The sequence below is a fragment of the Dendropsophus ebraccatus genome, chromosome 6 (assembly GCF_027789765.1).
Source record: "Dendropsophus ebraccatus isolate aDenEbr1 chromosome 6, aDenEbr1.pat, whole genome shotgun sequence".
NCBI lineage: Eukaryota > Metazoa > Chordata > Amphibia > Anura > Hylidae > Dendropsophus > Dendropsophus ebraccatus.
This window is the reverse complement of record NC_091459.1, coordinates 146,914,231-146,986,319: the sequence shown is the minus strand read 5'-3', so window position 1 is coordinate 146,986,319 and position 72,089 is coordinate 146,914,231. Positions and strand designations below refer to the sequence as shown.

The 72,089-nt window shown below is 45.9% G+C and overlaps 3 protein-coding genes across 4 annotated transcripts; 2 read left to right on the top strand and 1 right to left on the bottom strand.

Moving 5' to 3' along the window:
• The first annotated feature begins 9,048 nt into the window (after positions 1-9,048).
• On the top strand, positions 9,049-9,978 carry LOC138795332 (olfactory receptor 2D3-like). The gene has a single exon (XM_069974322.1). The coding sequence runs from the start codon at positions 9,049-9,051 to the stop codon at positions 9,976-9,978; it is 930 nt and encodes a 309-aa protein (XP_069830423.1).
• A 5,237-nt stretch (positions 9,979-15,215) lies between these two features.
• LOC138794517 (zinc finger protein 664-like) lies at positions 15,216-20,539 on the top strand. The gene is made up of 4 exons (XM_069973201.1): positions 15,216-15,357; positions 17,325-17,428; positions 18,945-19,045; positions 19,388-20,539. Exons 2-4 carry the CDS (start codon positions 17,367-17,369, stop codon positions 20,290-20,292), a joined length of 1,068 nt encoding a protein of 355 aa, XP_069829302.1. The 5' UTR covers positions 15,216-15,357; positions 17,325-17,366; the 3' UTR covers positions 20,293-20,539.
• Positions 20,540-38,992: 18,453 nt separating this feature from the next.
• Positions 38,993-59,472, bottom strand: LOC138794528 (fucolectin-4-like). 2 transcript variants are annotated; one of them, XM_069973219.1, is made up of 4 exons: positions 59,382-59,472; positions 47,009-47,081; positions 42,893-43,178; positions 38,993-39,300 (listed from the first exon to the last, which is right to left on the bottom strand). In XM_069973219.1, the coding sequence occupies exons 2-4, from the start codon at positions 47,064-47,066 to the stop codon at positions 39,141-39,143; spliced, it is 504 nt and encodes a 167-aa protein (XP_069829320.1). In that variant the 5' UTR covers positions 47,067-47,081; positions 59,382-59,472; the 3' UTR covers positions 38,993-39,140. The 2 variants fall into 2 exon arrangements, with proteins under 2 accessions (XP_069829320.1, XP_069829321.1); XM_069973220.1 differs by lacking the exon at positions 59,382-59,472 and adding an exon at positions 59,305-59,327.
• Between the last annotated feature and the right edge of the window lie 12,617 nt (positions 59,473-72,089).

Here is a 72,089-nt window from a genome sequence, read left to right as displayed (position 1 = left end):
GATGAGTTGATACTGCTTGAGAATATAGCGGTTGAGTTGAATATGTGTAGAAATACATAAGTAGTTAGTTGAGCTACTGTAGGTTTAGCATTAGTTTAGATAGACTTTAGTTGTGCTGCAGAGATGAGATACTGACGGTTATAAGATCGGGGCCTATTTAGACATTGTGGTTCAGCTGGGGCTGTTAGAGACAAGTCCTGAATCCACAGGAAAGGACATGAGCCTGATGCTACCGTGTGGGGTGCAGAACGTCACACAATCAGGGATTACAGGTCCATTACCTAGTCGGAGAGCTAGTTCTCTGGGAGACCCTCTAGGGGCACGTTAGCAGGCTGCAGAAGCGACTTGGCCTTTGCACTTAACTAAACTACTGACTAGTTAGGTACCTCAATACACTTGTAGAATCCTTCAGAGGTAGAAGTAGAGAAGACAGTCTTGCAGTGTGAATAGGTGAGTCCCATCGTTCACCACAGCACCACATGGTGCTCTAGCCGGACATGGCTAGCATCTAGTAGTCGTCAGAAGTAACAGAAGGCTCGCACAAGGCTCCTGGCATCAGACCAGGGCATGTAGATACACCGTCAGCAGGGTCTGTAAAGATGCTCTCTCACATACTGTGAATAGACTGAACAGCAGAGCTGAACCCATAAGTCCCATCCCACTATATATAATAACCCTTTGTGATAGGATAGAGCTCCTGAGGTAACTAGCTCAGGGATTGGTTACTTGAGAATCAGAAGACAGTGTGAGGAAATACACAATAAATAATAGAGACATCAGGTAACCCTTATACAGTTATAGCGATGAGCTGTGCAATAGGACAGTGACATCTGGTGGTGGGAGATGTGTACTACAGTCTGTGCAGAGGTTATACATAATACAGTACAGAACTATACATGTTTAGAAAAGACAGTGGACCCCTCTCTGGGACACTGCACTCCTCTTACATAGGAGGCCCCTCCTAACCTACTTAGTTATAAACCTCAAATAAAATCTTTACCCAAAACTGAAAGTAAAAGAACCTAAAGTATCTAATCACACAATACACATAATAAACACAATACACATAATAAACACAATACATAGCACCATGCGCGGCGCGGGACCCTCTTTCTGCAGTTCACACTATATTGTTGGAGCATTTTTCTCAGTTACTCTCCCTGTATACATAGATGGTGTATAGTATAGTGTATATATATATATACATATATATATATATATATATATATATATATATATATATATATATAGTAAATCTCCCTGTATACATAGATGGTGTATAGTATAGTATATATATAGTAAAACTCCCTCTATACATAGATGTTGTATAGTATAGTATATATAGTAAATCTCCCTATATACATAGACGGTGTATAGTATAGTATATATATAGTAAAACTACCTGTATACATAGATGTTGTATAGTATAGTGTGCATATATATATAGTAAATCTCTCTGTATACATAGATGTTGTATAGTATAGTGTGCATATATATATAGTAAATCTCCCTGTATACATAGATGGTGTATAGTATAGTATATATAGTAAATCTCCCTGTATACATAGATGGTGTATAGTATAGTATATATAGTAAATCTCTCTGTATACATAGATGGTGTATAGTATAGTGTGCATATATATAGTAAATCTCCCTGTATACATAGATGGTGTATAGTATAGTATATATATAGTAAATCTCCCTGTATACATAGATGTTGTATAGTATAGTGTGCATATATATATAGTAAATCTCTCTGTATACATAGATGGTGTATAGTATAGTGTGCATATATATATAGTAAATCTCCCTGTATACATAGATGGTGTATAGTATAGTATATATAGCAAATCTCCCTGTATACATAGATGGTGTATAGTATAGTATATATAGTAAATCTCCCTGTATACATAGATGGTGTATAGTATAGTATATATAGTAAATCTCCCTGTTTACATAGATGGTTTATAGTACAGTATATATAGTAAATCTCCCTGTATACATAGATGGTGTATAGTATAGTGTATATAGTAAATCTCCCTGTATACATAGATGGTGTATAGTATAGTGTATATAGTAAATCTCCCTGTATACATAGATGGTGTATAGTATAGTGTATATATATATATATATATATATATATATATAGTAAATCTCCCTGTATACATAGATGGTGTATAGTATAGTATATATATAGTAAAACTCCCTCTATACATAGATGATGTATAGTATAGTATATATAGTAAATCTCCCTATATACATAGATGGTGTATAGTATAGTATATATATAGTAAAACTACCTGTATACATAGATGTTGTATAGTATAGTATATATAGTAAATCTCCCTGTATACATAGATGGTGTATAGTATAGTATATATATAGTAAAACTACCTGTATACATAGATGTGTATAGTATAGTATATATAGTAAATCTCACTGTATACATAGATGGTGTATAGTATAGTATATATAGTAAATCTCTCTGTATACATAGATGGTGTATAGTATAGTGTGCATATATATAGTAAATCTCCCTGTATACATAGATGGTGTATAGTATAGTATAGTATATATATAGTAAATCTCCCTGTATACATAGATGGTGTATTGTATAGTATAGTATATATAGTAAATCTCCCTGTATACATAGATGGTTTATAGTATAGTATATATAGTAAATCTCCCTGTATACATAGATGGTGTATAGTATAGTATATATAGTAAATCTCCCTGTATACATAGATGGTGTATAGTATAGTATATATAGTAAATCTCCCTGTATACATAGATGGTGTATAGTATAGTATATATAGCAAATCTCCCTGTATACATAGATGGTGTATAGTATAGTATATATAGTAAATCTCCCTGTATACATAGATGGTGTATAGTATAGTGTATATATAGTAAATCTCCCTGTATACATAGATGTTGTATAGTATAGTGTATATAGTAAATCTCCCTGTATACATAGATGGTGTATAGTATAGTATATATAGTAAATCTCCCTGTTTACATAGATGGTTTATAGTACAGTATATATAGCAAATCTCCCTGTATACATAGATGGTGTATAGTATAGTATATATAGTAAATCTCCCTGTATACATAGATGGTGTATAGTATAGTGTATATAGTAAATCTCCCTGTATACATAGATGGTGTATAGTATATATAGTAAATCTCCCTGTATACATAGATGGTGTATAGTATAGTATATATAGCAAATCTCCCTGTATACATAGATGGTGTATAGTATAGTATATATAGTAAATCTCCCTGTATACATAGATGGTGTATAGTATAGTGTATATATAGTAAATCTCCCTGTATACATAGATGTTGTATAGTATAGTGTATATAGTAAATCTCCCTGTATACATAGATGGTGTATAGTATAGTATATATAGTAAATCTCCCTGTTTACATAGATGGTTTATAGTACAGTATATATAGCAAATCTCCCTGTATACATAGATGGTGTATAGTATAGTATATATAGTAAATCTCCCTGTATACATAGATGGTGTATAGTATAGTATATATAGTAAATCTCCCTGTATACATAGATGGTTTATAGTATAGTGTATATATAGTAAATCTCCCTGTATACATAGATGGTGTATAGTATAGTATATATAGTAAATCTCCCTGTATACATAGATGGTGTATAGTATATATAGTAAATCTCCCTGTATACATAGATGGTGTATAGTATAGTGTATATAGTAAATCTCCCTGTATACATAGATGGTGTATAGTATAGTATATATAGTAAATCTCCCTGTATACATAGATGGTTTATAGTATAGTATATATAGTAAATCTCCCTGTATACATAGATGGTGTATAGTATAGTATATATAGTAAATCTCCCTGTATACATAGATGGTTTATAGTATAGTGTATATATAGTAAATCTCCCTGTATACATAGATGGTCTATAGTATAGGACTTACAGTATATTTCTCGGGGTAAATGTTCTGACAACTTGTGTCGCACCCCATAGACTGTGATTCCGTCAGGAGTAGTCTGATCCTCGCTGGATGATTTTCTATATAACGTCTCTGGAGTAGAGGATCAGTCTCTGGTGAGATGTGGAGAGGGAATATGCCGTGATATCGTCTATATAAGACGTGACCATCACTGCGCTCACACTGACTCTACAATATGGAGGAGAGTGCCGGTAGTCAGGGTCGGGGAGGACCACCACCCATCAGGAGAAGAGATGAAACTACGTCTCTACTATTCTAATGTAAGTGTATTATATATGAGCAAATGTGGAGATGCCGAGAGAGAAGAGGAATGGGGACTTATGACCTGAGGTGACAATGGCCCCCATCTTTCTGGGGACAAGCGTCTTCAATCTCCCCCTGCGTATAGCAGTTTTCTGAATAATTTCTGCCTCCCTGTCTCTACTGATATCCCATATCCACTTACTAATAGTCTGTAACAATGGCCGATCAGCCTGTAGGCCGCACTCCAGCAATTCCATACAATATAATGGGGAGATGTCTTATAGTAGGATTCTCTTGGTCTCCCTGATGAACCCTACACCAAGAGGGAAACATGTCGGAGTGGAGCATTGGGAAACTGTTCTTCATGGTCTCATTGGGGTGTTACATGGTCTTGTCTGCCCCCAAAGCCTATCTGTGCGGCCAGGGGGGGCATTAGAGTACTGTAGGCACAGGACGGGGGTTGGGGGGGTCACCTGTTTCGCTGATAGGTAGATGCACCGGGCCTAGATTAGCTGGCTCATATTTCTTGCTGGTTTTAATGAATACTAATAAAGGTTATATGTTTTACATTGGTCTATATATTAATAAGCTGATCAGTATTTCTGTGATAATTCTCTGGTCAATTCCTAATGGTTACTTACATTTGATGAGCTTGTTGCCCATAGCAACCAATCACAGTTCCTATACCAACCAATCACAGCTCAGCTTACATGTTAGCAAAGCAATGTGAGAAGTGAAAGCTGTGATTGGTTGCTATGTGAGTTGTGATTGGTTGCTATGTGAGCTGCAATGTTGCTATGGGTAACAAAGAGAATCCTATTATAATAATAATACAGCGCCATAAATCTCCCCTAATGTGTCCAGATTTCCTCCTTACAGGGCGGCCATTTTTTGGTAGTGATATAACAAGGCCTTATAACGCTCCACCACAATATATAATATACACTCACTGCCAGAAAAGCCGATTTGTAATCCACAAGTGACACCTAGTGGTGTAAGCCGTATATTACAGCTACACGTCTGGGGAGTGTTATACGGTCACCGATGAGGAACTGTTCCATTACTAAAACCTGAGCAGCTGCCCTGTAATCTGGACGCATTATATATGATTATTACAGGATGACTAGTAATGGGAGTTTATATGACATCAGTAGCTGACATGTCCTGTCTGGTCTGACTCCTCTCTATCGTAGCGGTTTTGCAGCAGTTTGCTCTACAGCAGCTCTCTAGTGGCATTGGACCAGACGGACTAGCTGTCCCCCCAAACACATCGCTGAGCCCTGAGCCCCCATGATCCTGCCCCTGGGCCCCAGTTTTCCTTCCTTGGACATGTTTGGTTGATACCGACTGCTAAATACTATATACCGTATACTCTACATGACCGGACGTTCTGGAGGTGCTCTGACCCCAGCCTCTACACATCACTATTCTGCCCTGCTGCAGTATCAAACAACGGCCGCTGTTTTACAAGTTCCTGTGGCTGATGCTGCCATATCGGCCGCATGAGCATTATTTTATTTAACTTTATTTGGATTGCGGGCACATTTGGGTGTAGCCTGCAATCTGATTTGCCATAGAGCTCTATGCAATTTACGGCCGTCAGAACGACCATACCTTGTGTGAACAGAGTGTGAACAATAGCTGTTGTTTACACTCTAGCGGACGGAAATAATTGACATGTCCGTACCGAACAACAGCCATTGCTCAATACAGTGTGTGAACAACGGCTGCTGTTCCCATAGAGTTCAATACAGTGCATTATTTTGAGATAAGATTGGCTGTTGTTTTAAGTGGCAACAATGGCCGTTCTTGTCTCAAAAAATACACTGCGTGAACATAGCCTAAATGTTATGTGCAAAAAAATAAACAAATAATATATATAGACAAATCCCATTTTCCTTCATTGTACTCCCCACATAGGGTAATGAAGGATAATCAATATTAGAGTGCACATAGGGTTAATAAAGGATAATCGATATTGATATCAGCCAAAAAAAAAAAAAAATCTATCCCACAAAAATCCAGTTCTCATAAGGTGCTGACAATCGACGAGTACAGGGCTATGCTCCCAATTTTCTTAGTGGGAATAGGCGGCCGTCTGTTAAAATGAATCATTGATCATGATCGTTATTAGCGGCCGTCATTATCAATAGATTGTCGCTTTTCTCTGATATAGGACAGTGGGAACATAGCCTAAAAGTCACAACTCCTGGAAAATTGCTTGATCAAAAAAGACCGGTCACTAAGGCCACTAAGGGGTTAATGTCGATTACTAAAAGCTGCCAGGGCACAATTACTGCTTCTTAAAAACATCCAGACCTGATATGTCACAGAATAGAGGTAGCTGTAACTGTGTCAGCTGTCCTGTGTCCTCTGTTTCAGTCCTGTGATTTCTTCATCTCTCATCTGCCATCCTTCATCTCTAATCTGCGGGTCCTTCATCTCCAGCCTGTGAGTCCTTCCGCTCTGGCCTGTGAGTCCTTCATCTCTGGCCTGCGAGTCCTTCCTCTTTGGCCTGTGAGTCCTTCATCTCTGGCTGCGAGTCCTTCACCTCTCATCTGCAGGTCCTTTATCTCTTGCCTGTGAGTACTTCATTTCTCATCTGCGGGTCCTTCATCTCCAGCCTGTGAGTCCTTCATCTCTGGCCTATGAGTTCTTCATATCTGGCCTGTGAGTCCTTCATCTCTCATCTGCAGGTCCTTCATCTATCATCTGTGAGTCCTTCATCTCTGGCCTGCGAGTCCTTCACCTCTCATTTGCGAGTCCTTCATCTCTCATCTGTGGGTCCTTCATCTCTGGCCTGTGAGTCCTTCATCTCTCATCTGCGAGTCCTTCATCTCTGACCTGTGAGTCCTTCACCTCTTATCTGCAGGTCCTTCATCTTTAATCTGCGAGTCCTTCATCTCTGGCCTGTGAGTTCGTCATCTCTAATCTGCGGGCTCTCTCATCTGTGGGTCCTTCATCTCTGCCCTGTGAGTCCTTCATCTCTCATCTGCGGGTCCTTCATCTCTCATCTGCGAGTCCTTCATCTCTGGCCTGTGAGTCTTCCATCTCCGGCTTGTGGGTCCTTCATCTCTGGCCTGTGAGTCCTTCATCTCTCATCTGCGGGTCCTTCATCTCTGGCCTGTGAGTCCTTCATCTCTCATCTGCGGGTCCTTCATCTCTGGCCTGTGAGTCCTTCACCTCTGATCTGCGGGTCCTTCATCTCTGGCTTGTGGGTCCTTCATCTCTCATCTGCGGGTCCTTCATCTCTGGCTTGTGGGTCCCTTATCTCTGGCCTGTGAGTCCGTCATTTCCCATCTTTCATCTTTGGCCTGTGAGTCCTTCCTCTCTCATCTGCAGGTCTTTCATCTTCGGCTTGTGGGTCCTTCATCTCTGGCCTGTGAGTCTGTCATCTCCCTTCTGCGAGTCCTTCATTTCTGGCCTGTGAGTCCTTCCTCTCTCATCTGCGGGTCCTTCATCTCTGGCCTGTGAGTCCTTCATCTCTCATCTGCGGGTCCTTCATCTCCGGCTTTCTTCATGCAAGTAGATGTGGCCATGGTCTTATGGTACTATGCGTCCAGCTAGTAATGGATTTCTGTTACTCCTAAAGATTCTAGTGTAGAGTAAGGAGGGTTAAGCAATGTCTGGTCTCCTCTCCTTCTGTTAGTTAGGTCACACTATCCAGAAATGCTTAGACTTACCCAGGGCCGTATTTACCACTAGGCACCCGTGGTCCGGGGCCTAGGGCTGCACCTTCCAGGGGGGCAGCACCAGGGAGCAGGTGGAAGAAAACAACTTTTTTTTTTGCTTTTATTTTTTTAAGTCTCCCACCTCCTGTTCAGACTTGCCAGTAAATCTGGTGTGTTTTTAAGGGTTGTAGGGGGGTAGGTATGGTCAGGTCTGGTGTGGAGGTGTTGTTCAGGTCTGGTATGGCTGTGATGCCTGGAGCTATTACCAGCTATTTCCTTCAGACAATATGCAGACTGCTCTAATCATTGATTCAATGTGGAAATTTATGTTTTAAGCAGTTAAAAACCATGAAAATGCGATTCAGACAATGTTTCTTCATGTAGAGAAATGCATGTGGCTGAAACCACTCTCCTCCACGCTACGCAAGATGGGGCGTCTTCAGGTTTAGTGCCTAGGGCAGCAGCAGCTGTTAATACGGTCCTGGACTTAACACTTCTTGTAAAGAGCCTCCATGTCTTGGATGTCTAAGAAAATTTAAGAAGATTTTCCTGAGATTTTGAGGAGAGGTTTGTACAAAGACGTTATAGTATTTTTAGGACCTAATAGGATTTCTGGCTGCCACATTATGCACCTCTTCAAGACGTTGCGGGTCAAATATTTAGCCAGTGGTTTGGGTAATAGACTTTTTGCCCAGGGCTTTCTCTTAGTAATCCTCCTGGTGCTGGATTACTCCATTACGCCCGCCATTATAGCAACAGACACTTGTTACCCCAACTTCCCATCCTTCAATGCTACTATAACTACTACTATCTTTCAACACTACTATCACCACCAAAAACATTTTGACCAATATTGGGCCTAGAGATAAAAGTAAATGTGTAAAAAGTGTGAATGATGTCATCACTGATTATGTGGCGTAAAGTAGAATGTAAAAACTAGTCACACGCTACTCCCTCTTACTTCCATAGTAATATCTTTAAATAGAGGACACAAGACCTCAGTTATAGAAGATACCTGTAAATAATTCTATTAGAGTCTTGATATACCTAGAAGACCACCTATATGGAACTCATTGACAGTAAAGCCTTAGTGAAGCCTTGAAGACCCATCACCTTCTCTCTAAGATTTCCTGAGGATGGACGTTGGGAACCACAGCTCCTTTCAGTATTTCCTACTTCTTGGCTTGTCGACCAATCCAACTGTACAAGCCATACTGCTCTATTTCTTCTCGATGGTCTATGTGATCACGCTGACCGGAAATGTCCTTCTCATACTGTCTGTGAGAGTAGACAGACGTCTTCACAACTCCATGTACTTCTTTCTCTTGAATTTGTCCTTCCTGGACATCCTCAACTCATCGGTCATCGTCCCAAATATGCTGATGAACTCTGCTTCTTCCACGAGAACCGTTTCCATCGTTGATTGTCTTCTTCAGGTTTACTTTTTCCTTTTATTGGCCCAGACGGAATGTGTCCTGTTGGCCTTCATGGCTTATGACCGATATGTGGCTATCTGTAACCCCTTACAGTACAATGTGGTCATGAACACAGCGTCTTGTGCCAGAATGACCAGCATCTCCTGGACCACTGGTTGTGTCACCTCCTCCATCGATATATACTTTATGCATCAGCTAAAGTTCTGTGGACCCATCACTATCAACCACTTTTTCTGTGAAGCTCCGTCATTACTGCAACTAGCCTGCAGTGATATCTCAGCAAATAACATTGTCATGTTGGTTGGTAGCACCATCTTACTTATTGTCCCTTTGTCTCTTATTCTATATTCTTATGTGCAAATCTTCCTGGTCCTCCTGAATATCCAGTCTGGAAGGTACAAGGCCTTCTCCACCTGCGGGTCACACCTCATTGTGGTCTTCATCTTCTATGGGACAGGTATATTCATGTATATGCAACCAAGACACAGAACATCAGAGGTGTCGGATAAAGTGGTATCAGTATTCTACACGATCATCACACCCATGTTAAACCCGATCATCTACAGCCTGCGAAATAAGGATGTCCACCAAGCTCTCAGACGTCTGAGAAACTCAGCGCTCTTCTTGTAGATGGTGAATGGTTGGAATCTTAAGGTTAAGAAAACTGTACATTGGTGTTGAACATTGAAGCTTTCTGACACTGGCAACATGGTGAATGGGAACATTGTGATGGAACTGTGCCAGCGTTCAGACCTGCTTTCTACTGGTGACTCCATAAAGGAAACCCCCCCCTTCAAGATTGCTGTAAGAGTCTTACTATAGAATTGACTGCATTTTGTTGTATTATTCCTGTTCACTTCTTTGCATCCTGTTGCTCTTGTTGCTTTGCATTTAGCTTTATCACTTTGGTAAACTCTATCTATTTACTTTGTTACCTTGTGCTTGGACCTACTTCCTCATGCAATTTTTGAATCCCCCCAAAATACTATTCCTAATACAGTGTCTTGAGACTTGGCACGTCTCAACCATTGCCTGTTTGGTCCAAGTTTCGTCTTCTCGTCTTAGGACATGCAGAATACACTATTGCTGCGACCTCTGCCTGAGGATGAGTATGGTTATGAATGTATATAGCTTTGACACTCTAGAACTGTTGATTCGAGGAGCCACAGGAAGCTACAGGAGATAATATACAGGGAAGGAGGTGCGGGCAAAGCCAGCAGGCCTGCGGGATGTATGCCGGGGTAGCTCTGGTGGTGTTATGGCAGCTCTGTGGGTGTAGGGTCACTGAGGCACTTGTCACTTAGCCTGGAGTGGCATTGGTACCCAACCCCAGTCAAGCAGGCACTGCTTCAGCAGATTTGGATAACCCAAGTGTAACCTGGTGTGTAGGTGCAGAATGATGGGCAGAGTCCAGCAGCTTAACCCAAATAACGTCTGTTTACTTAAAATCAATTGCAATACACAATAAGGCTTCGGTAACTGCAGGTGCAGGTGAGAGGTAGAAGAAGTAGTAACTGTAGACGTGAGAGTAGAGGAGCGTCTTGAGGGCCCTGACCAATGTAGATGCCGGGATAGCGTAGTAAAGAACGAAAGAAGAAGAAGATACTCGTACTCACATATAGATCCCTTACTTGATCTGAACGCCCTATACCCTATAGTGTCGGGATACTCGTCCTGGTAGGGTAGTGCGAGGTCCCAGGTGCTGAGTTGAGCAGACCTCCCAGGATTTCCAAGGATAGCTATGCATTACAGTAGGATACATAGGCAAACTTCAGCTTTGTCCTAATGGGGTCAGTACCTAGCTCAGGAATGCGGCCCCCTGTCTTGTTGAGAGTATCCCTGGCGTGGACAAGGTGAACCTCAGAGGAAGTCCTTTCCTCCTGAGGGGTCTAGCACTGCATGCCAGCGGTGGTTAACAACTTAGGAAACGTCTCTCACTCTTTGTCTCTCCCACTTTTCTAACAAAATACTCCAGAATCTCCAACTCCAAGGGTCCTGGCCTAGGCTAGGCCCTGACTGTACTGCAGCAGGAACTGTCTCTCTGTGTTGCTCGCTCTAACAAAACCAAGTGGAGGACTCCTCTGAACCAGGAACTAATATCCCTTTTATAGGGGCAAACTAAACCTACTGGTAATAGGTGGGGCTGTGTGTGTGAAAGAGCTACAATAAGAGAAAGAAAGGAGGGAAAATTCCTGCACCTGTGATAGGATTAGAACAAACATGTGACATAACAGAGTTAACCCAATGCTTACTTCAGCCGTGAAGAACATAGGACATACAATAAATACAGTAGTGACACCTAGAGGGGAAAACACATCATACACTTCTTCTTTCTCCCAATGTGAGAATCGGAGTGAGTTCCTTTGGCCAGGTGCATAGACAACTTAGTGGCACAGGTGATAATGTACAGGATTGGAGGCTACAGGTGATATAATATACAGGAGACCACAGGTGATATCATATACAGGATTGGAGGCTACAGGTGATATAGTATACAAGATTGGAGGCTACAGGTGAAATAATATCCAGGATTAAAGGCTACAGGTAATAATATACAGCATTGGAGGCCACAGGTGATATAATATTCAGAAGAGGAGGCTACAGGTGATATAATATACAGGAGAGGAGGCTACAGGTGATATAATATACAGGAGAGGAGGCTACAGGTGATATAATATACAGGAGGCTACAGGTGATATAATATACAGGATTAGAGGCTGCAGGTGATATAATATACAGGAGAGGAGGCTACAGGTGATATAATATACAGGAGAGGAGGCTACAGGTGATATAATATACAGGAGAGGAGGTTACAGGTGATATAATATACAGGAGGCTACAGGAGATATAATTTACAGGAGGCTACAGGTGATATAATATACAGGAGGCTACAGGAGATATAATATACAGGAGGCTACAGGTGATATAATATACAGGAGGCTACAGGAGATATAATCTACAGGAGAGAAGGCTACAGGTGATATAATATACAGGAGGCTACAGGTGATATAATATACAGGAGAGGAGGCTACAGGTGATATAATATACAGGAGGCTACAGGTGATATAATATACAGGAGGCTACAGGAGATATAATATACAGGAGGCTGCAGGTGATGTAATATACAGGAGGCTACAGGTGATATAATATACAGGAGGCTGCAGGTGATATAATATACAGGAGAGGAGGTTACAGGTGATATAATATACAGGAGGCTACAGGTGATATAATATACAGGAGAGGAGGTTACAGGTGATATAATATACAGGAGGCTACAGGTGATATAATATACAGGATTAGAGGCTGCAGGTGATATAATATACAGGAGAGGAGGCTACAGGTGATATAATATACAGGAGAGGAGGCTACAGGTGATATAATATACAGGAGGCTACAGGTGATATAATATACAGGATTAGAGGCTGCAGGTGATATAATATACAGGAGAGGAGGCTACAGGTGATATAATATACAGGAGAGGAGGCTACAGGTGATATAATATACAGGAGAGGAGGTTACAGGTGATATAATATACAGGAGGCTACAGGTGATATAATATACAGGAGGCTACAGGTGATATAATATACAGGAGAGGAGGCTACAGGAGATATAATATACAGGAGGCTACAGGTGATATAATATACAGGAGAGGAGGCTACAGGTGATATAATATACAGGAGGCTACAGGTGATATAATATACAGAAGGCTACAGGTGATATAATATACAGGAGAGGAGGCTACAGGAGATATAATATACAGGAGGCTACAGGTGATATAATATACAGGAGGCTGCAGGTGATATAATATACAGGAGGCTGCAGGTGATGTAATATACAGGAGGCTACAGGTGATATAATATACAGTACAGGAGAGGAGGCTACAGGTGATATAATATACAGGAGAGGAGGCTACAGGAGATATAATATACAGGAGGCTACAGGTGATATAATATACAGGAGGCTGCAGGTGATGTAATATACAGGAGGCTACAGGTGATATAATATACAGCAGGCTACAGGTGATATAATATACAGGAGGCTACAGGTGATATAATATACAGGAGAGGAGGCTACAGGTGATATAATATACAGGAGGCTGCAGGTGATGTAATATACAGGAGGCTACAGGTGATATAATATACAGGAGAGGAGGCTACAGGTGATATAATATACAGGAGGCTGCAGGTGATGTAATATACAGGAGGCTACAGGTGATATAATATACAGTACAGGAGAGGAGGCTACAGGTGATATAATATACAGGAGGCTACAGGTGATATAATATACAGGAGAGGAGGCTACAGGAGATATAATATACAGGAGGCTACAGGTAATATAATATACAAGAAGCTACAGGTGATATAATATACAGGAGAGGAGGCTACAGGTGATATAGTATACAGGAGGCTGCAGGTGATATAATATACAGGAGGCTACAGGTGATATAATATACAGCAGGCTACAGGTGATATAATATACAGGAGGCTGCAGGTGATGTAATATACAGGAGGCTACAGGTGATATAATATACAGTACAGGAGAGGAGGCTACAGGTGATATAATATACAGGAGGCTACAGGTGATATAATATACAGGAGAGGAGGCTACAGGAGATATAATATACAGGAGGCTACAGGTAATATAATATACAAGAAGCTACAGGTGATATAATATACAGGAGAGGAGGCTACAGGTGATATAGTATACAGGAGGCTGCAGGTGATATAATATACAGGAGGCTACAGGTGATATAATATACAGCAGGCTACAGGTGATATAATATACAGGAGGCTACAGGTGATATAATATACAGGAGGCTACAGGTGATATAATATACAGGAGGCTACAGGTGATATAATATACAGCAGGCTACAGGTGATATAATATACAGGAGGCTACAGGTGATATAATATACAGGAGGCTACAGGAGATATAATATACAGGAGGCTACAGGTGATATAATATACAGGAGGCTACAGGTGATATAATATACAGGAGGCTACAGGTGATATAATATACAGGAGGCTACAGGTGATATAATATACAGGAGGCTACAGGTAATATAATATACAGGAGAGGAGGCTACAGGTGATATAGTATACAGGAGGCTGCAGGTGATATAATATACAGGAGGCTACAGGTGATGTAATATACAGGAGGCTACAGGTGATATAATATACAGGAGGCTGCAGGTGATATAATATACAGGAGGCTGCAGGTGATATAATATACAGGAGGCTGCAGGTGATATAATATACAGGAGAGGAGGCTACAGGTGATATAATATACAGGAGGCTACAGGTGATATAATATACAGGAGGCTACAGGTGATATAATATACAGGAGAGGAGGCTGCAGGTGATATAATATACAGGAGAGGAGGCTACAGGTGATATAATATACAGGAGGCTACAGGTGATATAATATACAGGAGGCTACAGGTGATATAATATACAGGAGAGGAGGCTGCAGGTGATATAATATACAGGAGAGGAGGCTACAGGTGATATAATATACAGGAGGCTACAGGTGATATAATATACAGGAGGCTACAGGTGATATAATATACAGGAGGCTACAGGTGATATAATATACAGGAGAGGAGGCTACAGGTGATATAATATACAGGTGAGGAGGCTACAGGTGATATAATATACAGGAGAGGAGGCTACAGGTGATATAATATACAGGAGGCTACAGGTGATATAATATACAGGAGGCTACAGGTGATATAATATACAGGAGAGGAGGCTACAGGTGATATAATATACAGGAGGCTGCAGGTGATATAATATACAGGAGGCTCAGGCTGTGACACCGCACACATCAGCCTCCTCCTCCCTCTGTTCACAGGAAACTACATCTCCCACAATGCCGCGGTCAGGGAGAGCATTGTTTGGGATCTGGTTCCTGGGTTGGGTGGTCCTTCCTTTCCTGACACATGCACCATCTGCCTGCAGACTCGGGGGACCCCATATACCCAGGAGCCCCGCACCCCCACCCTGCAGTGTAAGTGAGGGGGGGGGGGGGGAGGGGGAGTCACCAGGGGGGGGGCAAGGTGCAGAGTTCCTGGCTGCTGCTGTGTGCTCTGCAGATGCTGCCCCCTCCCCCGCATAGATCATGTATTATGCATTTATATACATGTATTAGCAGGCTGCATTGATGCGGTCGCTGCAGGTTGTGTGTCGCACTGGCAGTGGTCTCTGACCGCAGAGAACCAGGGCATGCTGGGAGTTGTAGTTTTATCAACTGCTGCAGAGTCCTTGCTAAAGCTTTATGGAGACTTTCAGTCATACAGCCGTAATATTTCATCCCGGACCACCTCACCCCAAAATCTGTGACTCCCCCCAAAATATAGACGTCCTATAACTGATACCGCCAACACACCGGGCACCTGTGGTGATATCACATATAACCTCGCGGGTTGTTATCACTATGATTGTCAGGCGCTAAAGTTTTGGCAATGCCGGTCTATGGGGGTGAAGGGGTTAATAATAACATCCCTGGTGGTCCACAGTGCTGAAGGGGTTAATGATAATATCCCTGGTGATCCACAGTGCTGAAGGGGTTAATGATAACATCCCTGGTGGTCCACAGTGCTGAAGGGGTTAATAATAACATCCCTGGTGGTCCACAGTGCTGAAGGGGTTAATGATAACATCCCTGGTGGTTCACAGTGCTGAAGGGGTTAATAATAACATCCCTGGTGGTCCACAGTGCTGAAGGGGTTAATGATAACGTATATGATGGTGGTAGTAGTAGTAGTAGTAGTAGTAGCAGCTCTGTCTCTGGCTGACAGGGGGAGTAATCCGGCTCCTGCTGATTATTGGGATTTGGTGATACACTCCTCTTAGGATTGCTGTGTGTATCACCACTTAGAGGGATCGGATACTCTCTTATACTCTCTTCTCTGTAGGATCCCTGTGTATGATTGCTGTGTGTGTATCACCACAGGGATCGGATACTCTCTTCTCTGTAGGATCCCTGTGTATGATTGCTCTGTGTGTATCACCATTTAGAGGGATCAGATACTCTCTTATACTCTCTTCTCTGTAGGATCCCTGTGTATGATTGCTGTGTGTGTATCACCACTTAGAGGGATCGGATACTCTCTTATACTTTCTTCTCTCTGTAGGATCCCTGTGTATGATTGCTGTGTGTGTATCACCAGTTAGAGGGATCGGATACTCTCTTATACTCTCTTCTCTGTAGGATCCCTGTGTATGATTGCTCTGTGTGTATCACTTAGAGGGATCGGATACTCTCTTATACTCTCTTCTCTGTAGGATCCCTGTGTATGATTGCTCTGTGTGTATCACCACTTAGAGGGATCGGATACTCTCTTATACTCTTCTCTCTGTAGGATCCCTGTGTATGATTGCTCTGTGTGTGTATCACCACTTAGAGGGATCGGATACTCTCTTATACTTTCTTCTCTCTGTAGGATCCCTGTGTATGATTGCTGTGTGTGTATCACTTAGAGGGATCGGATACTCTCTTATACTCTCTTCTCTGTAGGATCCCTGTGTATGATTGCTGTGTGTGTATCACCTCTTAGAGGGATTGGATACTCTCTTATACTCTTCTTTCTGTAGGATCCCTGTGTATGATTGCTGTGTGTGTATCACCTCTTAGAGGGATTGGATACTCTCTTATACTCTTCTTTCTGTAGGATCCCTGTGTATGATTGCTGTGTGTGTATCACCACTTAGAGGGATCGGATACTCTCTTATACTCTTCTCTCTGTAGGATCCCTGTGTATGATTGCTGTGTGTATCACCATTTAGAGGGATCGGATACTCTCTTATACTCTTCTCTCTGTAGGATCCCTGTGTATGATTGCTGTGTGTATCACCATTTAGATGGATCGGATACTCTCTTATACTCTCTTCTCTGTAGGATCCCTGTGTATGATTGCTGTGTGTGTATCACCACTTAGATGGATCGGATACTCTCTTATACTCTTCTCTCTGTAGGATCCCTGTGTATGATTGTGAGTTAGAGAGACGGCAGCCGGGATGGCGGGAGCATCGCACTACATCATCCACGACGACAACTCCTCCGACTCCGATGTCTGCTGGTAAATCCATTCTCCTATATATAGATTGTATAAGATGCTGCAATGCTGTAACAGCAGTACCAACTACATGTCCCCATAACAGTACCAACTACATGTCCCCATAACAGTACCAACTACATGTCCCCATAACAGTACCAACTACATGTCCCCATAACAGTACCAACTACATGTCCCCATAACAGTACCAACCACATGTCCCCATAACAGTACCAACCACATGTCCCCATAACAGTACCAACCACATGTCCCCATAACAGTACCAACCACGTATCCCCATAACAGTACCAACCACATGTCCCCATAACAGTACCAACCACATGTCCCCATAACAGTACCAACCACGTGTCCCCATAACAGTACCAACCACGTGTCCCCATAACAGTACCAACCACGTGTCCCCATAAAAGTGCCAGCTATTGTGTCCCCATAACAGTGCCAGCTATTGTGTCCCCATAACACTGCCAGCCATGTGTCCCCATAACAGTACCAACCACGTGTCCCCATAACAGTACCAACCACGTGTCCCCATAACAGTACCAACCACGTGTCCCCATAACAGTACCAACCACGTGTCCCCATAACAGTACCAACCACATGTCCCCATAACAGTACCAACCACATGTCCCCATAACAGTACCAACCACAGTGCCAGCTATTGTGTACCCATAACAGTAACAACCAGTGTTTGCCCATGACAAGCTGGCTATTGTGTCCCCATAACAGTACCAACCACCATGGTCCCATGACAGAGCCAGCTATTGTGACCCCATTCCAGTACCAACCACCATGTCCCCATGACAGTGTCGGCTATTCTGACCCTATAATAGTACCAACCACCATGCCCCCATGACAGTGCCAGCTATTCTGTCCCCATAACAGTGCCCAGATCATTGCCAGACAAAATGCCCCCATCAGTGTCCCAGTGGTAGTGTTGGCCAAGGTTTCCCCATCAGGGTCGGCCACCCTGCCCATGTGATGCCAACTGCCATGTCCCCATGGTATCGGCATTTGTCAGGTCCCCACTGTGCCCCCATGGCAGTGTCAGACACTGTGTCCCCATGAGAGGGACAGCTGCAGTCTCCCCATGAAGGAGTCTTTCTTTGTCCCTGTGAGGGTGGTGTCCACAATGTCCCTGGTATAGTCCTCTGTGTATCCTATTTAGCATCCTCCACCATGTCTCCATGAGGGTGTTCTCCTCTGCACCCCTATGACCATGTCGTCCACCAGGTCAGCTGCAGTCTCCTCATGGTGGTGGTAGCTACCATTTTTCCATTAATATGAGTCTCCATAGCGATGTCGCCCACTATACTACCATAATTATAATGATAACCATAACCATAGTTATAGTCCCGTAATTCCACCAAGAAAACAGAGACAAGCTGTACCAGTGGTTCCTGACCTGCCAGTACTGATTCCCTTTGGTTCCACCTCCTGTCTCTCTCAATCTTACTGTCCTATGATCATTCCCTCCTTGGGCTTCATGTTGTTGACTCTTTCTTATCTTTCTTTCGATAAGGTTGGGTCCCGGAGACTTGAGTCATCTGTCTGAGTATAAGGCAGAAGAGGTCTGGGACGTCTATTCACATGAGAGGTCTTTCCAAAGAACGTTCAGCTCAGGTGGGTCCTCCAGATCCTGTTTGGTCTTTGGTCACTAGATTCCATACTGCACGTACTATATGGTGCTGAGGACCATTCTCAGTCGGGCCTTGGTACCTGAGGGTATCCAGTATAAATGATAGGGGGAGTTTCTGTTAGAAGGTTTGCATTGAGATTGAGAACATCAAGTTCTTCTCTAACACTAGGTCACAGTATAACAGTATGCCAAAATTGGTCTGTTACCGAAAGACTAGAAGACCCTTTAAAAAATAGAACTGTCTTCAATCCTAAATAATTTATGAAAATTCATAATCTATGGTGCATTTTTGTTCTGACACTCCTCGATGTGTTTCTTCCAAGCAGATGAAGAAGTAACCTGCATAGACCTATATGAAGATGTTGCTCCCATCAACACCCAAAAAAGTTTACAAACCAAACCCAACCTCAGACATGTGGAAAAACGAGGAAAAAGAGCCTACAAGCCACGAGAGAGAGTACAAAGCTCTGATAGGTCTTCTCCTGAAAAGTCAATCGCTAGAGAGAGGAGCACCATTGACTCTGCTGGGAACATTACCTTGATGACGGAGACCATCTACAAATGCAATAAGTGTGATAAAACCTTCTACACTCGATCGGGGTATCGGAAACACCAGAGGAACCACTCGGAGGACAATGGTCTTACCTGTAGTGAGTGCGGGGAGGTGTGCAAAGACTTGACTGCATACAATCTCCATAAAGAAGCTCACGAGGAAAGACATCCATGGTCGTGTACTGTATGTCACAAACGGTTCAGGCTCCAGTCCCAGCTGACCAGACACGAAAGGACCCACACGGGAGAAAGACCCTACACTTGTAACATATGTGGAAATACCTTTAGCCAGAGTTCCAACCTTGCTACTCATATGAAAACCCACACGGGGGAGATGTCATTTGCATGTGACGAATGCGGGAAGTCCTTCACCCATAAGTCTGAGCTGGAAGTGCACAGGACGGAGCACTCAGAGGAGAAGGTCCGAGCTACCTCAGAATATGGGAAAGATCTCCAAAGAAGCTTCCACCAGAGAGAGGAACCATACAAGAGAGTCCAGAGTGGAGATAATAAGCCTCACGCCTGTGTTATATGTGGGAAAAAGTTCTGCAATGCGGCAAGTTGTAAGAAACACGAGAAGGGGCATTCAGGGACCAAGACTTTTCTATGCGGAGGCTGCGGCAGAAACTTTAGCAGTAGGGCCAGTTACACAAGTCACTCATGTGTCCTGATAAATTAATGTCTAATGTTGGGGCTGCCTTGTTTCTAAAATGTCTCCACTTATTGTCCCTGTTGGGGGGACGTCTTTTTGCACCAATATAGATTGGTGTGTAAAAATTACTCGGCTATAGTCCAGGTTTAAGGCTCTCTCTGAAGAAATATTCATCTAGGTATGGAGAGAGAAGGACCAATCTGACCAAACTCGGGACTGAAACTTTGTGCAAATTCAAATTTTTGAACTTTTTGAAATAAAGAGATGGACACAGCATGAATTATTTTTTAAAATTGCACATTGAAGACGTCTTGGTGGCTGGCCTCATCCAACACGCTGTCCATTTCCTATAAAACCGCTCAGATTCTTACTAGGACAGCCCAGCTCTTGACTACCCTCAATACTGAAGTCTAAATACACTGATTCATTTTTTTTTGGTTCTTTTGGAAGTTCTAGTTTTATTGTAGGACTAAAGTTCTCAATCAGGTAGGGTTCTAGAACAGTAGTAGCTTAGAACTTGGGATACTAAACCAACAGCACACTGACTCACCTGGTTCTCGCCAAAATAAAGTCAACTTTGTCCACTGTTTTTGTATGTGGTAGTTGCCTCTTTCCCATACCTCACATGGCACACACCTAATGGTAGGCGTAACAGATCAGACAGAAGTGGGCCGATGGTTAAACCATCATTGAATCTGCGATCATCTCGTGAACAAATGGTTTACAGAAGCCTCCATAAGCATTTAAAAGGGAATCTGTACACACAGACCGCTGGTACCGTTTTGTCATCTATATCAAAGAATGTCTGATCCCGAGGCTTGCCTGGCTCCTGGGGCTGGTATTTGGGCTAAAACAAAAATTTTATTCTAGTGGCACAGTGTCAATGAGGCGGGGCCTAGGGCATCTGTGCCCTAGGCTTGCTGTGCCTCTCTCCACACCTTTCTTCTTTTTCGGCATACCCCTGGGCTGGATTGTCATCTTTGGCTTCCTGAAGATTCAGCCTAAGGGCGTGCCAAAAAAGATGAACGGCGGGGAGAGAGATGCTGCAGGCCTAGGGGACGGATCAGCAAGGCCCCGCCTCATTGACACAGCATCGCTGACTCAGAAGGATAAATTTCATGTAATAGCGCCGGGGCTCTGTAACACCTCGACACAATGTTATAATTGGTTTCCTGTCTTTTACACGACCTTTGTGATAAAAGTGACATGATTTATCCCAGTCGCACGCTGAGAAGTCTTTATTAGGTTTTCGTTTCCAGCCTTTTTGGTAAGATACTTCATCCTCTCCTGTCATACACAAGAGCTGACTATAGACTATAGAGACCGTGTGGGTCGAGGCGGCTTGGAGGCCACATAAAGTCTCGAATGAGGTAAGTTTTGCCACTAGATGTCGCTCTTATGTATATTGTGTACCTAAGTATTCAATGAGAGCTCTCTCTTTTCTGCCTATCTCTATCCTTCTCTTTCTCTCTTGCACTCTCTTCTCACCCACTCACAGCACATGTTACAGATGCTGTGGGAGGAGGTCACATGGGGAGAGGAAGTGCAGCCACACCTAAGGGAGTCTGAGGGTGGTATTACATGAGCCGATGGGGGCCAGATAATACCTGTAAACGTGTGCCGATCTGCTAGATCGGTGCTCGTTTACTGGGCCTATTACACGGCCCGATAATCATTTAACAAGGGCTGCAGGGACATCGTTACCAATGTCCTTGCAGCCCTTGCTTAAACTATATACTTTACCTATCCACACTCCAGGGCTGCTCCTGTGGTCCGCTTCTCCCCGGGTCCCGCACGCTCTAGCTTCAGAGCGGCCTGTGATTGGTTGAGCGGGGTGTCAGCTGACGGGCCGCTCTGAAGCTAGAGCACGCGGGACTTAGGGAGAAGCGAACCGCAGTAGCAGCCCTGGAGTGTGGATAGGTAATGTATATTGTCAGTCGTCAGTCTATTACACGTAGCGATGCGCGGTTGGTGCCCAACAAATATAGGTTCTAACCTATATCAACGATCAGCCGATGATCGTTGTCATCGGCTGATCCTTGTATTTATCACATGGAGTGATAATGGGCCAAATCGGGCCGATTATCGTTCCGTCTAATAGTACCCTTACTCTGGCTTTGGTAGAGGAAGGACGCAAACCAAAACGGTCCCTGCAGTAGCCAAGTAGGGCCCTGGCTTATGCCAGGTCCCATGTGAAGTGTTTTTGGGTTGGTCTCTGTAGCGGATGAACGGACACCTTAGCAATCTTTTCTTGAAAGCAGCACTTCTATACACTATGCAGTGCTGAACGCACACTTAGAGAGGACAAGTCAGGGATCACCCCAACCCACGCCGAGAACCTCTAAAAGTGCAGGACAGTATCCTGAAGAAAGAGGAACTGATCCGGATAGAGCAAAGTTGCTAAAAGCCTACGTACTCTATCTCGCAGCGTGGGTGTCATCAGAGAACTATGACCACTCTGATCAACCCAGGTAACAAGGTCTGGAGCTTGTGTCACCTTCTAGGATGGGTCGCTCGACACTGGTGGGCAATAGGTGGTGCAAAGACCAAAGAGTCAAAACACGGGCTTATGTATTCTCTCTACTCTCAAGTATTCTACTTATTCTCCTTCTAAACTTCCAGCAGAGCACAGTACTACATTGGGTTTGGAGTCTCTCAACATCCTCCTCTCTACTTCTCTAAACCTCTTCTACCTCTTAGCACGCAACTCAGTCAGCACGTCTATACTTCTCCTTAAACTTTCAGCACAGGTCGTGTCACTAAAGATTAAAGTGTATCATCAAGTCAAGATCCTACTGTATATCACCATATTAGGCCTTCCTGCAGTAAAGAAAAGTTTATTTTAACTGGACTCAGTGGTTATTCGCTAAGCACCTACACAGCCATTGCATCCTGCTTGGGTCATATCCCCTTTCTGTTGGTTGCGGGACCAATAGTCCGGGTGGGTCATAACTCCACTCCAGACCACCATGATCCATCTGACCGGCCATGTGTCACCACAGAGATCTGGATCCATCTGACCGGCCATGTTTCTTCACAGAGATCTGGATCCATCTGACCGGCCATGTGTCACCACAGAGATCTGGATCTATATGACCGGCCGTGTTCCTCCACAGAGATCTGGATCCATCTGACCGGACATGTTTCTCCACAGAGATCTGGATCTATCTGACCGGCCATGTTTCTCCACAGAGATCTGGATCCATCTGACCGGCCATGTTTCTCTATAGAGATCTGAATCCATCTGACCGGCACTCACTGATATCATAGTTCTGAGAGGGACGGTCCCAGGTTGGACCTAATATTTATTAATCCTTCTTATCACCGTCTCCTCCATCCTATCACTCGCTGGGTTGTAGGAATCATGGCCACCAGGGGGAGCTAACCACAGCACACCCATACAGCACAGCAGGGACAGCGTATGGTATGGCAGCTTCCGGCCACCAGGGGGAGCTCACCACAGCAAACTGGTACAGCACAGCCAGGACAGCGTACGGTATGGTGGTTTTGGACCACCAGGGGGAGCTCAGCACAGTAAACTCGTATTGCACAGCAGGGACAGAGCGTATGGTATGGTGGATTCTGGCCACCAGGGGAAGCTCACCACAGCTCACTCCTACAGCACAGCAGGGACAGCATACCGTATGGCGGCAGGCAACCGGATAACGGTAGACTGTGGGCAGCTCTACATCTGGCGGTAGGGGATAATGGGGATGGCGGCAGGTGATGGTCTTCATGTCCTGCATGCAGCTGCTCTGCAACAGAAAGTGAAGGTAGGGGACAGTGTCGGCAGGCTAAAAGAATCCCAGCTGCATGTCCCGGTGCTTGATTCGGCGGGAATGCTTCCAAACACTTTTCTAAGTCTTAATTTCGGGGAAGGCCTTATATTTAGCAATTTTCAGGGGAAACAGGCACTGCATCCCAGACTAGCAATACTCTGCCTTATATTAGAGAAGGCATGGCATCTACAGAAGAACATGGTCTTATGATCCTGGGGGTTTAACCTCCTAGATGCCACAGTCAGCAGGTTTTTAGATGGGAAAGGGAGTAGATTTCCTTTTTTATCCCATTGATTTCCCTAGCAAAGGATTATGGGATGCCAGTAGGTTGATCTGGTAACCAGGGGCCCATCAATGGCCCCTACATCTGCTGTATTAGTCACCCAGTAGGGTCTGCCAGGGATATTATACACCTATAGCCCAAACCTGGCTAGTTCTGCAGGACTTTATTATGTACGGGTTTTGTGCTGTGTTTGCACTGGGCGCTTCTCTTCTAGTAAATCTCTGCACTGTGTTCAGGTTCCTCATCTTCCGGCTGTCCGTCTCAATATGACATCTCTGTTCACTGTCGCCCTCTTCTGGCTGCTGACTGGAGTTACTGCTCAGACCTTAATCATCTTATTATTCACTGTGTTTACAAAAAATGGCGCCACTCTTGTCCATAGATTATGGGTGGTATTGCATCTCTGCCTCATTCACCTAAATACCAGATGGAAGCAAAGGACATCAATAAATCAGTAGCTGGGGAGAAAAAGCAGATCACTATAACCCCAGACAGCCGGAATATTCTCAGATTGCAGTGTAATCTATGGCCAGCAGGTGTCGCTGTTACATTCCCGGCAAATGCAGCTGGGACATAGGTGACCTGGGGAAGACGATCCATATACAGCATATACATTGAGGCGTACATACTAACCACGCCACCACACTCCTCCCCACCCAGGGCTCAAACATATCCCCCTTTGTAGTGTTTTGTGCACTGGTATCACACAGCATGGCTTAGATATACTAGTATCACACAGCGTGGCTTAGATATACTAGTATCACACAGTATATGTATGCTGACTATTCCTGTTATACCAGACCTTGGCTGCTGACTATTCCTGTTATACCTGACCTCGGCTGCTGACTATTCCTGTTATACCAGACCTCGGCTGCTGACTATTCCTGTTATACCTGACCTCGGCTGCTGACTATTCTTTGGCTCTGTGATTCTGATCTATATTTTGATTCTCCTGGTTCTACCCGACTATCCGCCATTGTGTTTTGTCTGTCTTTGTTATCGTCTTTTGTCTTGTCAGTCTATTTCAGTGCAGGGAACGTCACCCGTTGTCCGCCATCATTTATAGTAGTCTAGTGGCAAGTAGGCAGGGACAGTGGGAGTGGGACAGTGTCAGGGCTTCACCTGTCTGTTTGTGTGCCCTGAAGTGTCCTGACACACTGTATATGCCCTTACCATGGGATATGTTGCAGCCTTCCATCAGAGATAAGTGTCGGGAGGGATCCTGATGTGTACCACCAAGTAAAAAACTCCATTTACCCCCCCAGAATCTAACCAACAAGAAGGATATGTATTCAGTACACACTACAGGCCCAATTCCGGGCTTGTGGAAATACGACCATTGATGGAGAGATGGGTCAAGATCTCTTAGACATCTCCTTGGACTGGCCCACTAATGGCTACTCCAATGGGCCCAGACATAGAAACAATAATTGACCCCAAACATCCAGAAGAAGATGAATTTGGAGTCAATCACTAGAGATCTGGGCCAGATGTATATTAATAAAGTTCACCTTGTCCCATTAGGATTTCCGAGTAACACTGTGCTCTAGACTGGGACCCAAACTGGGACCATATCAATGTGTGGAGAATGTTTGGGGAACATGACCGGCTAACTTAGAGTTACCATATAAAATGTTGTGCAAAGTCCATATCTACTATGGTTGGATCCTCGGCTTGGCAGTAGCCAGGAACATACGTTTCGAGTCCTTGATCTCTGTTTTTATTATTATTTGTAGATGTGCCCAGATTAATGCCATATCCACCGTCTCTACCCAAACCTTCCAGTGTTACGGGATGATCGTCCAGTTCGTGGACACCATCTTACCCGGGAAGCCGCAGTATCTACAGCTCTGTGAGGTCCACGTCTTTAGCGTTCCTGTGGCCTCCTTGCCAAAATAACTAAAAGAGAATGATGAATAAAGTGATAAAAACATTATGTGTCTCTACATTATTCCCCCCAGATGTGTCCGTGGTACCGGCAGTACATGGAATTAGCTCCTGGTGCCTATTGGTATATACGGTAATGCCGCTCGTTGGTATATACGGTAATGCCGCTCATTGGTATATACAGTAATGCCGCTCTAGTTCCTACAGTGTTATATATTCCCTCCTTTATACACCAGCTTTATCTACACTACATATGGTGCCCACAAAAAAGATGGAAGTATCAGTTTAGGCCAAATGGGAGAAGTAGTTTATGGGATGATGGTAGGGCCTTGGCTGGACCCTGAGGGGGAGATTTATCAAACATAGTGTAAAGTGAAACTGGCTCAGTTGCCCCCGGCAACCAATCAGATTCCACTTTTTATTCCTCGCAGACTTTTTGGAAAATGAAAGGTGGAATCTGATTGGTTGCTAGGGGCAACTGAGCCAGTTTCACTTTACACCATGTTTGATAAATCTCCTCCTGAGTATCTTTATGGGGAACCCCAAGCTTAGTAACTGAGGGTCTGCACATGGTGGTATGGTAAGGGCACACTATGGTGCTGGTGTATAGTGTGCCTGTTAGTGTAACTCGGTACGGCCATTGCTTGTAAGACATGTAACACTGGCTCTGGTGCAGTAAACCAGTAAACCAGTACGTGCAGGAGGGCACTTGGGTCTTTCTTTCGTTTTGTGACTAGAGGCAGTTCTCACTTGCAGAGGTTTTTGCACAAGGAAGGGCCGGAGCAGGGCAGCAAGTCTCACTTTAGGCGGGAGAAGTTCCAGCGGTCTTCCTCCTTCAGACAGCAGCATGGCTGAGATGGAAGCTTCGGGCTGCCTCCTGCAATGGTAATGATGCCTGGCTCAGAGGCACCCCAAACAGCAGCCCCCATCCCCCACGGCACCTCAGCAACACACCCGCAGGTCCCTGCCCCCGCTTGTGGTGTCTGGAGCTTGTGGTGCACAGGGCCAGGAGATGTCCAGGGAGTCCCTGCAGTAATCCTCCAGGTCAGGCTCTCGGGCCTACTGCTCCAGGTTGTGAGGAATCCGTAGTGGCCGGACCATCATGGGGAACGGCCTGCACCGACGGTCCTCCTGCTTCAATCTACCCTGCAGCAGTGGTGCCTGGCCATGTGCTGGTCTGGCAGCCCACCTGTCTCAAATGAGACTGCCCCCAGAAGAGCCACAGGCCCCTAACCCCCAGTGCTACAAAAACATGGCCACTTTCTTCCAGAGACAGACCCGCTCTTGTCTCCAGTTTGGGTGGAGTTTTATAACTTAGTTCCATTGAAGTGAATGGAGCTGAATTGCAGACCATACCTGGAGACAAGAGTGGTGATGTCTCTGGAAGAAAGTGACCATGTTTTTGTAGTGCTGGATAACCTCCTTAAACCTATGGAGAAGACAACCTTTTGGGCCTCCAGGCTCCCACCACATCACAGGATCGCAGAATTAGGTGTTGGTCTTGCAGAGTGTGTGACGCCCAACATCACTTCCATCATCAGGAGACAGATGTGGAGCGGGAGCGGGATTGTCAGTATGGCGTCTAGTGGACTGTGAATGTGGAAATCCTTGAGCATTGCAGTGTAACCATGTGCAGAGCTGCTTTACCCCCATGAAGAATCACATCTCAGACAGTCCGACTCCCCAATACAACTACATGGATAGTTGCTTCATCCCTCTAGTACAGTACAATCACAGGCAGAGCCGAATCACCCCCACAATATAATCATATACAGAGCCGAATCACCCCCACAATATAATCATATACAGAGCCGAATCACCCCCACAATATAATCATATACAGAGCCGAATCACCCACACAATATAATCATATACAAAGCCGAATCACCCCCACAATATAATCATATACAGAGCCGAATCACCCCCACAATATAATCATATACAGAGCCGAATCACCCCCACAATATAATCATATACAGAGCCGAATCACCCCACTATGTAATCATATACAGAGCCGAATCACCCCCACAGTATAATCATATACAGAGCCGAATCACCCCCAGAATATAATCATATACAGAGCCGAATCACCCCCACAATATAATCATATACAAAGCCGAATCACCATACAATATAATCATATACAGAGCCGAATCACCCCCACAATATAATCATATACAGAGCCGAATCACCCCCACAGTATAATCATATACAGAGCCGAATCACCCCCACAGTATAATCATATACAGAGCCGAATCACCCCCACAATATAATCATATACAGAGCCGAATCACCATACAATATAATCATATACAGAGCCGAATCACCATACAATATAATCATATACAGAGCCGAATCACCCCCACAATATAATCATATACAGAGCCGAATCACCCCCACATTATAATCATATACAGAGCCGAATCACCCCCACAGTATAATCATATACAGAGCCGAATCACCCCCACAATATAATCATATACAGAGCCGAATCACCCCCACAATATAATCATATACAGAGCCGAATCACCATACAATATAATCATATACAGAGCCGAATCACCATACAATATAATCATATACAGAGCCGAATCACCCCCACAGTATAATCATATACAGAGCCGAATCACCATACAATATAATCATATACAGAGCCGAATCACCATACAATATAATCATATACAGAGCCGAATCACCCCCACAATATAATCATATACAGAGCCGAATCACCATACAATATTATCATATACAAAGCCGAATCACCATACAATATAATCATATACAGAGCCGAATCACCCCCACAATATAATCATATACAGAGCCGAATCACCCCCACAATATAATCATATACAGAGCCGAATCACCATACAATATAATCATATACAGAGCCGAATCACCATACAATATTATCATATACAAAGCCGAATCACCATACAATATAATCATATACAGAGCCGAATCACCATACAATATAATCATATACAGAGCCGAATCACCCCCACAATATAATCATATACAGAGCCGAATCACCCCCACAATATAATCATATACAGAGCCGAATCACCCCCACAATATAATCATATACAGAGCCGAATCACCCCCACAGTATAATCATATACAGAGCCGAATCACCATACAATATAATCATATACAGAGCCGAATCACCATACAATATAATCATATACAGAGCCGAATCACCCCCACAATATAATCATATACAGAGCCGAATCACCATACAATATTATCATATACAAAGCCGAATCACCATACAATATAATCATGTACAGAGCCGAATCACCATACAATATAATCATATACAAAGCCGAATCACCCCCACAATATAATCATATACAGAGCCGAATCACCCCCACAATATAATCATATACAGAGCCGAATCACCCCCACAATATAATCATGTACAGAGCCGAATCACCATACAATATAATCATATACAGAGCCGAATCACCCCCACAATATAATCATATACAGAGCCGAATCACCCCCACAATATAATCATATACAGAGCCGAATCACCCCCACAATATAATCATATACAGAGCCGAATCACCCCCACAATATAATCATATACAGAGCCGAATCACCCCCACAGTATAATCATATACAGAGCCGAATCACCCCCACAATATAATCATATACAGAGCCGAATCACCATACAATATAATCATATACAGAGCCGAATCACCCACACAATATAATCATATACAAAGCCGAATCACCCCCACAATATAATCATATACAGAGCCGAATCACCATACAATATAATCATATACAAAGCCGAATCACCCCCACAATATAATCATATACAGAGCCGAATCACCCCCACAATATAATCATATACAGAGCCGAATCACCCCCACAATATAATCATGTACAGAGCCGAATCACCATACAATATAATCATATACAGAGCCGAATCACCCCCACAATATAATCATATACAGAGCCGAATCACCCCCACAATATAATCATATACAGAGCCGAATCACCCCCACAATATAATCATATACAGAGCCGAATCACCCCCACAATATAATCATATACAGAGCCGAATCACCCCCACAGTATAATCATATACAGAGCCGAATCACCCCCACAATATAATCATATACAGAGCCGAATCACCATACAATATAATCATATACAGAGCCGAATCACCATACAATATAATCATATACAGAGCCGAAACACCATACAATATAATCATATACAGAGCCGAATCACCCCCACAATATAATCATATACAGAGCCGAATCACCCCCACAGTATAATCATATACAGAGCCGAATCACCATACAATATAATCATATACAGAGCCGAATCACCCCCACAATATAATCATATACAGAGCCGAATCACCCCCACAATATAATCATATACAGAGCCGAATCACCATACAATATAATCATATACAAAGCCGAATCACCATACAATATAATCATATACAGAGCCGAATCACCATACAATATAATCATATACAGAGCCGAATCACCCCCACAGTCAGGGGCTGGCTGGCAAACTTTGGCCTGGGGGGCAAGCACACAGCAGTGGCCCATGAGTAGCGGACAATCGTCAGGGCACATATACTTAAAGGAGAACTGTTGCTGAACCTAAACATCCCAAGCAGGCAGGGGGTGAGGGGAACATAATAAAGAATCCATATTTACCTGTCCCTGTGCCCCCGCAGTACAGTGTCTCTGCTCACAGACCGGCCTCCTGCAGCTCCTGGTCCTGCAATGTCACACACTGGGGCAAGTGGGTACTTCCCGCCGGAACATGACAATGCAGGAACGTGAGGAACAGGATAACAGCAGCTGTGAGAGAGCTGGTGACCCTGTGCTGCAGGGGCACGGGGATGGGTAAGTATAGATTCTTTTTTATGTTCCCCTGGCCCAGGATTTTTATATAAGGCCAGAGTTCAATCTGCTCTGGATTGGATTGTACCTGGTATGGACATGGACATCATACTATTACTGACCAAACCCTGTATACTAATATAACCAATAATACTACTATAAAAGGGACCAATAATACCCCCACACCATGACCACATACTATAATCACACAGTAACTACATTATAAATGGTTCCTTAATAATACCGTCACTCCACAAGCATTACTACTATACTGGTACTACACTTCACCACACAGAGGCCAATATTCCCCCAAACAAATAGAGGTGTAAGTACAGTGCAGACACATCCAGTGACTCACAGGTGACGTCTTCTCTGATCAGAGTCGGTCAGGTTTCCTTTTCTTTTCCATCATGAAGACTTCTTCCAACCACAAATCATCACAGCATCATCTGCCAGACAAACATCTTCAGGACCTTACTTTTACAGCACCTTTAACCACCTCTATACAAACTCTCTATCATAGTGCCCTTAAACAGTAGAAGAGACTTCTTTGAAGACCAATCTGTAGTCGTTTCCCTTTTCTGTGCTTCTTTCTATACTTAGATCCCTTCTTTATGCCTGTATCTGTAGTTAGGATCCATCATTGTGTCCTCATCTGTAGTAAGACCCTCTCTTTGTGCCCTCATCTGTAATGAGACCCTCTCTTTGTGCCTCATCTGTAATGAGACCCCCTCTTTGTGCCCCATCTGTAGTTGTGCTCCCTCTCTTTGCCCTCTGTAGTTGTGCCCTCCCTTTTTGCCCTCACTTTGTGCTTCCATCTGCAGTTAGCCCCCCCCTTTGTGCTAAATAAATGGTACCCCTTTGTCCTAATGAACTGTACCACCGCCCCCTTGGATAAACTGTGCCTCTTATTAACTGTGTTTATATTAAATAGTGCCACTGTCCCCGTGTTATACTGTGCCCACAATGTAGTTTGCCACTGCTTACTTAAAGGACAACTCCCATGAAAAACTTTTTCCCAGTAATTGAAGCACATTACAAAGTTATATAACACTGTAATATACTTCAATCACCTGTCTGTCCTCCTTCCCTGTCTTTCCCCCCCTCAACCCCCCACCAGGAAGTGTAAGAAACTCGTTCATACCTAATTACTGTCGTCACCAGTCTCCTCTCTCAGCTCCTTCTAGTGACGATGAGTCATCAGCAGGAGGGCGGGGCTAGGTCCTGTTACACCAGCCTCCCCCTCCCCTGCCTGGTCAGGTGACTAGGCTTGCTAAGCTCCCATTGGCTGAGCAACTGTAAGCCATCTGTCATTCTGCAACTCAATAATGACTCGTGACTGACTCCCGGCACATAACCAGCTACAGGACCCCCTCCCCCATACTCCCTCCTGCTGCCGAGTGGACTCAGTGAGTGAGTGAGTGATGTCACTTGCTTATCTTTCTCCTCACTCCCGGCATGTCAGCTACACAGACGTCTTATATCTCCCCTGCTGCCCTGACCTAATCCTGCAGAATGTCACTACAGTGAGGTGACAGTATGTGTGTGCAGCTTCAGTGTGTGTATATAGCAGCCTGACTGAAGAGAGCCAGAGAGGGGGTCATGTGTAGTGTATGATGGGAGTTGTAGTGAATGGAGGGGCAGGCACTTGCTGTGTCACAGCAGCCAAAGTGCATCATGGGAAGCTGAAACCAGGAAGCAAGGAAGAAATGAAGAACAAGACTAGAAATCAGAAGGTACAAAGACGGTGGGAAATTCAAACAGTGACAGCTCAGGAGGGATGATAAGTATAAAAGCTAGGTTTTTTTCCTTAGCGCGGGAGTTGTCCTTTAATAAACTATATAACCTATGCCCTCCAATGTACTGTTCCATTGTCCCCTCTAATGTACTGTGCCACTGTCCTCTCTAATGTACTGTGCCACTGTCCTCTCTAATGTACTGTACCACTGTCCTCTAATGTACTGTACCACTGTCCTCTCTAATGTACTGTACCACTGTCCTCTCTAATGTACTGTGCCACTGTCCTCTCTAATGTACTGTACCACTGCCCTCTAATGTACTGTACCCCTGTCCTCTCTAATGTACTGTACCACTGTCCTCTCTAATGTACTGTACCACTGTCCTCTCTAATGTACTGTACCGCTGTCCTATCTAATGTACTGTACCACTGTCCTCTCTAATGTACTGTACCACTATCCTCTCTAATGTACTGTGCCACTGTCCTCTAATGTACTGTACCACTGTCCTCTAATGTACTGTACCACTGTCCTCTAATGTACTGTACCACTGTCCTCTAATGTACTGTACCACTGTCCCCCTAATGTACTGTACCACTGTCCCCCTAATGTACTGTACCACTGTCCTTCCCTAATGTACTGTACCACTGTCTCCTCTAATGTACTGTACCAATGTCCTCTCTAATGTACTGTACCACTGTCCCCTCTAATGTACTGTACCACTGTCCTCTCTAATGTACTGTACCACTATCCTCTCTAATGTACTGTACCACTGTCCCCTCTAATGTACTGTACCACTGTCCTCTCTAATGTACTGTAACACTGTCCTCTCTAATGTACTGTGCCACTGTCCTCTCTAATGTACTGTACCACTGTCCTCTCTAATGTACTGTACCACTGTCCTCTCTAATGTACTGTACCACTGTCCTCTAATGTACTGTACCACTGCCTCCTCTAATGTACTGTACCACTGTCCCCTCTAATGTACTGTACCACTGTCCCCTCTAATGCACTGTACCACTGTCCTATCTAATGTACTGTACCACTGTCCTCTCTAATGCACTGTACCACTGTCCTATCTAATGTACTGTACCACTGTCCTCTCTAATGTACTGTACCAATGTCCTCTCTAATGTACTGTACCACTGTCCTCTAATGTCCTGTACCACTGTCCCCTCTAATGTACTGTACCACTGACCCCTCTAATGTACTGTACCACTGACCCCTCTAATGTACTGTACCACTGTCCTCTCTAATGTACTGTACCACTGTCCACTCTAATGTCCTGTACCACTGTCCTCTCTAATGTACTGTACCACTGTCCTCTCTAATGTACTGTACCACTGTCCCCTCTAATGTACTGTACCACTGTCCTCTCTAATGTACTGTACCACTGTCCTCTCTAATGTACTTTACCAATGTCCTCTCTAATGTACTGAGCCACTGCCCCCTCTAATGTACTGTACCAATGTGCTCTCTAATGTACTGTACCAATGTCCTCTCTAATGTACTGTACCACTGTCCTCTCTAATGTACTGTACCACTGTCCTCTCTAATGTACTGTACCACTGTCCCCTCTAATGTACTGTACCACTGCCTCCTCTAATGTACTGTACCACTGTCCTCTAATGTACTGTACCAATGTCCTCTCTAATGTACTGTACCACTGTCCCCTCTAATGTACTGTGCCACTGTCCTCTCTAATGTACTGTACCACTGCCTCCTCTAATGTACTGTACCACTGCCTCCTCTAATGTACTGTACCACTTTTCTCTAATGTACTGTACCACTGTCCTCTCTAATGTACTGTACCACTGCCCCCTCTAATGTACTGTACCACTGTCCTCTCTAATGTACTGTACCACTGTCCTCTCTAATGTACTGTACCACTGTCCCCTCTAATGTCCTGTACCAATGTGCTCTCTAATGTACTGTATCACTGTCCTCTCTAATGTACTGTACCACTGTCCTCTCTAATGTACTGTACCACTGTCCTCTAATGTACTGTACCACTGTCCTCTCTAATGTACTGTACCACTGTCCTCTCTAATGTACTGTACCACTGTCCTCTCTAATGTATTGTACCACTGTCCTCTCTAATGTACTGTACCACTGTCCTCTCTAATGTACTGTACCACTGACCCCTCTAATGTACTGTACCACTGTCCCCTCTAATGTACTGTACCACTGTCCTCTCTAATGTACTGTACCACTGTCCTCTCTAATGTACTGTACCAATGTCCTCTCTAATGTACTGTGCCACTGCCCCCTCTAATGTACTGTACCATTGCCTCCTCTAATGTACTGTACCACTGTCCTCTAATGTACTGTACCACTGTCCTCTCTAATGTACTGTACCAATGTGCTCTCAAATGTACTGTACCACTGTCCCCTCTAATGTACTGTACCATTGCCTCCTCTAATGTACTGTACCACTGTCCTCTAATGTACTGTACCAATGTCCTCTCTAATGTACTGTACCAATGTCCTCTCTAATGTACTGTACCACTGTCCCCTCTAATGTACTGTACCACTGTCCTCTCTAATGTACTGTACCACTATCCTCTCTAATGTACTGTGCCACTGTCCTCTCTAATGTACTGTACCACTGCCTCCTCTAATGTACTGTACCACTGTCCTCTAATGTACTGTACCACTGCCCCCTCTAATGTACTGTACCACTGTCCTCTCTAATGTACTGTACCACTGTCCTCTCTAATGTACTGTACCACTGTCCCCTCTAATGCACTGTACCACTGTCCTCTCTAATGTACTGTGCCCCTGTCCTCTCTAATGTACTGTACCAATGTCCTCTCTAATGTACTGTACCACTGTCCTCTCTAATGTACTGTACCAATGTCCTCTCTAATGTACTGTACCACTGTCCTCTCTAATGTACTGTACCACTGTCCCCTCTAATGCACTGTACCACTGTCCTCTCTAATGTACTGTACCACTGTCCCCTCTAATGTACTGTACCACTGTCCCCTCTAATGTACTGTACCACTGTCCTCTCTAATGTACTGTACCACTGTCCTCTCTAAATCATTGTTTTCCAACCAGTGGCCCCTCAGCTGTTCCTAAACTGCAACCTCCATTATGTCAGCAGCACATGATGGGAGTTCTATTCTTGTAGCGGCTGGAGGGTCACATGTTGGAGAACACTATACTAATTAAACTGCCCCCCCCCTCAATTATTGTTTCCCTACCAGTGGCAAAACTACACCTCCCATTGTACCCTGGTGGCAAGGCATGATGAGAGTTGTAGTTTAGTAACAGCTGAGGAGCCACTGGTTGGGAAGCAATGATTTATGGGTACTGTTTATTTACTGTGGTGTTTTCCAATATGTGACCCTCCTGCTGTTCCTAAACTAGAACCCCCATTATATCAGGCCAACAGGGCATGGTGGGAGTTGTAGTTTGGTAACAGCTGAGGAGCCACTTGTTAGGAAGCAATTATTTAGGGGTACAGTTTATTTAGTGAAGTGTTCTCCAACATGTGACCCTCCTGCTGTTCCTAAACTACCATCCCTATTATCTCCTGCCACCAGGGCATGATGGGAGTTATAGTTTTGCACTGAGGAGTCACATGTTGGAGAACACTACTAAATAAACTGTACCCCTAAATGATTGCTTCCTAACAAGTGGCTCCTCAGCTGTTACCAAACTACAACTCTCATCATGTCCTGTCACCAGGGTATAATAAGAGTTGGAGTTATGCAAGAACTGGAGAGTCACATGTTACAGAACAAAGCACAATGCCCCCCTACCTCCCCAATATACTCACTAGCAGGTCCACGCTTCTCTGCTGCTCTGGCCTCTTCTAATCAGGTCTGACCAGAGCAGAGAGGAGCAGGCCTGGCTAATCACACTGCAGAATCACAGAGTGGAAGCTGGCTGGCCGGACAGGGAGGTGAGTGTCCCCTGCTCGAGCCAGCCCTAGGCTACTGTATAGTGGTGGTGTCTTACAGCTTACAGACCCCAATACTATACAGTAACCCCCCCAGACCCCCTCCCCAGATACCTGTCAGCACAGTGGGCGGCTCCTCTCCCTCCTTCTGCACTTCTCTTCACTCCCTGATGCAGCAGGCTGCCTGCACCACCAATGAAGTGAAGAGAAGTGTGAGAGAGAGAGACAGCGTCACAGTGCAGCGGCCGCTACTTCCGGGAGCCTTAAAGAGGCAGAGCGGCCAAATTAATATCCGGCCTCTGCGGCCCTTAAGTGTCCTGGGGGGGACCGGCCCGGGGGGCATATGCCACCCTGCCCCCCAGCCCAGCCCACCCCTGCCCACAGTATAATCATATACAGAGCCGAATCACCCCCACAATATAATCATATACAGATCCGAATCACCCCCACAGTATAATCATATATAGAGCTGAATCCCCCCAGAATATAATCATATACAGAGCCGAATCACCCCCACAGTATAATCATATACAGAGCCGAATCACCCCCACAGTATAATCATATACAGAGCCGAATCACCATACAATATAATCATATACAGAGCCGAATCACCCCCACAGTATAATCATATACAGAGCCGAATCACCATACAATATAATCATATACAGAGCCGAATCACCCCCACAATATAATCATATACAGAGCCGAATCACCCCCACAGTATAACCATATACAGAGCCGAATCACCCCCACAGTATAATCATATACAGAGCCGAATCAAACATTTCCCAGTATTGTATCACAGGCTATGAGAAATATAGTACGTCTATATCTTGAAAATTAGAGCCAGTTTCAAAATTTGAACATCATTTTCGATCTCAGCCCCCAAAATTAGTTAAGTTCAACTGTTTTCATGTCGGAATCTTTTTGGCTGTTGACCAGTGTTCTATGTCTTTGTCTTGTCCGTCTCTCGCTATCAATGTGTCACAAAATCCAAAGCTTTTAACTTGCTGTGAGTTTGGGTCTAGGGCAGGTGTAGGTGTGTGGGGGGGGGGGGATTAACCCAATTGCGGCCTGAGGCCATTGACAGACAGGGTCCGTCAACAGAAGTTAATAATTTTTCCTGACTCCCCCTTGAGAAGTTTAATCTGGATAAGCAGTAGAAGGATTGAAGTAAGATGGAGTAGTAGGAAAAGAGAAGGTGGACACGTATTCCCAGGACACTTGCTCAGTGGTTCCAGGCACCATTGGCGAGAAGGCACACTTGGCCATTCTTATGTTGTTAGGGGTTCCCTACCCCTATGGCCGGCAGCTGGGTTTGTCAAGGGACCTTGCTGTGGTCCGATGGCTAGGCTTCAGAAGTATGGTCAGGAAAAGGGTTCCCCTTGAAGTGCAGCATTTTGTTGGACGCTTGCCCTGATGTATTAGCCATACACGTGGGAGGCAATGACCTAGCTGTCCGCCCCATATAGGAGATAATTAGAGATCTGGGACATAACCTGTTGTGGTCCCAGTTCCCTAATCCGATCATGGTTTGGTTGGAAATAAAGCCGTGTAAACTGGGCGCACAGGATCTGTTGAAAGGTGAAACAAGGCCTGCATCAAAGTGAACAGGGCCATATCAGTATTTGTAGTCAGGAACGGGGGCTTAACCATTAGGCACATTGGTCTTGAAGATGGTCAAGGGGATAAATGACGGGGTTCACCTGAATGCAGCGGGCCCAGACCTTTGGGGGCAGGCCTTTCAGGATGGAGGTGACAGGGCTTTTGGTGCTGTGAGGCAACTCACAAGCTTGAGGGGTCAAGGCTTGCTCATGGTGGCGGGGGAGCTCCTTAATTTGGGGAATCTTCAAGGACATCTCCTGTTTTATCATTCTTGTCATTATTTATAAGAAGAAGTTACCTAATTTATTTGATGTTTTATAATGTAAAGTCTATGGGGGAGATTTATCAAACATGGTGTAAAGTGAGACTGGCTCAGTTGCCCCTAGCAACCAATCAGATTCCACCTTTCATTTACCAAAGAGTCAGTGAGGAATGAAAGGTGGAATCTGATTGGTTGCCGGGGGCGACTTAGCCAGTCTCACTTTACACCATGTCTGATAAATCTCCCCCTATATTTGTACGTTTAATGTCGTTAATAAACATTGGCTGTTACCAGTCCCACCCTATGAAGTCCGTGTCACCTAGCATTGGGAAGGGGAGGGAGAGACCCCCATAATTATTCCTGTAGGTGTAGGAAGGAGAAGAGTCTTCCATTTAGTGACAGGAAAAATTTAATCGGAAAAGAAATCTCTGGATACCAAGTCATATACAATGGCGGCCTGTCGGATAACGATCATTTGTTACTTCTATGTATTCTCATTAGCAGAATATACATATATACGTTATTCCTCATTCTGTATGCTAGCAACAATTATTTGCAAGAACTCCATAGACCTCGACCTCACAGAAGCTCAGAAATCCTAAGACTCTATTCCGGATGATGTTCACATATCGTCCCGTCATGTCGTCGCAGTGGAAGGTTTGACTACCACCCAGAGCAATGGAGGAAATTTTGGTGCATCTGCAAAGAAACCAGTCCAATAATTTGAAAAGTTAGTGATCACATCAAGACATGTAAAAACATTGTAATATATCTTAAAACATTTAAAAACATACAAACGGCCCACATTAATTTATGGTTGTTCTATGTGCATGGTGATTAAATATTCTTGAGTTTATTTTTTTTTTTTTTTGGAGCTATGTTGTATTGCGCATGCGCTACACGTCACTACAGTTCAGAGGGCACTTCCAGTCCGCGCGGAGCGGCGGGATGTCGGCATCAGGTGGCGTTCATTGCAAGTAATGTTACATGTATATAAGACTGTAGAGAGCACAACATTTTTGTCCCTGACGAAGTCGCACTGTGCGACGCAAAGCGTTGGGCGGTTCTTCTCCAGCTGTCCCGATTACATCGGCCGCGTTGCAGGTTGTATAGGATAGCCTATGGCAGGGGTACTCAACTGGCGGACCGTGGACCGAGGCCAGCTGTCCGGACCCCTGGTCAGACCTCCTAACTGCCTCGGATCCGGTCCGTCCCGGGGCGATTAGGAGGTCCCGCTCCCCACCGCACTGCCTCCCGCCCCATAGGCATACTGTCCTTAGATTGCAGTACGCCTGTGGGGCTGGGGGCAGTGTCCGTCCGGCCCCCGGCTGATACGCGCTCTCTAGGGACATCCCGGGGATTCCCCAGCAGAGCGCGCACCACAGACCTCAGTGTACGCCGCTGGCCTGCTCTACCGGAAGTGCAGGCCGGCAGCGTACACTGAGGTCACTGGTGCGCGCTCTGCTGGGGAATCCCCGGGACATCCCCAGAGAGCGTGTATCAGCCGGGGGCCGGACCAGGAGGAAAGAAGAAGACCGCCCGAGCGGGGGAACGAGGTGCTAGGTGAGTTGTGGTTTGTTTTTTTGTTTTTTTTTTTGTCTGGGGGGCATGCCATCTATAAGGGGAGAGTGCACAGGGGGGGCTATATACTACTGGGGGGAGCTCACAGGGGGCTATATACTACAGGGGGAGAGCACAGGGGGCTATATACTACTCGGGGGAGTACACAGGGGGCCTATATACTACTGGGGGGACCTCACAGAGGGCTATATACTACAGGGAGAGAGCACAGGGGTGCTATATACTACTGGGGGGAGCTCACAGGGGGGCTATATACTACTGGGGGGAGCTCACATGGGGCTATATACTACAGGGGGAGAGCACAGGGGGGCTATATACTACTGGGGGGAGCTCACAGGGGGCTTTATAGTACAGGGGGGCTATATATTACTGGGGGGGCTCACAGGAGACTATATACTACAGGGGAGAGCATAGGGGTGCTATATACTACTGGGGGAACTCACAAGGGGGCTATATACTACTGGGGGAGCTCACAGAGGGCTATATACTACAGGGGGAGAGCACAGGGGTGCTATATACTACTGGGGGGGAGCTCACAGGGGGGCTATATACTACTGGGGGGAGCACAAAGGGGGCTATATACTACAGGGGGAGAGCACAGGGGGGCTATATACTACTGGGGGAGCTCACAGGGGGCTTTATAGTAGAGGGGGGCTATAAACTACTGGGGGACCTCACAGGGGGCTATATAATACAGGGGAGAACACAGGGGTGCTATATACTACTGGGGGGAGCTCACAGGGGGGCTATATGCTACTGGGGGGAGCTCACAGAGGGCTATATACTACAGGGGGAGAGCACAGGGGGGCTATATACTACTGGGGGGAGCTCACAGGGGGATATATACTACAGGGGGAGAGCACAGGGGGGCTATATACTACTGGGGGGAGCTCACAGGGGGCTATATACTACAGTGGGAGAGCTCACGGGGGGCTATATACTACAGGGGGAGAGCACAGGGGGGCTATATACTACTGGGTGGAGCTCACAGGGGGGCTATATACTACTGGGGGAGCAACAGGGGGCTATATACTACTGGGGAGAGCGCACAGGGGGGCTATACACTACTGGGGGAGCAACAGGGGGGCTATATACTACTGGGGGAGCAACAGGGGGCTATATACTACTGGGGAGAGCGCACAGGGGGGCTATACACTACTGGGGGAGCAACAGGGCTGGTGAGAGAAAAAATGCCAATAAGCATCAATTCTGTATGTAAATAGTTGAACGTTTGTGAAAAGTAACAAAACACGTTTCCTACTGATGTTCAGCTCGGACCTTCACCTGACTATAGACCCCGGTAAGTGACCTTGACTAAAAGTTGTTGAGTACCCCTGGCCCAAGGCATTTACATTGTTTGCACTGAGGCTTTCTTTTTGCATGTAGAAGGTAGTGGCAGGATATTATGTATTATTGATACCCTACTTTGCTTTACTTGCACTTTACCTCCATATGCAGGAATTTTTATATCGTTTTTCCTTATTGTGGGATATGGGCAGTATACCACTGCCATCTTGTGGACAGAGGTTTTAGTGCAGCTTATTGTGGCTTATATGTTTGTATGTTTTTAAATGTTTTTATGTCTTACGTTTGTTCTTAAATAAAATTATATATTTTTTGATACATCATTTTGGGTGTGCTGGTTCAGTACTTTTCTTTTTTCTTTGGTTGTTATATGGTTTAGTGTTATAGTACTGTAGAACCCTGCTAGTTTTCATTTTGTGGGGCCCTCCCCCCCATTATACCACAACTGCTGCCCAGACGCAGAGGAGGCAGGGGTCAGCTGCACAGACAGAGGAAGGCAGACCAACAGAAGAGACAGAGGAGCCCCTGAAAGCTCTAGTGTTAAAGCTTCCGCCAGTGCTGGATTCAACCCTTACAATGATCAGTACTGCTCTATAATGTCCTTAATTCTGCTGCTTACCAGTGTGTGCTATAGAGATATAGGGGAGCAGGATCTCCTCTTCTGAGGGTGTGCTATAGAGATATAGGGGAGCAGAATCTCCTCTCCTGAGGGTGTGCTATAGAGTTATAGGGGAGCAGGATCTCCTCTCCCTTCTGAGGGTGTGCTATAGAGATATAGGGGAGCAGGATCTCCTCTTCTGTGTGTGCTATAGAGATATAGGGGAGCAGGATCTTCTCTTCTGTGTGTGCTATAGAGATATAGGGGAGCAGGATCTCCTCTTCTGTGTGTGCTATATAGATATAGGGGAGCAGGATCTCCTCTCCTGAGGGTGTGCTATAGAGTTATAGGGGAGCAGGATCTCCTCTCTCCTGAGGGTGTGCTATAGAGATATAGGGGAGCAGGATCTCCTCTTCTGTGTGTGCTATAGAGATATAGGGGAGCAGGATCTTCTCTTCTGTGTGTGCTATAGAGATATAGGGGAGCAGGATCTTCTCTTCTGTGTGTGCTATAGAGATATAGGGGAGCAGGATCTCCTCTTCTGTGTGTGCTATATAGATATAGGGGAGCAGGATCTCCTCTCTTCTGAGGGTGTGCTATAGAGATATAGGGGAGCAGGATCTCCTCTCTTCTGAGGGTGTGCTATAGAGATATAGGGGAGCAGGATCTCCTCTTCTGTGTGTGCTATAGAGATATAGGGGAGCAGGATCTCCTCTCTTCTGTGTGTGCTGTGTATGTACAGTAGACATTATAGCAGCTAGCCTACACCCAATAGCTTAGTGACAATGAGGATTCCAGATTGAGTACCTGGGGTTGTTATTCCCATCATTGGTCAGTGAGTCTCCAATGAGGATCTCGGCTCCTTGGGTCAGGTCCGCACAGCAGTCTCCTCGGTTGGTGATGGTTATAGAAGATATTTTATATGTTTGCAATAAATCCACTCTCCACCAGGGTGAAAACTCAAACTGGGAAGAAAAACATGATCCGTGGATCCAGATAGGATCCGTATTCCCATCGATGGCGTTAGACGCGGCACTAAGAATGCCCGTGTTTGTGGATCCCGTTGCCCGACCGTTAAGTGCAACATTCTGAGCTATAATAAACAGAAGAAGAGCCGTCATATAGTGGAACCCCCTGATCTGGGATCCTGCGTTCTGGGGGTCACTACAATACCCCCCATCTTCACTTCATACAACTCCTGTTTTATTTTACTACTTCCCAAAAATGTAGAGTTTTTTTCCTGATTTTGTCCTTTTGGAAGTTGCCGTATTCTGCCCCCTGTAAGGTTGTTATTTTCTGCAATCCTATACATTACACCTAAATGAGGGCCTCATGCACACACTGTACAAATGATGGGCCACCACCTGGTGTGACCCTCCTTATAGTTGTGGGCGAGAGCCTGGTGTGACCCTCCTTATAGTTGTGGGCGAGAGCCTGGTGTGACCCTTCTTATAGTTGTGGGCGAGAGCCTGGTGTGACCCTCCTTATAGTTGTGGGCGAGAGCCTGGTGTGACCCTCCTTATAGTTGTGGGCGAGAGCCTGGTGTGACCCTCCTTATAGTTGTGGGCGAGAGCCTGGTGTGACCCTTATAGTTGTGGGCGAGAGCCTGGTGTGACCCTCCTTATAGTTGTGGGCGAGAGCCTGGTGTGACCCTCCTTATAGTTGTGGGTGAGAGCCTGGTGTGACCCTCCTTATAGTTGTGGGTGAGAGCCTGGTGTGACCCTCCTTATAGTTGTGGGTGAGAGCCTGGTGTGACCCTCCTTATAGTTGTGGGTGAGAGCCTTGTGTGACCCTCCTTATAGTTGTGGGTGAGAGCCTGGTGTGACCCTCCTTATAGTTGTGGGTGAGAGCCTGGTGTGACCCTCCTTATAGTTGTGGGTGAGAGCCTGGTGTGACCCTCCTTATAGTTGTGGGTGAGAGCCTGGTGTGACCCTCCTTATAGTTGTGGGCGAGAGCCTGGTGTGACCCTCCTTATAGTTGTGGGCGAGAGCCTGGTGTGACCCTTCTTATAGTTGTGGGTGAGAGCCTGGTGTGACCCTCCTTAGTGTTGTGGGCGAGAGCCTGGTGTGACCCTCCTTATAGTTGTGGTTGAGAGCCTGGTGTGACCCTCCTTATAGTTGTGGGTGAGAGCCTGGTGTGATGCTCCTTATAGTTGTGGGCGAGAGCCTGGTGTGACCCTCCTTATAGTTGTGGGTGAGAACCTGGTGTGACCCTTATAGTTGTGGGTGAGAGCCTGGTGTGACGCTCCTTATAGTTGTGGGCGAGAGCCTGATGTGACCCTCCTTATAATTGTGGGCGAGAGCCTGGTGTGACCCTCCTTATAATTGTGGGCGAGAGCCTGATGTGACCCTCCTTATAATTGTGGGCAAGAGCCTGGTGTGACCCTCCTTATAATTGTGGGCGAGAGCCTGGTGTGACCCTTATAGTTGTGGGCGAGAGCCTGGTGTGACCCTTCTTATAGTTGTGGACGAGAGCCTGGTGTGACCCTCCTTATAGTTGTGGGCGAGAGCCTGGTGTGACCCTCCTTATAGTTGTGGGCGAGAGCCTGGTGTGACCCTCCTTATAATTGTGGGCGAGAGCCTGGTGTGACCCTTCTTATAGTTGTGGACGAGAGCCTGGTGTGACCCTCCTTATAGTTGTGGGCGAGAGCCTGGTGTGACCCTCCTTATAGTTGTGGGTGAGAGCCTGGTGTGACCCTCCTTATAGTTGTGGGTGAGAGCCTGGTGTGATGCTCCTTATAGTTGTGGGCGAGAGCCTGGTGTGACCCTCCTTATAGTTGTGGGTGAGAACCTGGTGTGACCCTTATAGTTGTGGGTGAGAGCCTGGTGTGACGCTCCTTATAGTTGTGGGCGAGAGCCTGGTGTGACCCTCCTTATAATTGTGGGCGAGAGCCTGGTGTGACCCTCCTTATAATTGTGGGCGAGAGCCTGATGTGACCCTCCTTATAATTGTGGGCAAGAGCCTGATGTGACCCTTCTTATAGTTGTGGACGAGAGCCTGGTGTGACCCTCCTTATAGTTGTGGGCGAGAGCCTGGTGTGACCCTCCTTATAGTTGTGGGCGAGAGCCTGGTGTGACCCTCCTTATAATTGTGGGCGAGAGCCTGGTGTGACCCTCCTTATAGTTGTGGGCGAGAGCCTGATGTGACCCTCCTTATAGTTGTGGGCGAGAGCCTGGTGTGACCCTCCTTATAGTTGTGGGCGAGAGCCTGATGTGACCCTCCTTATAGTTGTGGGCGAGAGCCTGGTGTGACCCTCCTTATAGTTGTGGGGGAGAGCCTGGTGTGAGCTGGCAGGGGGCAGTGTGACCCACAATATGTAGTACAGGCCGCAGTCCAGCAGGGGGCAGTGTGACCCACAATATGTAGTACAGGTCGCAGTCCAGCAGGGGGCAGGCTCAGCATCTTCCCATTGGGTCCCATTATCTACATTGTAAACTTCCTGTTGGCCAAGCGGTGGCGCTGCAGGTATTTACTACAGACAGAGCTTAGTACAGGGACATGTGGCAGAACTGGCAGGACACCGACACCAATCTGGGACTATTCCACAGGTGTCGGGACAATGTAAGGTACTATGTGCATCTGCCGTCCTGTGGGTTCCAGAATTCTGCAGCTTTTCCTTCTCGGTGTAGTTTATATATATATATAGTGTTATAATATTATACATTATAGACAATTTATCAAAGAACAATACACAATGTATGGGAATCTTCCGGAAGCAGTGCAATGTCCCACCACAGGGGCTTCCCTAAGTTCTTGTACCACCCCAGGTGTCACATGTGATGTCAGCTGTGATTTCCCCTACAGCCACTAGGTGTCTCACTCCCCCTGTGCACAGCTGCAGTGTATGTGGGAAGGTTCTGCTTAGACACTCTGTACACCAGGCACTCTCTCACCCTCACTTCCTGTCACCCAGATATAGGGGGGAGGGATTTCCTGTTAGCAGTAAGTTGTGGCCTAGCGGAACAAGAGACAAGACCTATTTTAAGAGAGAGACTGACACCTGCAGTACTGTTAAAGGGACACTCCAAAAACTGAAAGTTATTATTATATTGCTTCAATATAGTTATATCACCTGGTAAAGTAACTTTATTAAAAAAAAACATAATTTTCTCTGTACATATATACAGGACTTCCGTTGACTGACAGCAGTAATGAGCAACACGGCCCTCTCTGCTGCCACCAATGTTTGTACTGGGAACTGCAGGGATATATAAGCCACACAGAATATACATACATGAAGGATACGGGACTCTCCTCTGTAAAGCTATGCGGCTGATCAGGGGGCTGGGATCTACAGGGGTGAGATAGCACTGCAGTTCCTGTTGGTGGCAGCAGAGGGCCATGTTACCGCTCACTGCTGCCAATCAACAGACATCTAAACCTACATTAAAAAAAAAACTTAAAAAAAACAAACAACATATATTACAAAGTACTATAACTTTATTAAAGCAATGTAATAGCAAAAGTACACCGTAACTTTCTCAGGGTGGCATAAACTAGTGACAGAGAAGCTGAAAAGAATGATGGATCATTTTGTTCTGTACAGCTGATCCAGAGATCTCCTCCTGAATAACATGGACAATAAGTAGTCCTCTCCATTATGTGCATGTGCTCAGTAGTCCTGGATATTCATGAGAAGCAGAAAACTCCGCCCACCAGCTGCTGATTGACAGTTATCTATCCATGCTGTGTATAGGCAGTTAGCTGTCAATCAGCAGCTGGAGGGCGGGGGGAGGGGTGTGGCAAGAATCCTATTCTCCTGCATATTAGGAGAACGGCTGAACAGAATGATAGAAGTAATAAACCGATCTTTTTAGCATTTCTGTCACTAGTTTATGCTGCCCTCATTTATGGCGAAATATACCTAGTGATAGATTCCCTTTAAACTCCAGTATATAAAATCTATCATGGTAGGGAACTCACGTCTTTGTGCATTAGTTGTCACCAAAATCAATAGGAGGCTGAAAATGAGGAAAATCATGATTCCACGTCAGGCCTGAAAGAAGAACATAAGGAAAGGAGGAGGTTATTATAGTCTAATATTACAGTCCATAACATCACAGCAGGGTGCAGCAACCTCACACCTGACATGCATCGTGAATGGCGACATAAGTGAATAAGGCTATATGATTATATACTACACTAATAGTGTTATACAGCGCCCAACTAATAGTGTTATACACTGCCCAACTAATAGTGTTATACAGCGCCCAACTAATAGTGTTATACACTGCCCAACTAATAGTGTTATACACTGCCCAACTAATAGTGTTATACAGCGCCCAACTAATAGTGTTATACAGCACCCAACTAATAGTGTTATACACTGCCCAACTAATAGTGTTATACAGTGCCCAACTAATAGTGTTATACACTGCCCAACTAATAGTGTTATACACTGCCCAACTAATAGTGTTATACACTGCCCAACTAATAGTGTTATACAGCGCCCAACTAATAGTGTTATACACTGCCCAACTAATAGTGTTATACAGCACCCAACTAATAGTGTTATACAGCAACCAACTAATAGTGTTATACAGCGCCCAACTAATAGTGTTATACAGCGCCCAACTAATAGTGTTATACAACGCCCAACTAATAGTGTTATACACTGCCCAACTAATAGTGTTATACAGCGCCCAACTAATAGTGTTATACAGCGCCCAACTAGTAGTGTTATACACTGCCCAACTAATAGTGTTATACACTGCCCAACTAATAGTGTTATACACTGCCCAACTAATAGTGTTATACAGCGCCCAACTAGTAGTGTTATACACTGCCCAACTAATAGTGTTATACAGCGCCCAACTAATAGTGTTATACAGCGCCCAACTAATAGTGTTATACAGCGCCCAACTAATAGTGTTATACAGCGCCCAACTAATAGTGTTATACAGTGCCCAACTAATAGTGTTATACACTGCCCAACTAATAGTGTTATACACTGCCCAACTAATAGTGTTATACACTGCCCAACTAATAGTGTTATACACTGCCCAACTAATAGTGTTATACAACGCCCAACTAATAGTGTTATACACTGCCCAACTAATAGTGTTATACACTGCCAAACTAATAGTGTTATACACTGCCCAACTAATAGTGTTATACACTGCCCAACTAATAGTGTTATACAACGCCCAACTAATAGTGTTATACACTGCCCAACTAATAGTGTTATACAGCGCCCAAATAATAGTGTTATACACTGCCCAACTAATAGTGTTATACACTGCCCAACTAATAGTGTTATACAGCGCCCAACTAATAGTGTTATACAGCGCCCAACTAATAGTGTTATACACTGCCCAACTAATAGTGTTATACACTGCCCAACTAATAGTGTTATACAGCGCCTGACTAATAGTGTTATACAGTGCCCAACTAATAGTGTTATACAGCGCCCAACTAATAGTGTTATACACTGCCCAACTAATAGTGTTATACACTGCCCAACTAATAGTGTTATACACTGCCCAACTAATAGTGTTATACACTGCCCAACTAATAGTGTTATACACTGCCCAACTAATAGTGTTATACAGCGCCCAACTAATAGTGTTATACACTGCCCAACTAATAGTGTTATACAGCGCCCAACTAATAGTGTTATACACTGCCCAACTAATAGTGTTATACACTGCCCAACTAATAGTGTTATACAGCGCCCAACTAATAGTGTTATACAGAGCCCAACTAATAGTGTTATACACTGCTCAACTAATAGTGTTATACACATGCCCAACTAATAGTGTTATACACTGCCCAACTAATAGTGTATACAGCGCCCAACTAATAGTGTTATACAGCGCCCCAAATTATAGTGTTATACACTGCCAACTAATAGTGTTATACACTGCCCAACTAATAGTGTTATACACTGCCCAACTAATAGTGTTTATACAGCACCCAACTAATAGTGTTATACAGCGCCCAACTAATAGTGTTATACAGCGCCCAACTAATAGTGTTATACAGCGCCCAACTATAGGTTTATACAAGCGACCCAACTAATAGTGTTATACACTGCCCAACTAATAGTGTTATACACTGCCCAACTAATAGTGTTATACACCACCCAACTAATAGTGTTATACAGCGCCCAACTAATAGTTATACACAGCACAACTAATAGTGTTATACAGCGCCCAACTAATAGTGTTTGACACTGCCCAACTAATAGTGTTATACACCGCCCAACTAATAGTGTTATACACTGCCCAACTAATAGTGTTATACAGTGCCCAACTAATAGTGTTATACACTGCCCCACTAATAGTGTTATACACTGCCCAACTAATAGTGTTATACACCGCCCAACTAATAGTGTTATACAGCGCCCAACTACTATTGTTATACACCGCCCAACTAATAGTGTTATACACTGCCCAACTAATAGTGTTATACACTGCCCAACTAATAGTGTTATACACTGCCCAACTAATAGTGTTATACAGTGCCCAACTAATAGTGTTATACAACGCCCAACTAATAGTGTTATACACTGCCCAACTAATAGTTATACACTGCCCAACTAATAGTGTTATACACTGCCCAACTAATAGTGTTATACAGTGCCCAACTAATAGTGTTATACAACGCCCAACTAATAGTGTTATACACTGCCCAACTAATAGTTATACACTGCCCAACTAATAGTGTTATACACTGCCCAACTAATAGTGTTATACAGTGCCCAACTAATAGTGTTATACAACGCCCAACTAATAGTGTTATACACTGCCCAACTAATAGTGTTATACAGTGCCCAACTAATAGTGTTATACAGCCCCCAACTAATAGTGTTATACACTGCCCAACTAATAGTGTTATACAGCGCCTGACTAATAGTGTTATACACTGCCCAACTAATAGTGTTATACAGCGCCCAACTAATAGTGTTATACAGAGCCCAACTAATAGTGTTATACAGCGCCCAACTAATAGTGTTATACAGAGCCCAACTAATAGTGTTATACAGCGCCCAACTAATAGTGTTATACAGAGCCCAACTAATAGTGTTATACAGCGCCCAACTAATAGTGTTATACAGCGCCCAACTAATAGTGTTATACAGAGCCCAACTAATAGTGTTATACAGAGCCCAACTAATAGTGTTATACAGCACCCAACTAATAGTGTTATACAGCGCCCAACTAATAGTGTTATACAGCACCCAACTAAGTGTTATACAGTGCCCAACTAATAGTGTTATACAGCGCCCAACTAATAGTGTTATACAGCGCCCAACTTATAGTGTTATACAGCGCCCAACTAATAGTGTTATACAGCGCCTGACTAATAGTGTTATACACTGCCCGACTAATAGTGTTATACAGAGCCCAACTAATAGTGTTATACAGCGCCCAACTAATAGTGTTATACAGCGCCCAACTAATAGTGTTATACACTGCCCAACTAATAGTGTTATACAGAGCCCAACTAATAGTGTTATACAGCGCCCAACTAATAGTGTTATACAGCGCCCAACTAATAGTGTTATACAGCGCTCAACTAATAGTGTTATACAGCGCCCAACTAATAGTGTTATACAGAGCCCAACTAATAGTGTTATACACTGCCCAACTAATAGTGTTATACACTGCCCAACTAATAGTGTTATACACAGCCCAACTAATAGTGTTATACACTGCCCAACTAATAGTGTTATACACTGCCCAACTAATAGTGTTATACACTGCCTAACTAATAGTGTTATACACCGCCCAACTAATAGTGTTATACAGCGCCCAACTAATAGTGTTATACACTGCCCAACTAATAGTGTTATACACTGCCCAACTAATAGTGTTATACACTGCCCAACTAATAGTGTTATACACTGCCCAACTAATAGTGTTATACACTGCCCAACTAATAGTGTTATACACTGCCCAACTAATAGTGTTATACACTGCCCAACTAATAGTGTTATACAGCGCCCAACTAATAGTGTTATACAGCGCCCAACTAATAGTGTTATACACTGCCCAACTAATAGTGTTATACACTGCCCAACTAATAGTGTTATACAGCGCCCAACTAATAGTGTTATACAGCGCCCAACTAATAGTGTTATACAGCGCCCAACTACTATTGTTATACACCGCCCAACTACTAGTGTTATACAGCGCCCAACTAATAGTGTTATACAGCGCCCAACTAATAGTGTTATACAGCGCCCAACTAATAGTGTTATACAGCGCCCAACTACTATTGTTATACACAGCCCAACTAATAGTGTTATACACAGCCCAACAAATAGTGTTATACACAGCCCAACTAATAGTGTTATACAGCACCCAACTAATAATGTTATACAGCGCCCAACTAATAGTGTTATACAGCGCCCAACTAATAGTGTTATACAGCGCCCAACTAATAGTGTTATACAGCGCCCAACTAATAGTGTTATACAGCGCCCAACTAATAGTGTTATACACTGCCCAACTAATAGTGTTATACACTGCCCAACAAATACTGTTATACAGCGCACAACTAATAGTGTTATACAGCGCCCAACTAATAGTGTTATACAGCGCCCAACTAATAGTGTTATACAGCGCCCAACTAATAGTGTTATACAGCGCCCCAACTAATAGTGTTATACAGCGCCCAACTAATAGTATTATACACTGCCCAACTAATAGTGTTATACAGCGCCCAACTAATACTGTTATACACTGCCCAACTAATAGTGTTATACAGTGCCCAACTAATAGTGTTATACAGCACCCAACTAATAGTGTTATACAGCGCCCAACTAATAGTGTTATACACTGCCCAACTAATAGTGTTATACACTGCCCAACTACTAGTGTTATACACCGCCCAACTAATAGTGTTATACACTGCCCAACTAATAGTGTTATACAGTGCCCAACTAGTAGTGTTATACACTGCCCAACTAATAGTGTTATACACTGCCCAACTAAGTGCTATACACTGCCCAACTACTAGTGTTATACACTGCCCAACTAATAGTGTTATACACCGCCCAACTAATAGTGTTATACAGCGCCCAACTAATAGTGTTATACAGAGCCCAACTAATAGTGTTATACACTACCCAACTAATAGTGTTATACAGCGCCCAACTACTATTGTTATACACTGCCCAACTAATAGTGTTATACAGCACCCAACTAATACTGTTATACAGCGCACAACTTATAGTGTTATACACTGCCCAACTAATAGTGTTATACAGCGCCCAACTAATAGTGTTATACACTACCCAACTAATAGTGTTATACAGCGCCCAACTACTATTGTTATACACTGCCCAACTAATAGTGTTATACAGCACCCAACTAATACTGTTATACAGCGCACAACTTATAGTGTTATACACTGCCCAACTAATAGTGTTATACAGCAACCAACTACTAGTGTTATACACTGCCCAACTAATAGTGTTATACACTGCCCAACTAATAGTGTTATACAGTGCCCAACTAATAGTGTTATACAGCGCCCCAACTAATAGTGTTATACACTGCCCAACTAATAGTGTTATACAGAGCCCAACTAATAGTGTTATACAGCGCCCAACTAATAGTGTTATACACTGCCCAACTAATAGTGTTATACACTGCCCAACTAATAGTGTTATACACTGCCCAACTAATAGTGTTATACAGCGCCCAACTAATAGTGTTATACAGCGCCCAACTAATAGTGTTATACACTGCCCAACTAATAGTGTTATACAGCGCCCAACTAATAGTTTTATACACTGCCCAACTAATAGTGTTATACACTGCCCAACTAATAGTGTTATACACTGCCCAACTAATAGTGTTATACAGTGCCCAACTAATAGTGTTATACAGCACCCAACTAATAGTGTTATACAGCACCCAACTAATAGTGTTATACACTGCCCAACTAATAGTGTTATACAGCACCCAACTTATAGTGTTATACAGGGCCCAACTAATAGTGTTATACACTGTCCAAGTAATAGTGTTATACAGCGCCCAACTAATAGTGTTATACAGTGCCCAACTAATAGTGTTATACACTGCCCAACTAATAGTGTTATACAGCGCCCAAGTAATAGTGTTATACAGCGCCCAACTAATAGTGTTATACAGTGCCCAACTAATAGTGTTATACAGTGCCCAACTAATAGTGTTATACAGCACCCAACTAATAGTGTTATATACTGCCCAACTAATAGTGTTATACAGCGCCCAACTTATAGTGTTATACACTGCCCAACTAATAGTGTTATACACTGCCCAACTAATAGTGTTATACAGCGCCCAACTAATAGTGTTATACACTGCCCAACTAATAGTGTTATACAGCGCCCAACTAATAGTGTTATACACTGCCCAACTAATAGTGTTATACAGCGCCCAACTAATAGTGTTATACAGCGCCCAACTAATAGTGTTATACACTGCCCAACTAATAGTGTTATACAGCGCCCAACTAATAGTGTTATACAGCGCCCAACTAATAGTGTTATACAGCGCCCAACTAATAGTGTTATACACTGCCCAACTAATAGTGTTATACAGCGCCCAACTAATAGTGTTATACAGCGCCCAACTAATAGTGTTATACACAGCCCAACTAATAGTGTTATACAGCGCCCAACTACTATTGTTATACAGTGCCCAACTAATAGTGTTATACACTGCCCAACTAATAGTGTTATACAGCGCCCAACTAATAGTGTTATACACTGCCCAACTAATAGTGTTATACAGCGCCCAACTAATAGTGTTATACACTGCCCAACTAATAGTGTTATACACTGCCCAACTAATAGTGTTATACACAGCCCAACTAATAGTGTTATACAGCACCCAACTAATAGTGTTATACACTGCCCAACTAATAGTGTTATACACTGCCCAACTAATAGTGTTATACACTGCCCAACTAATAGTGTTATACACTGCCCAACTAATAGTGTTATACACTGCCCAACTAATAGTGTTATACAGCGCCCAACTAATAGTGTTATACAGCGCCCAACTAATAGTGTTATACACTGCCCAACTAATAGTGTTATACACTGCCCAACTAATAGTGTTATACAGCGCCCAACTAATAGTGTTATACAGCGCCCAACTAATAGTGTTATACAGCGCCCAACTACTATTGTTATACACCGCCCAACTACTAGTGTTATACAGCGCCCAACTAATAGTGTTATACAGCGCCCAACTAATAGTGTTATACAGCGCCCAACTAATAGTGTTATACAGCGCCCAACTACTATTGTTATACACAGCCAACTAATAGTGTTATACACAGCCCAACAAATAGTGTTATACACAGCCCAACTAATAGTGTTATACAGCGCCCAACTACTATTGTTATACAGCGCCCAACTAATAGTGTTATACAGCGCCCAACTAATAGTGTTATACAGCGCCCAACTAATAGTGTTATACAGCGCCCAACTAATAGTGTTATACAGAGCCCAACTAATAGTGTTATACACTGCCCAACTAATAGTGTTATACACTGCCCAACAAATACTGTTATACAGCGCCCAACTAATAGTGTTATACAGCGCCCAACTAATAGTGTTATACAGCGCCCAACTAATAGTGTTATACACTGCCCAACTAATAGTGTTATACAGCGCCCAACTAATAGTGTTATACACTGCCCAACTAATAGTGTTATACAGCGCCCAACTAATACTGTTATACACTGCCCAACTAATAGTGTTATACAGTGCCCAACTAATAGTGTTATACAGCACCCAACTAATAGTGTTATACAGCGCCCAACTAATAGTGTTATACACTGCCCAACTAATAGTGTTATACACTGCCCAACTACTAGTGTTATACACTGCCCAACTAGTAGTGTTATACACTGCCCAACTAATAGTGTTATACACTGCCCAACTAAGTGCTATACACTGCCCAACTACTAGTGTTATACACTGCCCAACTAATAGTGTTATACACCGCCCAACTAATAGTGTTATACAGCGCCCAACTAATAGTGTTATACACTACCCAACTAATAGTGTTATACAGCGCCCAACTAATAGTGTTATACACTACCCAACTAATAGTGTTATACAGCGCCCAACTACTATTGTTATACACTGCCCAACTAATAGTGTTATACAGCACCCAACTAATACTGTTATACAGCGCACAACTTATAGTGTTATACACTGCCCAACTAATAGTGTTATACAGCAACCAACTAATAGTGTTATACAGCACCCAACTAATACTGTTATACAGCGCCCAACTAATAGTGTTATACACTGCCCAACTAATAGTGTTATACAGTGCCCAACTAATAGTGTTATACACTGCCCAACTACTAGTGTTATACACTGCCCAACTAATAGTGTTATACACTGCCCAACTAATAGTGTTATACAGTGCCCAACTAATAGTGTTATACAGCGCCCAACTAATAGTGTTATACAGCGCCCAACTAATAGTGTTATACACTGCCCAACTAATAGTGTTATACAGCGCCCAACTAATAGTGTTATACACTGCCCAACTAATAGTGTTATACACTGCCCAACTAATAGTGTTATACACTGCCCAACTAATAGTGTTATACAGTGCCCAACTAATAGTGTTATACAGCGCCCAACTGATAGTGTTATACAGCGCCCAACTAATAGTGTTATACACTGCCCAACTAATAGTGTTATACAGCGCCCAACTAATAGTGTTATACACTGCCCAACTAATAGTGTTATACAGCACCCAACTTATAGTGTTATACAGCGCCCAACTAATAGTGTTATACAGTGCCCAACTAATAGTGTTATACACTGCCCAACTAATAGTGTTATACACTGCCCAACAAATAGTGTTATACACTGCCCAACTAATAGTGTTATACACTGCCCAACTAATAGTGTTATACACTGCCCAACTAATAGTGTAATACAGCGCCCAACTAATAGTGTTATACAGCACCCAACTAATAGTGTTATACACTGCCCAACTAATAGTGTTATACAGCCCCCAACTAATAGTGTTTTACAGCGCCCAACTAATAGTGTTATACACTGCCCAACTAATAGTGTTATACAGTACCCAACTAATAGTGTTATACACTGCCCAACTAATAGTGTTATACACTGCCCAACTAATAGTGTTATACAGCGCCCAACTAATAGTGTTATACAGCACCCAACTAATAGTGTTATACACTGCCCAACTACTAGTGTTATACAGCAACCAACTAATAGTGTTATACACTGCCCAACTAATAGTGTTATACAGCACCCAACTAATAGTGTTATACACTGCCCAACTAATAGAGTTACACAGTGCCCAACTAATAGTGTTATACAGCGCCCAACTAATAGTGTTATACACTGCCCAACTAATAGTGTTATACAGCACCCAACTAATAGTGTTATACACTGCCCAACTAATAGTGTTATACACTGCCCAACTAATAGTGTTATACACTGCCCAACAAATACTGCTATACAGCGCACAACTAATAGTGTTATACAGCGCCCAACTAATAGTGTTATACAGAGCCCAACTAATAGTGTTATACAGCGCCCAACTAATAGTGTTATACACTGCCCCACTAATAGTGTTATACACTGCCCAACTAATAGTGTTATACACCGCCCAACTAATAGTGTTATACAGCGCCCAACTAATAGTGTTATACACTGCCCAACTAATAGTGTTATACAGCGCCCAACTAATAGTGTTATACACCGCCCAACTAATAGTGTTATACAGCGCCCAACTAATAGTGTTATACACAGCCCAACTAATAGTGTTATACACTGCCCAACTAATAGTGTTATACACTGCCCAACTAATAGTGTTATACACTGCCCAACTAGTAGTGTTATACACTACCCAACTAATAGTGTTATACAGCGCCCAACTAATAGTGTTATACACTGCCCAACTAATAGTGTTATACAGCGCCCAACTAATAGTGTTATACAGCACCCAACTAATAGTGTTATACAGAGCCCAAGTAATAGTGTTATACAGCGCCCAACTAATAGTGTTATACAGCGCCCAACTAATAGTGTTATACACTGCCCAACTAATAGTGTTATACAGCGCACAACTAATAGTGTTATACACTGCCCAACTAATAGTGTTATACAGCGCCCAACTAATAGTGTTATACACTGCCCAACTAATAGTGTTATATACTGCCCAACTAATAGTGTTATACACTGCCCAACTAATAGTGTTATACACAGCCCAACTAATAGTGTTATACACTGCCCAACTAATAGTGTTATAAAGTGCCCAACTAATAGTGTTATACAGCGCCCAACTAATAGTGTTATACACTGCCCAACTAATAGTGTTATACACTGCCCAACTAATAGTGTTATACACTGCCCAACTAATAGTGTTATACACTGCCCAACTAATAGTGTTATACAGTGTCCAACTAATAGTGTTATAGACCGCCCAACTAATAGTGTTATACAGCGCCCGAATAATAGTGTTATACACTGCCCAACTAATAGTGTTATACACTGCCCAACTAATAGTGTTATACAGCGCCCAACTAATAGTGTTATACACTGCCCAACTAATAGTGTTATACACTGCCCAACTAATAGTGTTATACACTGCGCAACTAATAGTGTTATACAGCGCCCAACTAATAGTGTTATACAGCGCCCAACTAATAGTGTTATACAGCGCCCAACTAATAGTGTTATACAGCGCCCAACTAATAGTGTTATACACTGCCCAACTAATAGTGTTATACAGGGCCCAACTAATAGTGTTATACAGCGCCCAAGTAATAGTGTTATACACGGCCCAACTAATAGTGTTATACACTGCCCAACTAATAGTGTTATACAGTGCCCAACTAATAGTGTTATACACTGCCCAACTAATAGTGTTATACAGAGCCCAACTAATAGTGTTATACAGCACCCAACTAATAGTGTTATACAGCACCCAACTAATAGTGTTATACACTGCCCAACTAATAGTGTTATACACTGCCCAACTAATAGTGTTATACAGCGCCCAACTAATAGTGTTATACACAGCCCAACTAATAGTGTTATACAGTGCCCAACTAATAGTGTTATACAGCGCCCAACTAATAGTGTTATACACTGCCCAACTAATAGTGTTATACAGCGCCCAACTAATAGTGTTATACACTGCCCAACTAATAGTGTTATACAGCACCCAACTAATAGTGTTATACAGCGCCCAACTAATAGTGTTATACACTGCCCAACTAATAGTGTTATACAGCACCCAACTAATAGTGTTATACAGCACCCAACTAATAGTGTTATACACTGCCCAACTAATAGTGTTATACACTGCCCAACTAATAGTGTTATACAGCGCCCAACTAATAGTGTTATACAGCGCCCAACTAATAGTGTTATACAGAGCCCAAATAATAGTGTTATACAGCGCCCAACTAATAGTGTTATACAGCGCCCAACTAATAGTGTTATACACAGCCCAACTAATAGTGTTATACAGCGCCCAACTAATAGTGTTATACAGTGCCCAACTAATAGTGTTATACAGCGCCCAACTAATAGTGTTATACACAGCCCAACTAATAGTGTTATACAGCGCCCAACTAATAGTGTTATACAGTGCCCAACTAATAGTGTTATACACAGCCCAACTAATAGTGTTATACAGCGCCCAACTAATAGTGTTATACAGTGCCCAACTAATAGTGTTATACAGTGCCCAACTAATAGTGTTATACAGTGCCCAACTAATAGTGTTATACACAGCCCAACTAATAGTGTTATACAGCGCCCAACTAATAGTGTTATACACTGCCCAACTAATAGTGTTATACACTGCCCAACTAATAGTGTTATACAGAACCCAACTAATAGTGTTATACAGTGCCCAACTAATAGTGTTATACAGCGCCCAACTAATAGTGTTATACACTGCCCAACTAATAGTGTTATACACTGCCCAACTAATAGTGTTATACAGCGCCCAACTAATAGTGTTATACAGCGCCCAACTAATAGTGTTATACACTGCCCAACTAATAGTGTTATACAGCGCCCAACTAATAGTGTTATACACTGCCCAACTAATAGTGTTATACACTGCCCAACTAATAGTGTTATACAGCGCCCAACTAATAGTGCATTTCTCAACTAAACTGCAGATGATCTGATAATGTGGTTAGTGGGGTCTGTACATGACTGGGCTGGAGGTCCATTAATAGCTGTATGTTGCTCCTGTTACCTGTGCTCTACCGTCCTCTATGAATCCCGAAATGTCAGAAACGTGATAGATATAATGGAGGAAGAGCCGTCACCCACCTGCGTAGTCTGCTCTCCTTGTCTGTAGGGTCTGGGAGTAATGTTTTCTAGTGTCTAACGCCTTTATATATGGAATTGAATGGATTTCACTGGAAATTTTTGAGAATTTTATTTGAACTCGAGGTTACACAGTATGTGATTAAGTTGGCAGTAATCCAGGATGTGGACATCAGCCATGTGCTTTATTTCCTCATACTTTGGATAATCTCCATGTTTGTAGATTACAACATAGTTCTGTGTAATATTGTGCTTCTAGCTTGTCCACAAATCAAGAATGAAGCGCCAGCCCTTGTTCCCTCTTCAAACAGGGATCCGAAGACCAGAGGCCTCTTTAGTAACACCCAATAGATGGTTATAGGGGCTAAATCAATAAAATCTTAGACCATACACCACATATATAGTCACCAGTTCATACACCACATATATAGTCACCAGTTCATACACCACATATATAGCCACCAGACCATACACCACATGAATACAGACCATACACCACATATATAGCCACCAGACCATACACCACATATACAGCCACCAGTCCATACACCACATGAATACAGACCATACACCACATATACAGCCACCAGTCCATACACCACATATACAGCCACCAGTCCATACACCACATGAATACAGACCATACACCACATATACAGCCACCAGTTCATACACCACATGAATACAGACCATACACCACATATACAGCCACCAGTTCATACACCACATATACAGCCACCAGTTCATACACCACATATATAGCCACCAGTTCATACACCACATATACAGCCACCAGTCCATACACCACATGAATACAGACCATACACCACATATACAGCCCCCAGACCATACACCACATATACAGCCCCCAGTCCATACACCACATATACAGCCCCCAGAACATACACCACATATACAGCCACCAGTCCATACACCACATGAATACAGACCATACACCACATATACAGCCACCAGTTCATACACCACATATACAGCCACCAGTCCATACACCACATGAATACAGACCATACACCACATATACAGCCCCCAGACCATACACCACATATACAGCCCCCAGTCCATACACCACATATACAGCCCCCAGAACATACACCACATATACAGCCACCAGAACATACACCACATAAATACAGACCATACACCACATATACAGCCACCAGAACATACACCACATAAATACAGACCATACACCACATATACAGCCCCCAGTCCATACACCACATATACAGCCCCCAGAACATACACCACATATACAGCCACCAGTCCATACACCACATGAATACAGACCATACACCACATATATAGCCCCCAGACCATACACCACATAAATACAGACCATACACCACATATACAGCCACCAGAACATACACCACATAAATACAGACCATACACCACATATACAGCCCCCAGTCCATACACCACATATACAGCCACCAGACCATACACCACATTTGTATAGCTGCCAGACCATGCACCACACGTATACCCCCATGTGATGAAATAATGCCCTGTAGTCTGTAATAGTGCCCCCTGTAGCTTGAAAAAATGCCCCTTCCCCAATAGAAATGTGGGTAGTAATAATTCACACGTAGCCAGATATAATGCCCCCCTGGAGTCATAAATGCCCCATACAACCAGGTACAAACCTGCAGCCAGATATGCCCCCCTGCAGTCGGATATAACCCTCTACAGTCAGGTATGCCCCTTTTACCTAGAGATGCCCCTTGTAGCCAGGTATGACTGACACAACCAGGTATGCCCCCTGTGGTCATTAATGCCCCTTGTAACTAGAGATGCTACTTGTAGCCAAGCACGACCCTTGCGGCCACATGTTCCCCCTAGTATGACCCATACAGCTATGCCCCCAGAGCCAGATATGCCCCTTGTAGCCAGGTATGCCCCCTGTAGCCAGGCATGTCCATAGAGACAGGTATGCCCCCTATAGCCAGGCATGCCCATGTAGCCAGGTATGCCCCCGTAGCCAGGCATGCCCATGTAGCCAGGTATGCCCCCTGTAGCCAGGTATGCCCTCTGTAGCCAGGTATGCCCCCTGTAGCCAGGTATGCCCCATGTAGCCAGGTATGCCCCATGTAGCCAGGTATGCCCCATGTAGCCAGGCATGCCCATGTAGCCAGGCATGCCCATGTAGCCAGGTATGCCCCCTGTAGCCAGGTATGCCCCCTGTAGCCAGGTATGCCCCCTGTAGCCAGGTATGCCCCATGTAGCCAGGCATGCCCATGTAGCCAGGTATGCCCCCTGTAGCCAGGCATGCCCATAGAGCCAGGTATGCCCCCTGTAGCCAGACATGCCCATGTAGCCAGGTATGCCCCCTGTAGCCAGGCATGCCCATAGAGCCAGGTATGCCCCCTGTAGCCAGGTATGCCCCCTGTAGCCAGACATGCCCATGTAGCCAGGTATGCCCCCTGTAGCCAGGTATGCCCCCTGTAGCCAGGCATGCCCATGTAGCCAGGTATGCCCCCTGTAGCCAGGCATGCCCATAGAGCCAGGTATGCCCCCTGTAGCCAGACATGCCTATGTAGCCAGGTATGCCCCCTGTAGCCAGGCATGCCCATAGAGCCAGGTATGCCCCCTGTAGCCAGGTATGCCCCCTGTAGCCAGGCATGCCCATGTAGCCAGGTATGCCCCCTGTAGCCAGGTATGCCCCTTGTAGCCAGGTATGCCCCCTGTAGCCAGGCATGCCCATGTAGCCAGGTATGCCCCCTGTAGCCAGACATGCCCATGTAGCCAGGTATGCCCCCTGTAGCCAGGTATGCCCCCTGTAGCCAGGCATGCCCATGTAGCCAGGTATGCCCCCTGTAGCCAGGTATGCCCCCTGTAGCCAGGCATGCCCATAGAGCCAGGTATGCCCCCTGTAGCCAGGTATGCCCCCTGTAGCCAGACATGCCCCCTGTAGCCAGACATGCCCATGTAGCCAGGTATGCCCCCTGTAGCCAGGTATGCCCCCTGTAGCCAGACATGCCCATGTAGCCAGGTATGCCCCCTGTAGCCAGGCATGCCCATAGAGCCAGGTATGCCCCCTGTAGCCAGGCATGCCCATAGAGCCAGGTATGCCCCCTGTAGCCAGGCATGCCCATGTAGCCAGGTATGCCCCCTGTAGCCAGGCATGCCCATGTAGCCAGGTATGCCCCTCACAGCACGATGGGGGATCCATGATGAGTCGTGGTGATTTGTGCTGCTATCACTGAGTAACGTCCTGGCTGCTGAAGCGTCTCCCACATACCCAGGGCTGCTCCAGATTTTCTCCTACAATTTACCGGCGGTGACTTCTGCTTTTTACGTCTTTACTTCCGGTGCCTTCTGCAGCCCTGAGCAGTCGTGTCACACTGAGGTTTGTGGATGGACCAGAAGTCACTTACCTAGTGTAAATCTAAGAACATTTCATAGACTCTCACAGGGGACCAAAGCCGGCAGCAGCAGGACAAAGGTAAGGGAGCAGGACAGCAGCAGCAGGACAAAGGTAAGGGAGCAGGACAGCAGCAGCAGGACAAAGGTAAGGGAGCAGGACAGCAGCAGCAGGACAAAGGTAAGGGAGCAGGACAGCAGCAGCAGGACAAAGGTAAGGGAGCAGGACAGCAGCAGGAGGACAAAGGTAAGGGAGCAGGACAGCAGCAGCAGGACAAAGGTAAGGGAGCAGGACAGCAGCAGCAGGACAAAGGTAAGGGAGCAGGACATCAGCAGGAGGACAAAGGTAAGGGAGCAGGACAGCAGCAGGAGGACAAAGGTAAGGGAGCAGGACAGCAGCAGCAGGACAAAGGTAAAAGAGCAGGACAGCAGCAGCAGGACAAAGGTAAGGGAGCAGGACAGCAGCAGCAGGACAAAGGTAAGGGAGCAGGACATCAGCAGCAGGACAAAGGTAAAGGAGCAGGACAGCAGCAGGAGGACAAAGGTAAGGGAGCAGGACAGCAGCAGCAGGACAAAGGTAAGGGAGCAGGACAGCAGCAGGAGGACAAAGGTAAGGGAGCAGGACAGCAGCAGCAGGACAAAGGTAAGGGAGCAGGACAGCAGCAGCAGGATAAAGGTAAGGGAGCTGGACATCAGCAGGAGGACAAAGGTAAGGGAGCAGGACAGCAGCAGGAGGACAAAGGTAAGGGAGCAGGACAGCAGCAGCAGGACAAAGGTAAGGGAGCAGGACAGCAGCAGGAGGAAAAAGGTAAGGGAGCAGGACATCAGCAGCAGGACAAAGGTAAGGGAGCAGGACAGCAGCAGGAGGACAAAGGTAAGGGAGCAGGACAGCAGCAGCAGGACAAAGGTAAGGGAGCAGATGAGCAGCAGCAGGACAAAGTTAAGGGAGCAGGACAGCAGTTGCAGGACAAAGGTAAGGGAGCAGGACAGCAGCAGTAGGACAAAGGTAAGGGAGCAGGAGAGCAGCAGCAGGACAAAGTTAAGGGAGCAGGACAGCAGTAGCAGGACAAAGGTAAGGGAGCAGGACAGCAGCAGCAGGACAAAGGTAAGGGAGCAGGACAGCAGCAGGAGGAAAAAGGTAAGGGAGCAGGACAGCAGCAGCAGGACAAAGGTAAGGGAGCAGGACAGCAGCAGGAGGACAAAGGTAAGGGAGCAGGACAGCAGCAGCAGGACAAAGGTAAGGGAGCAGGACAGCAGCAGCAGGACAAAGGTAAGGGAGCAGGACATCAGCAGCAGGACAAAGGTAAGGGAGCAGGACAGCAGCAGCAGGACAAAGGTAAGGGAGCAGGACAAAGGTAAGGGAGCAGGACATCAGCAGCAGGACAAAGGTAAGGGAGCAGGACAAAGGTAAGGGAGAAGGACAGCAGCAGCAGGACAAAGGTAAGGGAGCAGGACAGCAGCAGCAGGACAAAGGTAAGGGAGCAGGACAGCAGCAGGAGGACAAAGGTAAGGGAGCAGGACAGCAGCAGCAGGACAAAGGTAAGGGAGCAGGACAGCAGCAGCAGGACAAAGGTAAGGGAGCAGGAGAGCAGCAGCAGGACAAAGGTAAGGGAGCAGGACAGCAGCAGGAGAACAAAGGTAAGGGAGCAGGACATCAGCAGCAGGACAAAGGTAAGGGAGCAGGACAGCAGCAGCAGGACAAAGGTAAGGGAGCAGGACAGCAGCAGCAGGACAAAGGTAAGGGAGTAGGACAGCAGCAGCAGGACAAAGGTAAGGGAGCAGGACAGCAGCAGGACAAAGGTAAGGGAGCAGGAGAGCAGCAGCAGGACAAAGGTAAGGGAGCAGGACAGTAGCAGCAGGACAAAGGTAAGGCAGGACAGCAGCAGCAGCAGGACAAAGGTAAGGGAGCAGGAAAGCAGCAGGAGGACAAAGGTAAGGGAGCAGGACAGCAGCAGGACAAAGGTAAGGGAGCAGGAGAGCAGCAGCAGGACAAAGGTAAGGGAGCAGGACAGCAGCAGCAGGACAAAGGTAAGGGAGCAGGAGAGCAGCAGCAGGACAAAGTAAAGGGAGCAGGACATCAGCAGGAGGACAAAGGTAAGGGAGCAGGACAGCAGCAGGACAAAGGTAAGGGAGCAGGACAGCAGCAGGAGGACAAAGGTAAGGGAGCAGGACAGCAGCCGGAGGACAAAGGTAAGGGAGCAGGACAGCAGCAGCAGGACAAAGGTAAGGGAGCAGTACAGCAGCAGCAGGACAAAGGTAAGGGAGCAGGACAGCAGCAGGAGGACAAAGGTAAGGGAGCAGGACAGCAGCAGGTTAAAGGTAAGGGAGCAGGACAGCAGCAGCAGGACAAAGGTAAGGGAGCAGGAGAGCAGCAGCAGGACAAAGGTAAGGGAGCAGGACAGCAGCAGGAGAACAAAGGTAAGGGAGCAGGACAGCAGCAGCAGGACAAAGGTAAGGGAGCAGGACAGTAGCAGCAGGACAAAGGTAAGGGAGCAGGAGAGCAGCAGCAGGACAAAGGTAAGGGAGCAGGACAGCAGCAGCAGGACAAAGGTAAGGGAGCAGGACAGCAGCCGGAGGACAAAGGTAAGGGAGCAGGACAGTAGCAGCAGGACAAAGGTAACTGAGCAGGACAGCAGCAGGAGGACAAAGGTAAGGGAGCAGGACAGCAGCAGCAGGACAAAAGTAAGGGAGCAGGACAGCAGCAGCAGGACAAAGGTAAGGGAGCAGGACAGCAGCAGGACAAAGGTAAGGGAGCAGGAGAGCAGCAGCAGGACAAAGGTAAGGGAGCAGGACAGCAGCAGCAGGACAAAGGTAAGGCAGGACAGCAGCAGCAGGACAAAGGTAAGGGAGCAGGAAAGCAGCAGGAGGACAAAGGTAAGGGAGCAGGACAGCAGCAGGACAAAGGTAGGGGAGCAGGACAGCAGCAGCAGGACAAAGGTAAGGGAGCAGGACAGCAGCAGCAGGACTAAGGTAAGGGAGCAGGACAGCAGCAGCAGGACAAAGGTAAGGGAGCAGGACAGCAGCAGCAGGACAAAGGTAAGGCAGGACAGCAGCAGCAGGACAAAGGTAAGGGAGCAGGAAAGCAGCAGGAGGAAAAAGGTAAGGGAGCAGGACAGCAGCAGGACAAAGGTAAGGGAGCAGGACAGCAGCAGCAGGACAAAGGTAAGGGAGCAGGACAGCAGCAGCAGGACAAAGGTAACGGAGCAGGACAGCAGCAGGAGGACAAAGGTAAGGGAGCAGGACAGCAGCAGGTTAAAGGTAAGGGAGCAGGACAGCAGCAGCAGGACAAAGGTAAGGGAGCAGGAGAGCAGCAGCAGGACATAGGTAAGGGAGCAGGACAGCAGCAGGAGAACAAAGGTAAGGGAGCAGGACAGCAGCAGCAGGACAAAGGTAAGGGAGCAGGACAGTAGCAGCAGGACAAAGGTAAGGGAGCAGGACAGCAGCAGCAGGACAAAGGTAAGGGAGCAGGACAGCAGCAGCAGGACAAAGGTAAGGGAGCAGGACAGCAGCAGGAGGACAAAGGTAAGGGAGCAGGACAGCAGCCGGAGGACAAAGGTAAGGGAGCAGGACAGCAGCAGCAGGACAAAGGTAAGGGAGCAGGACAGAAGCAGCAGGAGGACAAAAGTAAGGGAGCAGGAGAGCAGCAGCAGGACATAGGTAAGGGAGCAGGACAGCAGCAGGAGAACAAAGGTAAGGGAGCAGGACAGCAGCAGCAGGACAAAGGTAAGGGAGCAGGACAGTAGCAGCAGGACAAAGGTAAGGGAGCAGGACAGCAGCAGCAGGACAAAGTTAAGGGAGCAGGACAGCAGCAGCAGCAGGACAAAGGTAAGGGAGCAGGACAGCAGCAGCAGGACAAAGGTAAGGGAGCAGGACAGCAGCAGCAGGACAAAGGTAAGGGAGCAGGACAGCAGCAGGAGGACAAAGGTAAGGGAGCAGGACAGCAGCCGGAGGACAAAGGTAAGGGAGCAGGACAGCAGCAGCAGGACAAAGGTTAGGGAGCAGGACAGCAGCAGGAGGACAAAGGTAAGGGAGCAGGACAGCAGCAGCAGGACAAAGGTAAGGGAGCAGGACAGCAGCAGCAGGACAAAGGTAAGGGAGCAGGACAGCAGCAGGACAAAGGTAAGGGTGCAGGAGAGCAGCAGCAGGACAAAGGTAAGGGAGCAGGACAGCAGCATCAGGACAAAGGTAAGGGAGCAGGAGAGCAGCAGCAGGACAAAGGTAAGGGAGCAGGACAGCAGCCGGAGGACAAAGGTAAGGGAGCAGGACAGCAGCCGGAGGACAAAGGTAAGGGAGCAGGACAGCAGCAGCAGGACAAAGGTAAGGGAGCAGGACAGAAGCAGCAGGAGGACAAAAGTAAGGGAGCAGGACAGCAGCAGCAGGACAAAGGTAAGGGAGCAGGACAGCAGCAGGAGGACAAAGGTAAGGGAGCAGGACAGCAGCAGGAGAAAGGTAAGGGAGCAGGAGAGCAGCAGCGGGACAGAGGTAAGGGAGCAGGACAGCAGCAGCAGGACAAAGGTAAGGGAGCAGGACAGCAGCAGGACAAAGGTAAGGGAGCAGGACAGCAGCAGCAGGACAAAGGTAAGGGAGCAGGACAGCAGCAGCAGGACAAAGGTAAGGGAGCAGGACAGCAGCAGCAGGACAAAGGTAAGGTTGCAGGACAGCAGCAGCAGGACAAAGTTAAGGGAGCAGGAGAGCAGCAGCAGGACAAAGGTAAGGGAGCAGGACAGCAGCAGCAGGACAAAGGCAAGGGAGCAGGACAGCAACAGCAGGACAAAGGTAAGGGAGCAGGACAGCAGCAGGAGGACAAAGGCAAGGGAGCAGGACAGCAACAGCAGGACAAAGGTAAGGGAGCAGGACAGCAGCAGGAGGACAAAGGTAAGGGAGCAGGACAACGGCAGCAGGACAAAGGTAAGGGAGCAGGACAGCAGCAGCAGGACAAAGGTAAGGGAGCAGAACAGCAGCAGGAGGACAAAGGTAAGGGAGCAGGACAGCAGCAGCAGGACAAAGGTAAGGGAGCAGGCCAGCAGCAGGAGGACAAAGGTAAGGGAGCAGGACAGCAGCAGGAGGACAAAGGTAAGGGAGCAGGACAGCAGCAGCAGGACAAAGGTAAGGGAGCAGGACAGCAGCAGCAGGACAAAGGTAAGGGAGCAGGAGAGCAGCAGCAGGACAAAGGTAAGGGAGCAGGACAGCAGCAGCAGGACAAAGGTAAGGGAGCAGGAAAGCAGCCGGAGGACAAAGGTAAGGGAGCAGGACAGCAGCAGCAGGACAAAGGTAAGGGAGCAGGACAGCAGCAGCAGGACAAAGGTAAGGGAGCAGGACAGCAGCAGCAGGACAAAGGTAAGGGAGGAGGGCAGCAGCAGCAGGACAAAGGTAAGGGAGGAGGGCAGCAGCAGCAGGACAAAGGTAAGGGAGCAGGACAGCAGCAGCAGGACAAAGGTAAGGGAGGAGTACAGCAGCAGCAGGACAAAGGTAAGGGAGCAGGACAGTAGCAGCAGGACAAAGGTAAGGGAGCAGGACAGCAGCAGCAGGACAAAGGTAAGGGAGCAGGACAGCAGCAGCAGGACAAAGGTAAGGGAGCAGGACAGTAGCAGCAGGACAAAGGTAAGGGAGCAGGACAGCAGCAGCAGGACAAAGTTAAGGGAGCAGGACAGCAGCAGCAGCAGGACAAAGGTAAGGGAGCAGGACAGCAGCAGCAGGACAAAGGTAAGGGAGCAGGACAGCAGCAGCAGGACAAAGGTAAGGGAGCAGGACAGCAGCAGGAGGACAAAGGTAAGGGAGCAGGACAGCAGCCGGAGGACAAAGGTAAGGGAGCAGGACAGCAGCAGCAGGACAAAGGTTAGGGAGCAGGACAGCAGCAGGAGGACAAAGGTAAGGGAGCAGGACAGCAGCAGCAGGGCAAAGGTAAGGGAGCAGGACAGCAGCAGCAGGACAAAGGTAAGGGAGCAGGACAGCAGCAGGACAAAGGTAAGGGTGCAGGAGAGCAGCAGCAGGACAAAGGTAAGGGAGCAGGACAGCAGCATCAGGACAAAGGTAAGGGAGCAGGAGAGCAGCAGCAGGACAAAGGTAAGGGAGCAGGACAGCAGCAGGAGGACAAAGGTAAGGGAGCAGGACAGCAGCCGGAGGACAAAGGTAAGGGAGCAGGACAGCAGCAGCAGGACAAAGGTAAGGGAGCAGGACAGAAGCAGCAGGAGGACAAAAGTAAGGGAGCAGGACAGCAGCAGCAGGACAAAGGTAAGGGAGCAGGACAGCAGCAGGAGGACAAAGGTAAGGGAGCAGGACAGCAGCAGGAGAAAGGTAAGGGAGCAGGAGAGCAGCAGCGGGACAGAGGTAAGGGAGCAGGACAGCAGCAGCAGGACAAAGGTAAGGGAGCAGGACAGCAGCAGGACAAAGGTAAGGGAGCAGGAAAGCAGCAGGAGGACAAAGGTAAGGGAGCAGGACAGCAGCAGCAGGACAAAGGTAAGGGAGCAGGACAGCAGCAGCAGGACAAAGGTAAGGTTGCAGGACAGCAGCAGCAGGACAAAGTTAAGGGAGCAGGAGAGCAGCAGCAGGACAAAGGTAAGGGAGCAGGACAGCAGCAGCAGGACAAAGGCAAGGGAGCAGGACAGCAACAGCAGGACAAAGGTAAGGGAGCAGGACAGCAGCAGGAGGACAAAGGCAAGGGAGCAGGACAGCAACAGCAGGACAAAGGTAAGGGAGCAGGACAGCAGCAGGAGGACAAAGGTAAGGGAGCAGGACAACGGCAGCAGGACAAAGGTAAGGGAGCAGGACAGCAGCAGCAGGACAAAGGTAAGGGAGCAGGACAGCAGCAGGAGGACAAAGGTAAGGGAGCAGGACAGCAGCAGCAGGACAAAGGTAAGGGAGCAGGACAGCAGCAGGAGGACAAAGGTAAGGGAGCAGGACAGCAGCAGGAGGACAAAGGTAAGGGAGCAGGACAGCAGCAGCAGGACAAAGGTAAGGGAGCAGGACAGCAGCAGCAGGACAAAGGTAAGGGAGCAGGAGAGCAGCAGCAGGACAAAGGTAAGGGAGCAGGAAAGCAGCAGCAGGACAAAGGTAAGGGAGCAGGAAAGCAGCCGGAGGACAAAGGTAAGGGAGCAGGACAGCAGCAGCAGGACAAAGGTAAGGGAGCAGGACAGCAGCAGCAGGACAAAGGTAAGGGAGCAGGACAGCAGCAGCAGGACAAAGGTAAGGGAGGAGGGCAGCAGCAGCAGGACAAAGGTAAGGGAGGAGGGCAGCAGCAGCAGGACAAAGGTAAGGGAGCAGGACAGCAGCAGCAGGACAAAGGTAAGGGAGGAGTACAGCAGCAGCAGGACAAAGGTAAGGGAGCAGGACAGCAGCAGCAGGACAAAGGTAAGGGAGCAGGACAGCAGCAGCAGGACAAAGGTAAGGGAGCAGGACAGCAGCAGCAGGACAAAGGTAAGGGAGCAGGACAGCAGCAGCAGGACAAAGGTAAGGGAGCAGGACAGCAGCAGCAGGACAAAGGTAAGGGAGCAGGACAGCAGCAGGACAAAGGTGAGGGAGCAGGACAGCAGCAGCAGGACAAAGGTAAGGGAGCAGGACAGCAGCAGGAGGACAAAGGTAAGGGAGCAGGACAGCAGCAGCAGGACAAAGGTAAGGGAGCAGGACAGCAGCAGGACAAAGGTGAGGGAGCAGGACAGCAGCAGCAGGACAAAGGTAAGGGAGCAGGACAGCAGCAGCAGGACAAAGGTAAGGGAGCAGGAGAGCAGCAGCAGGACAAAGGTAAGGGAGCAGGAGAGCAGCAGCAGGACAAAGGTAAGGGAGCAGGGAAGCAGCCGGAGGACAAAGGTAAGGGAGCAGGACAGCAGCAGCAGGACAAAGGTAAGGGAGCAGGACAGTAGCAGCAGGATAAAGGTAAGGGAGCAGGACAGCAGCAGCAGGACAAAGGTAAGGGAGCAGGACAGCAGCAGCAGGACAAAGGTAAGGGAGCAGGAGAGCAGCAGCAGCAGGACAAAGGTAAGGGAGCAGGACAGCAGCAGCAGGACAAAGGTAAGGGAGCAGGACAGCAGCAGGACAAAGGTGAGGGAGCAGGACAGCAGCAGCAGGACAAAGGTAAGGGAGCAGGACAGCAGCAGCAGGACAAAGGTAAGGGAGGAGGGCAGCAGCAGCAGGACAAAGGTAAGGGAGCAGGACAGTAGCAGCAGGACAAAGGTAAGGGAGGAGTACAGCAGCAGCAGGACAAAGGTAAGGGAGCAGGACAGTAGCAGCAGGACAAAGGTAAGGGAGCAGGACAGCAGCAGCAGGACAAAGGTAAGGGAGCAGGACAGAAGCAGCAGGACAAAGGTAAGGGAGCAGGAGAGCAGCAGCAGGACAAAGGTAAGGGAGCAGGGAAGCAGCCGGAGGACAAAGGTAAGGGAGCAGGACAGCAGCAGCAGGACAAAGGTAAGGGAGCAGGACAGTAGCAGCAGGATAAAGGTAAGGGAGCAGGACAGCAGCAGCAGGACAAAGGTAAGGGAGGAGGGCAGCAGCAGCAGGACAAAGGTAAGGGAGCAGGACAGTAGCAGCAGGACAAAGGTAAGGGAGGAGTACAGCAGCAGCAGGACAAAGGTAAGGGAGCAGGACAGTAGCAGCAGGACAAAGGTAAGGGAGCAGGACAGCAGCAGCAGGACAAAGGTAAGGGAGCAGGAGAGCAGCAGCAGGACAAAGGTAAGGGAGCAGGAGAGCAGCAGCAGGACAAAGGTAAGGGAGCAGGGAAGCAGCCGGAGGACAAAGGTAAGGGAGCAGGACAGCAGCAGCAGGACAAAGGTAAGGGAGCAGGACAGTAGCAGCAGGATAAAGGTAAGGGAGCAGGACAGCAGCAGCAGGACAAAGGTAAGGGAGCAGGACAGCAGCAGCAGGACAAAGGTAAGGGAGCAGGAGAGCAGCAGCAGCAGGACAAAGGTAAGGGAGCAGGACAGCAGCAGCAGGACAAAGGTAAGGGAGCAGGACAGCAGCAGGACAAAGGTGAGGGAGCAGGACAGCAGCAGCAGGACAAAGGTAAGGGAGCAGGACAGCAGCAGCAGGACAAAGGTAAGGGAGGAGGGCAGCAGCAGCAGGACAAAGGTAAGGGAGCAGGACAGTAGCAGCAGGACAAAGGTAAGGGAGGAGTACAGCAGCAGCAGGACAAAGGTAAGGGAGCAGGACAGTAGCAGCAGGACAAAGGTAAGGGAGCAGGACAGCAGCAGCAGGACAAAGGTAAGGGAGCAGGAGAGCAGCAGCAGGACAAAGGTAAGGGAGCAGGAGAGCAGCAGCAGGACAAAGGTAAGGGAGCAGGGAAGCAGCCGGAGGACAAAGGTAAGGGAGCAGGACAGCAGCAGCAGGACAAAGGTAAGG

Coding starts and splice junctions, on each gene's coding strand:
- LOC138794528 (XM_069973219.1), bottom strand. CDS start 47,066: ATGATTTTCCTCATTTTCAGCCTCCTATTGATTTTGGTGACAACTAAT. Junction 43,179..47,008: donor GACAACTAATGCACAAAGAC/GTGAGTTCCCTA, acceptor TGTTTATTATAG/CTCAGAATGTTGCACTTAAC. Junction 39,301..42,892: donor GATGGGAATAACAACCCCAG/GTACTCAATCTG, acceptor GTTTCTTTGCAG/ATGCACCAAAATTTCCTCCA.
- LOC138794517 (XM_069973201.1), top strand. CDS start 17,367: ATGGCGGGAGCATCGCACTACATCATCCACGACGACAACTCCTCCGAC. Junction 17,429..18,944: donor TCCGACTCCGATGTCTGCTG/GTAAATCCATTC, acceptor TCTTTCGATAAG/GTTGGGTCCCGGAGACTTGA. Junction 19,046..19,387: donor CCAAAGAACGTTCAGCTCAG/GTGGGTCCTCCA, acceptor TCTTCCAAGCAG/ATGAAGAAGTAACCTGCATA.
- LOC138795332 (XM_069974322.1), top strand. CDS start 9,049: ATGGACGTTGGGAACCACAGCTCCTTTCAGTATTTCCTACTTCTTGGC.